The sequence below is a fragment of the Choristoneura fumiferana genome, chromosome 30, assembly GCF_025370935.1.
Source record: "Choristoneura fumiferana chromosome 30, NRCan_CFum_1, whole genome shotgun sequence".
NCBI lineage: Eukaryota > Metazoa > Arthropoda > Insecta > Lepidoptera > Tortricidae > Choristoneura > Choristoneura fumiferana.
Window position 1 is genome coordinate 5,738,565 of NC_133501.1, and position 72,089 is coordinate 5,810,653.

Genomic DNA, 72,089 nt, shown 5'->3' on the forward strand with positions numbered 1-72,089 from the left:
ATCACCACCGCCCATAGACAACTGCAACACCAGGGTATTGCAGATGCGTTGCCAGTTATTTTACCGGCTGTCTTACTCTCCACGCCGAAACACAACAGTGCAAGCACTGCAGCCTCACGGCAGGATTAGCGAGCAAGATGGTGGTAGCAATCCGGGCGGACCTTGCACAAGGTCCTACCAACTGCTACGCTTATTTCTACTACGCTACTTATGCAGCAGCACTAGCGACATCTATGTTCCGCTCTCATCGAGAGACGTCACACTCTTATTCTTATATTCTTTGTGTCTAAAAGTATGAGACTGCCGACTAGTGCCGACCAGCACGTCTCGTAACCAACAGTCGCCGTCGCGTTTCGTGTATGCGTTTGACATTCCGTTTGACGGTCCGTCTACACACGTTCCTATTGCGGTCATGGCATGATACGATGGTACCTTAAGGGTCCCGTTTTTGCTATTTGGCTACGGATCCCTAAAAAAGCTTCTACCTGTCCGTTGCCACCAGCTCTGGTCTTCTCCATGGGTCCTGGCATCTTCCGCTTTTATCTTCCCTACGCCGGGTTACCTGGAATCAACCACGAGATCTATGTTAAGATCGTTTATACCTGCTGAACTGGCAACGTTGAGTTTTTGTTAGTTTTTCTCGATTATTTCATAAGAATTGAATGAAAATTAAAAATGTGGTCTGATAGAACTGTTCTTTAATATATAAGTTAATGTGTCTACTCCAATAATTATATATTCGTGATAGACATAATTGCCATAATTAATTTCAGGGTGTACTGCCTTTTCGGCGAAATATGTTTCGCCAAATTTCACTTATCAACCAACCTTTCGCCAAAGTCTCATTTGGCATAACTTTACTTCGCATTTTTTTTATTTCGCAACATTTTTACATTGCAAAATTTTACTTCATCACACATTTATGTGGCAAATAATTATGTAGCAAATGATTGGCTTAGGCAAATAAGAAATTGTCCAATAACATTTGGGCAATTTTTTACATTGCAAAGTTATACTTCAATTTGATTTGTGCGAGCGAGCGAAGCGAGCGAGCAAGACGGTTCGGAACAGAAGCGACTTGGATAGTTTGCTGCTTCACGGCAGGATTAGCGAGCAAGATGGTGGTAGCAATCCGGGCGGACCTTGCACAAGGTCCTATACCATCTGCAAAAATTCTTCAATTATTAAAGCTACTTTACGATGTTCCTAGGTTCTATTTATAACCACATAACTAGTTATTTGGCGAATATAGGTACAGTCACCAGCATTAATATCTGCCACAGCGGAGCGTGCTAAAATATCTGACACGTCCTTCCGGCCCTAGAAATAGAGTCGTATCAGATATTTATGCGCGCTTGTTGTGTCAGATATTGGTACTGGTGACTGTACGAGTATACTGGCGTCGGGTGAGCCGTTTAACAGGAGCAAATAATTAAAACATAATTAATAATTATATGTTAAAAGGCCCACCGGGGTTTGCTAAGGCCATCGAATTCGTCAACGTCTTTGTGAAACCGTGGGACGGATCTGTCACAAGGCAGTCCGATGCTTTTTAATGGAAGTATCATGTGAGTAAAAGGGATACATAACGGTCTCATTCGGGATACCAAAGGTTCTATGTCATTTTTATACGGTTTATTTAGTGCATAATGGTTTTCCCTTTAGTCCGTTTTCGTAATTTTGGTTTCGTAGTTGGATACGAAGAAGTAGGTAGGTAATTATATTGTTCGCTGTTTCATAATTAATTATTAAACAAGAATTTATTTGCCCTTTTAGTAATCGAGTTTCGTAATTAACTACGATAAAAGATTGATTTTTATGTGTTCGTGATGAATTTAATACGTATAAAGACATTATTTTTCGCTGTTTCATAACTAATTGTCCGTTTTAGTAATCGAGTTCCGTAATTTATTAGGACAATAAGACTTTTTTTTCTTGTTCGTGTTGAATTTACTACGAATGAAGAAATATTTTTCGCTGTTTCGTAATTAGTTATCAAAGATGAATTAATTTGCCGTTTTAGGAATTCACTATACATCAATCATATTTTATCTCAAAAGTTCGTATAAGTACATTATATCGTGCTCTCAATAACGTAGCTTCAGTACCCATAAATACAGCCGTTTTGACATTTGACACTGAATAATAAAGTCCATATTGGATATGATGTCACTCATTTAATATGTACCTACAGACAACACTTAATTCGTCTGGTAAAATAAAAACTATTATGCACATGTTGAAGGCGTTTCTTTTGTAAATAGCTTTACAACAGCGTGGTTTGCACAATAGAACATAATGCATGTCCTTGTGCCACCTCTGAATAACTAATAATAATAAATAAATTAGGTATCAGGTCGTAAAATATTGTCGTAATTCTGGATCGTGCATTGACGTGACATCAAATCAATCGTAAATCAAAGAGCTTGACCGACCGCTATGAGTGTCTGTGTTTACACAGTAATTCGCTATTTGGAGTAAGGGATCGCCAATGCGGACCGGAATTATTTCCGCGACATTTCAAAAGAGGTATACCTACTACTTACATGTATATATTGTTAGATTTTATCGTGATGAAAGGCACATAGTAAACTTATTACACTACACTTGATTTCACTTTAAAATATCCAAATTATGTCAAAGGTTATATGTTATCACTAAAACGCCGGATGTGAGTAAGCATGTCAAACGAATAATTATGTCGCAATTTTTCTACGCAGCCATTCGAGCCGGTGTTTGGCCGATAACTGGAGGATTGGGAATAGTAACACTGGCCTGGGAGGCCATATCTAAGAAACAAAAAATAGCCTGTTGTTTAAGCTTTGTTTTTTGAGCGGGTATATTATTAATTTGATTAATTCGTTAGCAATCCCGCTAATATTAGAAATGCAAAAGATTGTAAGTCTTTTGGTTGGTTACCTCTTCACGTCTAAGGACGTCTCAGCAGGGCTACTATAATAATAATAATATTCATTTATTTCAAGTCGTAGAAAATACAAAAAAAAAGAGAAAAAAAATACACATCATAGAAACAAAATACACTACGAAACTCGAAACTCGAAGTTCGCGTCGTGCGGTCCCTCTGACACTTATACTATTTAATACGAGAGCGAGAGGAACGGTACGATGCGAACTTCGAGTTTCGAGTTTCGGAATAGCCCTGCAGGGACTTCATACATCCCCTTGCTATATTTAAGGCTGTATACTGTTAAGCTTATGGATTTTAAACTTGTATATTTTTAGTTTAATTTCTAGTCACAGGCTTGCGACGTCGAAGTTCCCATGACGATCCCATGGAGCTTATGGGAATGGAAGCAATACCATGCCCTCGGCCGCTCTGCTTTCAGAGCATGACATGAGTGCGTGTGAGCTAACTTTGGGGGCGGCAGACGTGAGCTTGCCTTCGGAATCCAAAAGCTTAATGGTTACTTGACCTGAAATGTATATATCAGAATTATTATTATTATTATTTTTAAATTTATGACGGTGGAAGCATTCTACACTTCCACTGAAAGTATATTATATACTTAGTTAGTGTTTAGTTTTGTAACCAAGGGACCCCATACATCCCTGTATTATTATTATTTTGTATTTTTTTCTTTATTTGTATACTGTAGTTTTTAAGTATTTATTTGTAATTATTTTATTTTGTAAAAATGACTTTCCGCTAAGTTTCTTGCGGCGCATTCTTCTTGGCAATGATGATCTTTCCGAAAGCGCTGGTAGTTTAAAAATTACTTGTAAAAGTGCCCATTGCGGCCTATTTACTGAATAAATGAATTTAATTTGAATTTGAATTTAAACCGCTGAACCGATTTAGATGAAATTCGGTATAATTACAGATAGTTTGAATCCCGGAGAAGGACATTAGGATAGTTTTAATCCCGGAATATTGCACTATTCCAGCGGTATAGCAATAAACGAAATTTACGCGGACGGAGTCGTGGGCAACAACTAGTTACCTTATACAAACAGTTTTGAGGAGTATCTGAACTTGACTCATTAAGTTTTATAAACCCCAACTTCACTCCCCCCTTTTATCCCCCTCCCCTTTCCCTCTCGTCTAGCCCCTCCCCCTTTAGGTCGGCAACGCACCCGCAGTCCTAATAATGCTGTAGGTGTCCATGGGCGGCGGTGATCACTTGCCATCAGGTGACCCGCATGCTAGTTTGCCAGCTATTTGAATAAAGTTAAAACAAAATTAAATATATACCTGCACTATGCTGATTTCGAAAAAACTTGCTTTTTTTCCTCTTTATTGTCTATTTGTAATTCTGTATTTTATTGCGTTTAGTGAATAGAATTTTCTATGTTCTATGTTCTAAATACTTCTTATTGTTGGTTATTTATTAGGTTTGAAAATTTTGAAAAACCGTGACGGTAATAAATACATCAAATTAACAAGGGACCGAATCTATTACGGCTAAGTTTGCTTGATAATTTAGTACTTAGTTTAAGAGTAAATAGCAGCCTAACTTTTAAAATACAAGGAAAACTCGGCACAAAATACATACAGCTGGGTCGATCAACTTTTCCTTGTGACATTGCTATAGTCACTGCCTCCTGAGTCACTCTTTAAACTATAAGTTTATAGAATAAAATTTTGCCAAACATGCATCTTTATGGTAGTTTAAAGCCCCTTCTATAGTTGGTCATCTAATAAGCATGTAAGTATAATGCGACACAACATTTCTTGTATTCAACTGTACTACTTTTGTCCCCTCGCTGAAGGGACAGAATAACAGCAAGAAATAGTGGATCCGCCCAGCTAACCTTTAGAAAAACATTAAAATAAATAAATAAATATAACGGGACAATTAACACCAATTAACCTAGTCCCAAAGTAAGCTTAGCAAAGCTTGTGTTATGGGTACTAAGCAACGGATAAATATAATTATTTAGATAGATACATACTTAAATACATATTAAACACCCAAGACCCGAGAACAAACATTCGTATTTTTCATACAAATATCTGCCCCGACACGGGAATCGAACCCGGGACCTCAAGCTTCGTAGTCAGGTTCTCTAACCACTAGGCCATCTGGTCGTCAACTTCAAAAAAATCCGTCTATCCCACTAGTCCCATTGAGTTGTCCCATCATTAGTGCCACTTGTCCCATGGGACTACTGGCACGTAATCATCTCAGTAGTCCCATGATAGGACTACTCAATGGGACTAGTGGGATAGACGGAAATCAAGGGCAGTTGTGTGAATTGTCAATTTGAAAGGTAAACTATCACTGTTAGTTGTTTTTACAGGTTGACAATATTTAAAATTGAAAATACAAACTGAAATATAGATGCACAGAAAAAACAGAAAAATAAGACCATCACTGGGAATCGAACCCAGGTCCTCGGTAATCCGTACCGCGTGCTGTACCGCTACACCACTGATGGTCCATCAGTTTGACCATCAGTGGTGTAGCGGTACAGCACGCGGTACGGATTACCGAGGACCTGGGTTCGATTCCCAGTGATGGTCTTATTTTTCTGTTTTTTCTGTGCATCTATATTTCAGTTTGTATTTTCAATTTCGGTTTTACGGGATGACCGTAAAAGTAAAAATTTGGAATTGAAATAAAAAATACAAAAAGATTCCAAAAAACCAATCATAATTGACAATATTTGTCTATTGATCTAGTTATAAAATAGACTGCCAGATTGCCAATATCCATAGCGCGACAGAGCGCGAGTAAGGACGAAAGCTAAAAAATGGTCGTTATATTTTCTGTATAATATACTAAACAGCTTCATCATCATCATCTCAGCCTATATATGTCCCACTGCTGGGCACAGGCCTCCTCTCAGAACAAGAGGGCTTGGGCCATAGTTCCCACGCGGGCCCAGTGCGGATTGGATTGCTTCGCAGGTTTGTGCAGGTTTCCTCAAGATGTTTTCCTTCACCGCAAAGCTCGTGGTAAACTTCAAATGTAATTCCGCACATGAATTTCGAAAAACTCAGAGGTGCGAGCCGGGGTTTGAACCCACGACCCTCTGCTTGAGAGGCGATAGGTCAAACCACTAGGCCACCACGGCTTAACTAAACAGCTTAAAACAATAAAAACATATAAATTTGCTACGCATCCCGAATAATCCCGATTTAGGCTTTTTTAGCTAAATGTATATTCTGGTCACATAGAGAGGGAGAAGTGTAGATACAGGAAGAGCAGGAGCGAGCGGGATAGCGAACTACAGACAAGCCAATGGGTGCGTAACCTTGGCAATGACACAAGCTCGTATCGATTGCGTAAACTATGACCATAATGTCGTACGTGACACTTAGAATACAAAAGTAAACTTTATGCGTCAGTTATTAAGTTTTATTCAGAAATGAAGCGTTTAGTTGCAAGCTTTTATTGAATGAGTTTCGTATTTTCGTTCACAGATTTTAAGGACAATTCGTTGTTGTTTTTTTACGTGTTTTATTTACAGCCAGTATTGTTTTATCGATAAAATTAAAAAGATAAAAAGATGTACTGGCTGTTAAAAATTTAGAACAAGGTGCAACCGATAGTATTGATTTTAGGTTTATTTTTATTACTGGCAAGAAATTGAGGGAGAGCCCGCACCGTGCCGACTGCTCTTTATTGTGAGAGACTGTCATGTCACACATTGCAGTTAGCTGGTTACTTGGTTAGTGCCACGTCGTCGGGAGTGAGTGACAATTTTGTCGACATTAATTGTATTGAAGACGCATTGCTGGATGGATAATAACAAATTACTACTGGATCTACATTTTGAGCAGTAAGTAAACCTATTATTTAGCGTTAGAATCTACTGCCATTGCATTGTTTTCCTTTGTCAAAATTGACGCATTATGGCCGGCATTTTGTTTTGAATATCCGCTAGGTGCCGCTTCGCTCAGCGGGTAGCGGGGCGGGTAGCGGTGCGGTGAGCGTTTATAGCCATTTTCTTTTGAATCCGCTAAGTGCAGCTTCGCTCAACGGGCAGCGGGGCGGGTAGCGGAGCGATTAGCGTTTTTTCTGTTCATTGCGTGTGCTGCGGGACGGCAAGATAAGAAGTTAGAATTTGCACTCCAGACCACAAACAATGAGCGGCTCGGCCGACCACGCATTACTAAAGAATAGGCACGCTTCATCATCGGCCTATCTTAGTCCACTGCTGGACATAGGCCTCTCCAGTTGCACGCCACTGAGCACGATCCTCGGCCAGTCTCATCCAGTTCTTGCCAGCTAACCTGCGAAGATCATCGCTCCACCTAGTCTGAGGGCATCCTACGCCGCGCTTGCCGATTCGCGGTCTCCACTCAAGAACTCGTTCGCCCCAGCGGTTATCGGTTCTTCAGCGATGATGAGGTACCTACGCTTGCCGCTCCGCTTCTCTGCCCACTGGCGTCTTTCGTTTACTTATGAAATGAAATGGAATTTATTTTATTTGCAAAACACGTGCATGTTGAGATGTTAAAAGTAAATTGACAAAGTCTAATGACAAAAATACAAGAGTACCCAGGCATGTAAATAAAATATTGTACAAAACACGACAAAATATGGATAGCAATAATTAAATTCAATTTCAACCATACAATTGTTTAAAGTACTTAAATTTCACTCGATGTCTTAACTTAAACGCATATAAGATATAAGCGTTTGTACAGACCACGTGAATAATGTTTTGTCACGTATTTTGTCGAATAAGTTCGTATTTATCTTGCTCTCTCAACTAACTTACTGAAGTTTACTGGAGCTAATTGAGACAACAAGATATTTTTTTTTTATTTATTCACCACATTTTACAAAAATAACGACTTAAAAATATTTTCGCCAAACTGCTATGCAGTTTGTTGGCGAAGACAGCGCTCTTTAAATACACACTTAAATCCATATTAAACATTCAAGACCCGAGAACAAACATTCGCATAATTCATGCAAATACCTGCCCCGGCCGGGAAAACAATGAATAAATGAATTACATATGAATTTATCCGACAAAACACGCTGACAGAACATTACTCGCTAATCTGTAGTGTTTTTTAGCACACAGAGTTGGGCGTTGTTAAATATTTTCTTATCTAGTTAATTGTGTTCACATAAAATCTTTTGACATTAATTTGTTTGACGATGAAGTCGAATACCTAATGTTTTATCAATTCTACTAGTTCTTTTTTAACTGTTAATGTGTGTATTATTTAAGGCTACGGGCCAATCTTGCAACTGAATTTATCAGCCAAATATGTGGTCTACCACCCTAAAGTTGATAATCGTTTGCATGTCATAAAACAATAATGCCAATAGACGTGTCTGTCAACTTGAAAGTTCGACTTTAGCGACATATTCATTTGATAGGAACTTGTTTAAAAATTGATAGACCACTTATTTGACTGATGGTACCTATAGGTATAGGGATGGTACCCATATCTGTACGGGTCAATCTTGCAACTGAATTTTGACCCACTTCCAGTGGTCGCATTTAATTAAAATTTGGCATCATTATAATCATCATCATCATCCCAGCCTATATACGTCCCACTGCTGGGCACAGGCCTCCTCTCAGAATGAGAGTCTTGAGCCGTAGTTACACGCGGGCCCAGTGCGGATTGGGAACTTCACACGCACCATTGAATTGCATCGCAGGTTTGTGCAGGTTACCTCACGATGTTTTCCTTGACCGCAAAGCTCGTGGTAAATTTCAAATGTAATTCCGCACATGAATTTCGAAAATTCAAGAGGTGCGAGCCGGGGTTTCAACCCACGGCCCTCTGCTTGAGAGGCGATAGGTCAAACCACTAGGCCACCACGGCTAATAGGTAATTCATGCCCTAATGTAATTCACCAATCCTCATACTGAGTCAAAATGGTATGTACCATTTAATGTTAATGCGTTCGTTAGTTTTATTGCCGTTTCAGGGTAAACAGAATTAGGTTGAAACATATCTAGTGATAAAGCGACCGTCTGACAAGCTAAAGCTGGACTTGACCTCGCTAAGTTTGACCTTGCGTTATATATTAACCATATCCATACTAATATTATTAATGCGAAAGTTTGTTTGTATGTTTGTGTGTTTGTCCGTCTTTCACGCCGTAACGGAGCGACGGATCGACGTGATTGTTGGCATAGACATAGTTTATGGGCCCGAGAGTGACAGGCACTAGACTTCTTATCCCGGAAAAATGCACAGTTCCCGAGGGGACAGCGCGCGATAACCGAATACCACGCGGGCCGAGCCGTGGCCAAAAGCTAGTATTTATATATATTTCGTTAGCTGTCTATAGTGTAAATATTTTACCGATCCGACTGGTTAGAGAACTTTACTGCAGTAAGTACCTAACTAAGCTTTCGTAAAGCTTGAGGCCCGGGTTCGCTTCCCAGTCGGATTATGTATAAAAAATATGAGTGTTTGTGCTCGAGTTTTAGATGTTTATGGGCTGTTTCATCATCCATTGATTAGTGTTAACTGACGGTTAAATGTGATGCCGTCTCCGTCTATTCGAACAAAACAAATAGAGACGGCATCACATTTAACCGTCAGTTAGCACTAATCAATGGATGGTGAAACAGCCCCTTAGTTTCACCTGTCCCGTTGTCTGTCTGTAATCGAATCTTGCAAGTTAAATTTGAGCAACTTCCAGTAGTCAGATTGACTTGAAATTTGGCATACTTATGTAAATCCCGTGACAATACAATAATCTGGTAGTGACATCCCGGTAGTCCAGCCAGGATCGTCTCCGCAGCACGGAACTCTTCAACGGTTAATAGCATCGACTTGAAATTTGGCATGCAAATGTAGTTTGGGTGACAATGCAAGTACGTCAACAAAAAGTACAGTCAGCAAAAAAGGCTCCACTTCTCATGCTCGTAAAGTTCGTGTTTATGCTGTATCTAGGCAACATAAAATGACTTTTTATGCTCTAGTGCATAAAATAAAATCTTCGTCTAATACCAACTTTAGACCAAGGTAATCAGGTGTCAACAGCCACAAACATAAAAGTTTCTATATATTTTTTAAATAATTTTGAATTTGTATAAAACTAAAAATCAATCATAATAAATCAGTAAAATTAAAATAATGTAATTATTATAATAATGCATAAAAAATAAAAGGTAAGTAATCAGTGAATCACTGTGCTATTTCACTTCCTCGCCATCGAAGTGAAAATCAGAGTGTAAAACTCGAGCATTTAACCCATTTTCTCCTCGAGACACGTACAATATACGGCTCGGGTACAATGGCTCGTTTTATGCTCTTGTTGTACAATCTATTATTTTTATGGTTAAGTTAGTTTGTTTAAGTAATTTGTTTTGGTAAGCTTTCGTTACTTTTGAACTACTTACCTAGGTCTGGGGTCGGCATTCTGCGGCCCGCAAGCCACATGCCATGCGGCTCTTTGCACTTGCATGCATCGAATTGAGAACCTCCTCAAAATCGAAAATTTATTAAATATTTTTTTAATCATGGATTTTTAATCCATGTCATAGAAACGTTATTTCGTTCGACGACCGGATTAGCCAAGTGGTGAGAGAACCTGACTATGAAGCTTGAGGTCCCGGGTTCGATTCCCGGCCGGGGCAGATATTTGTTGTTTGAATGTTTTTTTGGACTCTTGGATGTAAAATATGTATTTAAGTATGTATTTATCTATTTAAGTACGTTTATCCATTGCCTAGTATCCATAGTACATTTGGGACTAGGTAATTGGTGTCAAGTGTCCCATGATATTTATATTTTTATTTATTTATGTTGACAATTTATTTTGTACAAAATTATTTCATTACAATTCATAGAAAATCATTTCTTTTCTGTCCCATGATATTTATATTTTTATTTATTTATGTTGACAATTTATTTTGTAGAAAATTATTTCATTACAATTCATAGAAAATCATTTCTTGTTGGTGAACAGTTCTAATAGTTCTAGTTCTCTTGTAAATGCATTAATACTATTCCTTTTTCCCGCGATGTGGTATAAGTTTATGTAAAAAAAAAACTATTCCCAATCCGCACTGCTCCAGCGTGGGAGCGACAGCCCAAGCCCTCTCATTCTGAGAGGAGGCTTGTGCCCAGCAATGAGACGTGTGTACGCTGGAGTGATGATGATAATGATGAATAATAAAAAAAAACTTTGTTCACAGTTCAAAATGGTGGGCGATCCAAACAGGTCCAATGAGGCCTTTCTGAAATACCTACAGAAAATCTGCGCTATTTGCATGAAATATGGAGAATATGCTATTGTACCTAAATTCGTTACAAGCATCCCAACCGGATTCATTCCCCCTAAAAACAAGAAGAAACAAGCAAAAGGAAAAACTTGGAAATGCAGAAAATGTAAGAAAACCTATAAAACTAACGGTGGCTTTCTAAGACACAAAGTCACATGTAAACAAGACAAAACTAAACAGAAAAACAATATAAGAAAGGACACGAAATGTCAACCAAAACCTTGTTTACTATGCAATAGGAAATCTAAGGTCATCAATTATCACTACTCCAAATTTCATAAAATAGACTATGGCTCATGGGAGAAAAAACGGTCAGACAAGGACAGTTGCAATAGTACCACTTGTCCAGAATGCAATGATGACTATTTCAATAAAACATCCTTACATAAACACTTTCGTGACTACCACAAAATAAATATCAGGTTACTATGGAAGAAGCAAGACCGAAGCCTCGGAGTGAAAAATGTGAAGAAACGTAAAACTTCACCAACCGAACAAGAGAGGGAATCAATAGAAGAACAGAGGGATACTGTGGAAGATAACCCTTACCCTCAAGAAGAGAGAGATTCTGGACTCGCTGCACGAGAAGAAGTAACTGAAAACCCAAACATACAAGATGAAGTAGAACGTGCTAACGTGCAACGGCTCTGTCGGGAATGTAATAAATATCAACAAGCCTCTTCATTTCAAAGTCATATAGCATCTCATGTAAAAGAGAGAGAATCGCACGAGTTTATAACAAGCAATACCCAAAGTGCACCAAACAGACACGAAGAAAATTCAAGACATTCTCATGTAGAGACGGTAGGAAAGATAAGACTCTGTAAGCGAGGTGATAAATATGTGGTGGTTTCTCATTCTAACCATGAACCTGTAGATCAGAGTGAGATGAGAAACCATACGAACCAGAGCGAAGAGGAATTGCAAACTCGGGATTCACGAGAAACAGCAGCAGCAGTTGAAACTGACAGTGGGCTACTTCAGAATAAGAGACTTACGAGCAACGAATTACGAAGAAAATCAAAGTCTAACATTGACAATGATGCGAGAAAACGCCGCCCTGAAATAAGTGGGCGAATTCGTGCAAGCGTATCACAAGATAATAACGAAGATATGAATGTATCTCAGAATAGAAGACGTGTGAGCATGAGCATAGGCGAAGTGAGTGCGCAATTGCAAGCAGGTGTATCACGAGATAATGTACCTCAGAACACAATACGAGGTAATGAATCACGAAGAAATGCTAGCTACATCGAAAAAGGTGCGAGGAAACGCCGTGCTGAAATGAGTGGACGAACTAAAGCAAGTGTATCACAAGATAATTACGAATATATGAATGTATCTCAGAATAGAAATGCGAGCAATGAATTACGAAGAAACTCTGACACCATCCAAGTTGACAAGGATGTGAGAAAACCCTCCGGCGAAATAAGTGCGCAAATTCAAGCAGGTGTATCACGAGATAATAACAAAGATATATATGCACCTCAGAATAAAATACGAATTAATGAATTACGAAGAAACGCTAACAACATTGAAAAAGATGTGAGGAAACGCCGCGCTGAAATGAGTGGACGAACTCAAGCAAGTGTATCACAAGATAATAACGAAGATATGAATGTATCTCAGAATAGAAGACTAGCGAGCAATGAATCACGAAGAAACTCTGACATTGTCCGAGTTGAGAAGGATGTGAGAAAACCCTCCGCCAAAATGAGTGCGCGAATCGAAGCTAGTGTTTCACAAGTTAATAACAAAGATATATTTGTACCTCAGAATAAAATACGTGCTAATGAATTACGAAGAAACGTTGACATCAATGAAAAAGATGCGAGGAAACGCCGCGCTGAAATGAGTGGGCAAATTCACGCAAGTGTGTCGCAAAATAATAACAAAGATGCATATGTACTTCAGAATGAAATACGTACGAGCAATGATGTCAAAATTGAGAAGGATTTGAGGAGCCCAAGCGTTGAAATGAGTGGGCTAACTCAAGCAAGTGTATCACAAGACAATAACGCAGATATATATGTACCTCAGAATAAAATACGATCTAATGAATTACGAAGAAGCTCTACCATTGTCAAAATTGAGAAGGACGAGAGGAAACCCCGCATCGAAACGAGTGAGCGAATTCAAGCAAGTGTGTCGCAAAATAATAACAAAGATGCATATGTACTTCAGAATGAAATACGTACGAGCAATGATGTCAAAATTGAGAAGGATTTGAGGAGCTCAAGTGTTGAAATGAGTGGGCTAACTCAAGCAAGTGTATCACAAGACAATAAAGAAGATATGAATGTATCTCAGAATAGAAGACTAGCGAGCAATGAATCACGAAGAAACTCTGACATTGTCCGAGTTGAGAAGGATGTGAGAAAACCCTCCGCCAAAATGAGTGCGCGAATTGAAGCTAGTGTTTCACAAGTTAATAACAAAGATATATTTGTACCTCAGAATAAAATACGTGCTAATGAATTACGAAGAAACGTTGACATCAATGAAAAAGATGCGAGGAAACGCCGCGCTGAAATGAGTGGGCAAATGCACGCAAGTGTGTCGCAAAATAATAACAAAGATGCATATGTACTTCAGAATGAAATACGTACGAGCAATGATGTCAAAATTGAGAAGGATTTGAGGAGCCCAAGCGTTGAAATGAGTGGGCTAACTCAAGCAAGTGTATCACAAGACAATAACGCAGATATATATGTACCTCAGAATAAAATACGATCTAATGAATTACGAAGAAGCTCTACCATTGTCAAAATTGAGAAGGACGAGAGAAAACCCCGCATCGAAACGAGTGAGCGAATTCAAGCAAGTGTATCACAAGATAATAACGAAGATACATATGTACCTCAGAACAAAATACGAGCTAATGAATCAGGAAGATACTTTACCGCTGTCAAAATCGAAGAGGATGAAAAAAAACCCCGCGCCATGTTGTGGAGTGAATACTTTCAAAGAATAAAGCTTGAAAAAGATAAAACGGTTCAAAAAGAGTTGTTTGATGAATTTTTACTTAGACGAGGGAGTCAAGCGGTAATTGACGAGAAACCTGCTGTCGTGGACGCCGTGTCAGCCGTTTCGTCAACATCTACGTCAGGTGACATAACAAACAGGCCGATTATGTACTTGAAGATTATAAAGTATGATTAATCTAACATTGTAAACTTATTGTTATGAGAGGGAGGAAAACGACCAAACGGAGCATTTAATGGGAAATAATCGAGTAAATTCTCTCTCTCTCAAGCGGAGGGTCGTGGGTTCAAACCCCGGCTCGCACCACTGAGTTTTTCGAAATTCATGTGCGGAATTACATTTGAAATTTACCACGAGCTTTGCGGTGAAGGAAAAACATCGTGAGCAAACCTGCACAAACCTGAGAAGCAATTCAATGGTGCGTGTGAAGTTCCCAATCCGCACTGGGCCCGAGTGGGAACTCTTGTTCTGGGAGGAGGCCTGTGCCCAGCAGTGGGACGTATATAGGCTGGGATGATGATGATGATGATGAATCAAGTAAATTCATTGGTCCGTTGCCGGCCTTTTAAGAAAGTGTAAGCACTTTTCTTGAAAGCTACGCTAGCTCTTTTCTTAAGCTTGATTTTATGACATTATTTAATTAAGTAAGAATATTCATATTAGCATTAATCCTAGAGTAAGTTAAGGATAAGTTGTTGCTTTGCCCTAGCAGGGTCCATGTAGCACTGTAATATTTATTTGTCATCTTATAATACCATGGCTGCAACGAATAAATGAATGAATGAATGAATGAATGAAGCCCCGATGTCATAGTTGCCTGGAAACGCTGCTAACGGAAGTTGATTTATTTTCACTGTATACGTGGCAGGAAGTGCCGAAGGAAACGTACAGTGGTAAGTAGACCGCTATTCATTGAGATCGTGTCTATGAAATTTAGACTTAACTTGCTTTTGTTCGTGACAATGCAGATATTTGTATGAATAAAATGGTTTGTTCTTTAATTTTGGATGTTTTAAGTTAGTTTAAGTGTAAGTATGTGTATCCGTTGCATGTTACCCATAACACAAGCTTTGCTTCGTTTGGGACTGGGCGTTTTTAAAAAAAGGGTACTTACCCTTTCATTATTTTGGAAATTTTGGAAAAATTTGGTTTTTCCTACTCAGAATCAAGAGCACAATCGATTCCGATAGTTTAAAAAAAAGTCCCAAAAAAATGACAGTTTTGCGACGTTGTTTTCATACAAAACTCGTGGCTGACTCGTGAAAACTGACATAAAACTTTGTATGAAAAAATGGGGAAGTATAAAACATATTTTTTCCAAAGTTTCAAAAAAAAGGAAAGGGTACACTTTTTTTTAAACCGCCCGACTAAGTCAGGCGGTGTCAATTTGTGTCGTGATATTTATTGTTAGTTATTTAGAGGTATAAAAGTTTTATCGCCATTTTAAAGGCCTCGCAAATATACTATTATGACTATATTTGTTAAGTTCCTCTCTCAACCGAAGTTAGTTGGAAGATCTTTCAAATTCTATTCTTATAATGAAGGTTTCTTTGACAGGCGAAATATCGCTAGATGGCGTTAGTATCGTAAGGTCCGTTTGACAACTTTGACCTTTGCCACGTTTCTATTTAATTAAATAACTAATTGAGCCAATCGCATGCAAGATAGATTAGCCTTGAATCCCAAGAGCATAAAATGTATAAGCTATTAGTGGAAGCTGTTTTGGCTAATGTATAATTTAAGATGTGATATTTCAACTGTAATAAATTGTGCTGTATGTTTACCAAAACAATAAAATAAAATAAGACTGTAACGTCAAACTGACCTTTCGATATTAACGCCATCTAGCGATATTTATATTATAACACTTTCACTTACTATTTCTGGTGTACAAAACTGTGATTGTATTGTATTGTATTGTATATCAATGGTTTATGTACTTACATAATACCTTTATGTGGGTATTCATTTACTTAAAGCTATTTCATAGTATACATTTTTGCTAAGTATTTTTACTGTTTGTTTCGTTTTTTAAAGTATTTTAAACTTATTTGAGTAGTTTGTTTTTCATAGTAGTATTGGCCTTGGCACGAACATCTAGCGGTGACCGTTGATGCGCTAAAAAGAAGGTATAGCGGGGGAATGAACGATGCGCGCGGGAGGGGCTGACAAGCGTAAGCGCTGATTGGCGCGCAACTGTCACGTCATGCGCAGAATATACCTAACGGCCATTGCTAGTATTTCTGGCCGCGGACTATACTCGTACAATTTTACTTACTTGATGTTAAAATTTTTGCCTTTTACGGAATCATCACTGTCCGACTCGCACTTGGCTGTTTTAAGACTAGGATAAAGAATAATTACAATCTATTTTAATATTACAATTATTCATAAGTGACATAAAAGACATTTTTTAAATTAGCTAAGTTAATGTTCATATTATAGTTATTTTTAAGTAACTGTTGCCCGCGATTCCATTTGCACGTAATTAGTTTTACGGGATCTATCAAATTTTCCGGGATAATAACTATCCAATGTCCTTCCCTGTACTAGGTACATTTTTTGACCTAACTGACCCGTGATAACTGACAGACAAAGCTACTTTCGCACCTGTAGTAGTAGTTATACTTGGTTTGGATGTATTTAACTAAATGTAAACAAAACAACGTCAATTTGTGTATTAAATATTGAAATTCCCCCATTAAACTATCTAAACATTTACATTTCTGTACTGAAATACACTAGTCTAGTTTTAATTACAATGATAGACAATGTTTAAAATCCTTGAATGTACTAGTACCAAATCTGGCAGCTCAAGTTTGTTTACATTTCGTTAAATACCTATTCAAACCAAGTATAGTATAAGTTTGACAGTAAGTACATACATAAGTGGATTGTTCTCTTGTTAATTTGTTCGCTGCTTTTAGTAGTTTTATTTTATAAGGCGACCTTTATGAAGGACTATAGACTGTAAGATTTTAGAATAACCAAACGACCTCGTTACTACCAAAGCAGTTTTGTATTAAGTATATTTTTGAAATATTTAGTAAGTATAAAGTAGTAGGTAAGTATTAAGTAAGAAAAACAAAGTTCCATGCCATAAATATTATAAGTGTACCTACCTAATAAACTGGGTGATGAGGTGACACCAGTCATCGACAAGAACCAACTTTCTATGGTTTTTTTCCTGTTGTCCCCATTTTTAGGGTTCCGAAACCAAAATGGCAAAAGCGGAACCCTTATGGATTCGCCATGTCTGTCTGTCTGTCTGTCCGTCCGCGGCTTTGCTCAGGGACTATCAATGCTAGAAAGCTGTAATTTTGCACGGATATCTATGTAAACTATGCCAACAAAATGGTACAATAAAAATTTCAAAAAAAAACTTTACATCCCATAGACGTAAAGTGGGGGTTATTTTTTTTTCTCACCCTATAGTGTGGGGCATCGTTGGATAGGTCTTTTAAAACCATTAGGGGTTTGCTAAGACGATTTTTTTATTCAGTGATATATTTGTAAAATATTCAACTTTAAAGTGCAAATTTTCATTAAAATCGAGCGTCGTCCCTCTAAAATCTAAAATAGTGCGTGGAAAAATTTGAAAAAATTCAGGATAGTAGAAAATATATCAAACTTTCAAGAAAAACTATAACGGCTAAGTTTGCTTGAAAATTATTAGTAGTTTAAAAGTAAATAGCAGCCTAAGGTATAAAATATACCTGAACTTGGAAGGTTCCGTATAAAATACGAAATCCTTAGAAAAATATGACTTATTTTTTCCTAATGGCTACGGAACCCTATTTTGGGCGTGTCCGACACGCTCTTGACCAGACCAGTGCTGGTTTTCAACCAGCGATATGCTGAGCCGGGACCTTTTTATAGCGGCAACATTTCCTATTGTTATTTTTACTTATTATGTGTCATTGCTGTTATAAATAAATTATTTTCTTTCTTTCTTTCTTTCTTGGCCGGTTTTAAGAAACGATCTGTACCATGCTAAGATTACTATGATAATAACTATTAAAGTTTATGAATGGTGAGCTGTAAGGCATTGAATCCTTGTTGTCCATTATTGGGTCCTTAGCATGTCCATGATTGGTGCCTCATATTTTTATAATATGTATGTGCTTTTAAAACCCACGACGAAAATTAACTAAAATTAAAAGCGAGCTTTGCAATAGCGCATTGCAATAAAACATGGCATAGAAATCGATTCTGTAGTTTTTGAGAATATTGTAGATCCACATAACCTGTTCCGTCGTTGGTGGTAAAAAGGGTGCCATAACTGCATATTTATACACTGTGTCTTAAGGGCGGTAAATAAGGAATTACGAACGAGAGCCTTATTAGCAGCCCGGCGTCGATGTTCGTAATTCTAGTACCGGTACTAGAATTCGGCCGTGCGACATACAATGTTTTTCATCACATTTGCGAGTGAAATTTTATATTTATAAAAGAAAAAATATAATTCTTCCAAATATTGGCGATACCTTAGACTGCGCTTTTGGCTCTTATTACGACTGTTTACGAGCAAGTGTGATAAAATAAAGTTATTATATTTCTAAGACATTAATAATTCATAAACTCTATTCCGTTAAATGTTGTGATGAATTTATTATAAAGTATGTATATTGTATAGCTTCAACTTTTACAAAGTAAGGGCACAGCAATAAGCTAATTAGTAAATTTACAAGATGTTAATTAATAAACTGAACACCTCAGACACCTTAAAAGTAGCATCAATAATATTTTCTCAAACATGCTATGTAATGTTTACGTCGTGTTCCTTAAAACAGGCTTCAAAATACACTATTGCAGGCCTAGGCCTGCAAGACAACAGTCTTTTGTTTCAATGCAAAATATCAAATATCCACGATAAAGGCCATGCACGACTTGAAATTATAATCTGTTTTTCTATGGTTCATTTATTAGTTACTGAATAATTTTTTCATATACGAAAATAATATTTCTTGTGAAAATTTCCATAAATTTCCGAGAACTTTTCCAACTTTCTGTACAGTAAAAGAGAGGTTTAAAAAGCGCAAATAATAAAGAAGAGAGGTACGTATTGTGTAGTTAATTAGGTACTTTTAATTTCATTTATTTGCATATTATAAAAAATACTTTATTTTAATAATATGCAAATAAATACAGTAGCAATTCGATAGCTCTGGAAGGACATTGCAAAATATGAATTCTTATTTTAAAAATATTTGTCTAATGATTTAGGGGCTGTTTCACCATCCATTGATTAGTGTTAACTGGCGGTTAGGTGTGATGCCGTCTCTATTTGTTTTGTTCGAATAGACGGAGACGGTATCCCATTTAATCGTCGGTTAACGCTAATCAATGGATGGTGAAACAGCCCCTTAATATAATAATTGATGCTTTTCTCGATTCTGAACATATTACTTACTTACCATTAGGTTTTCAGTTATTTAATTAACACCTTGTATCAGTTGTTAAATTTAAGTGAAATTATTATTAAATAATGATTTCGTATGTAAGATTCCAATATAACCATATTACCTCAGTTGGAAGCAATATTGTCAATTTTATATTTTCTAATCCACAAGTAATATTCGATCGAATGTTAATTTTATATAAATTTGTCCAATTAAAACTGAAAATGTTTCGGAAAATCCTTCACATGGGCTACTTGGAAATTTGGAATTGGAAAAAATATGAAATAAATCTATCCGCAGCTGTGTTTATTTTAATGTTCATTGAAAAACAAAAACGTGAATGTTTTTAAGTAAATAAGGTTGACTTGTGTTTATTTACTGAGTTATGTATAGTTGATTCAATTTATACCATCAACATGAAAAAAAAATGCATTTTTACCCCAGTACCTATATTTTTTAAATTAAAGTTCTTAAGACCAATCGTTCGTTTTCTTTCAAGCCTGGTACCTACTCAATAAAGTTAAATTAAATTTCTAAGTACATTTTAAAACGTTATACGCTGTATTTTTACGGGTCATTCTCAGATAGCAAGAAAAAAGTCACAACCTTATTCAAATTTTAGGTATTCTAGGTGGTTACCTAAGGTTAAGGTTAAGGTAGGTTCTCGAGTGGAGACCGCGGATTGGCAAGCGAAGCGCAGGACGTCCACCAACGGGATGGATGGATGACCTGGTTAAAGTCACGGGTTCACGGTGGATGCTGACTGCTTTTAACCGAGGCAACTGGAGGTCTATGGGGGAGGCCTATGTCCAACTGTGGACGTTCTATGGCCGATATGATGATGAGGAAGGTTAGGTTCGTGGTAAGGGATAGGGGGGAAGCAGAGCGGCCCAAGAGAGGTTGGTCCGTCAGAACGGCGTTAGTATCGTGAGGTCTGTTGAACGCCATCTAGCGATATTTCGCTTGTCGGAAAACCCTAGTGGTAATGTTACCAAAGTTAACCCATTGATGAATCAGCGCCCTCTATTAAAAACTGGTTGAACTACTACCTACTGTGATATTATAAGCGTGTAGTAATTTGAATCAAAGTCGTTACCTGTACAAGCTAATGAGCAAGTTTGCAAGATATTGTATAGATGGCGTTGTTTATACGAATAATTATACTTTTGGGTGAATATTCGGCGTTTTTGCAGCGTTTAATTTTGTCATTAGTGTCTTCGCAGATGTAATTAAAAGATGCCCAGGGTTGTTTTTTATGAAAATTTAAGACAATACCGATGCTGAATTTTAGCGTGATTAAAATTCTCGTGACTTGTCTTTCCGTTGTGATATAATAAACGTGGGTCAAAACGCTCGAATATTCGCCCTTTTACAAAACCTCTTAGAAAGTAAAGTCGGTAAAGTTTATCTTTATATACCAAACTAGAGTTTACCCGCGGCTTCGCACGCGTTAACTACACGATCTGGTAGTTACAATTGAAATTCCGGGATTTTACAAAATTCCCCTGGGAATTCCCAAAATTTATATCGTGATCTTCATTGAGGTTGTGTTAAGAACAACTGTACAAAATTTCATGACCTAAATCCAGCGGTTGAAATTTAAAAATCTTATCCCTATCCCGTGGGAATATCGGGATAAAAAGAAGCCTATGTGTTTTTCCAGACGTCCAGCTATCTACATACCAAATTTCATCCAAATGCGTCCAGCCGTTTTAGCGTGAAGGAGTAACAAACACACACACACACACACACGCACACAAACTTAGATTTAGTGGCACGAAAGAAAGTGGCAAGTTAAAGTGATAAGTTGAAGTGGCAATGGGACCATTTGTTTGACAGTTACAACGCTACAGACAGACATACAGATAAAATACCACGAACAGGACTTATCACGCTAAAACACACGAGTAATTAACCTCGACGTTTGGACCACATTAACAGTGGCCGTGGTACGAGTAGACTGGTGTTAGTCTACTCGTGACCACGGCCACTGTAATGTGGTCGAAACGTCGAGGTAAATATTACTCGTGTGTTTTAGCGTGATAAGGCCTGGTCGGGGCTGGTCGCTGGTTAATAATATACTGGTTTTTCAATGCATCTATGTTTCAGTTTGTATTTTCGATATAGGTTTAACGGGTTGACCGTAAAAGTAACAAAAAAATTGGAGTTGAAATAAAAAAAATACAAAAAGATTCCAAAAGACCAATCTTAAACAGTCGTGTGTGTGTGCGTGAAGTCCCGTTTGTGGTATTTAATGACTATGAGAGAAAATCGCGAACTTTAATAGTACATTGTGTCTTAAGGGCGGTAAATAAGGAATTACGAACGAGAGTCTATTAGAAGTCTATTAGTCTTTATTGAGTCGATGTTCGTAATTCTAGTACCGCCCGTGCGACATACAATGTTTTTCATCACATTTGCGAGTAAAATTGTATATTTGTAAAAGACCAACTAATATTCATTCATAAATTGCCGATACCGCTGACTGCGCTTTTGGCAGCGCCAGCATCCCGCCGCCCTCCTCCCCGCAGCATGTGCCCAAAGCGCGCGCCGCGCGCTGCATCGCAGGCGCTGCATCGCAGGCGCTGCAGCACACCATGCAGTAACAAACTCATTTACCGACCTTGGGCTTCATGACAAGAAATTAGTACGGGCACATTAAGGTCGAGGGTTTTATTTGGGAGTCGCAACCAAGGCAGCCTGCATGACATGATTTACAGTACATCGATATGGACCTCCGCAAAGTAACACCTGTATCAATAAATGTTTTTTTGTAAGTTGTTTAAACGGAAATGGAGACTAAATCGTCAGCTTATTTAATATTTCCATTTCACATTTTTATTTCTTTTACATTAGTATTTGTTTGGTTTCGCTCCGCTTTTCATATCTTGGAACGATAAGAAACAAAAAATAATTTTATTCACATGAAACATGCAGTTGTAAAATATGTTTTATATTTTCTGCATATTTCTGGGTAAGTATTTCACAAGCTGAAACTACTTGAATTTAGGTTTTATACAGGTAAATGTGGCGTACTTATGTTAATGCCCAAAAAAACAAGGTGTTAATTAAATAACTGTCCTAGGACACCAACTGGTTTTTAAGGGTTTCGTAGCCAAAATGGCAAAAACGAAACCCTCCTAGTTTCGTCATGTCTGTGTCTGTCCATTCGCCCATCCGTATCTGCCCGTCCATCTGTCCGACAGCGACTTAGTTTAGATTATTAGAGATAGAAAGTTGTAATTTTGCATGGATATAATGTAGCAATTATGCGGACAATGTGGCAAAATGAAACGTAGAAATGTGTTAGTAGTTTAAATTATTAATATTATAAATATTAATTTTATTTGATTTTTTCGTAACGGCTACGGAACTCTATCCTGGGCGTGTTAAGATACACTTGCATTTATTATCAAATATTTTAATTATAACCTCTCTAAAACGTTCGTTGGCGTATGTTGCATTCGTAACTTCTTGAGTTTTGATGTAAAAAATCTGATGTAGCTAAAACATATTGGAATCGATTACACTATTCATCATCTGAGTGAGTAGCCTCTGACTACTTCTAGTAGCATGGTGAATGGTCGTGTTGCTCTGATGATGAGCTCTGACTGAGTTCGAAACGAGTGTGGCGGTGATGTTAGTTGGGTTTGTGTGATGAGTGTGTTCTTTGCAGCATATGGAGGCGGAGGAGCTGCATGCTCACATTTGTTGCATAAGCCTAGCTATCATTAAGGTCGCGGGTGAGCAAAGTAATTATTTATAGTTCAATGTTCAAATATTAACCTCTATCTCACCTGAAGTGCAGATGAGACCAAAGATGTACAATACAAATATTCTTTATTGCGCACCACATCAGGGTAGACAATAGACGGTCTTATCGCTTAAAAGCGATCTCTTCCAGACAACCATTTACTATACACACACATTTACTATTTTTATTTATTTGATGTAGTCACTAGTTCTGTAACAACGATTGGGCCTTGAATAGCCATATTTTTAATTTCAGCTCTCCTTCACACCTCTAATTTTGTAAGGACTGATTCCGTTGAGTCTCGAGAAACTAACGAACACCTAACTATAGATCTCAATGCTTTAAAAAATGCAGCAGAAGTAGTGAGAGTGCTCAAAGCGCTAAATGAAGATGATGTGGAACCCCAGTCGCCCCACCGGGAGGAGGGTTATGGGAAACAGGAGGACGGGCTGCAAGGTAAAATCAATGGGATTAATAAAAATACGGTTTTTTGTTAAAAATTTCTTTCTTAATACAAGCTTTTTTTGCTGACTGTATTTGTCTTGTCGCGCCAAATTTCAAGCCGGTACTAACTATTGAGGAGTTCCCTCCTACGGAGACGATCCTGGCAGGACCACCAAGCTGTCACCATATTTATTCGTTCTAAGAAAAAAGTGTTTTTGTTTGCTTTGGTATTCATAGGTTTATAATTAAATCTAAACTCGCCTCTTGGTTCTAGATTTTGATCTCGAATAAATTAGGAGTCTTGAAGATTAGGTTAGATTAAAGACTCTATAATAGCTCATTATTGTACTGTCACCAAATTTACATAAGTATGCCAAATTTCGAGTCGATCGGACTACTGGAAGTGGGTCAAATTTAGCTTCCAAGATTTGACTCAAACAAACAAATAAATAAAGAAACTGGTCAAACTAAAATAAAAACTTGTAAAAAAGAATATAAATGTTATTTCCTTCCACAATCGTATCCAAAGTATCAAATAAATAGGTAAAGTTTGAAAATAATAATGTAATAATGATCAAAATACATAAATGTCATTTGGTATACTCAAATATTAATGCAGGTTAGAATTACACCTCTCCATTTCTAACGTGTAAGAGGCGACTGAGGATATAGCTTAAAGTATACCGTAGGCGACAGGCTAGCAACCTGTCACTATTGTACCGTTTTTGTCAAACTTAAAACTAAAATTGCTAAAAGTAGCTCCGAAGCGATAACGTTTCGTGTGCTCTGCCTACCCCATTTGGGAATACAGGCGTGACGTTTGTGTGTGTGTGTGTGTGTTAGTGCAATTTTCTCAGATACCGTCACCTTATAGAATTGTTTCTCAAATAAACCTAATCTGACCTGAATCAATCTGTACTGAAAACTAATTAGATAACTTTTTTCCACGCACGAATAAAATATATGGAACCAGGTTACTGGGACTGTTTCCGGAGCGGTACAGCTTAGGGATCTTTAAAAAACTGGCCAAGTGCGAGTCGTATTCGCATACGAAGGTTTCCGTACCATTATTTATACAACATTAGACATTAACAAAAAAACGGGAAAAAATCAAGGTTTTTGTGTGGGAGCACCTCTTAAAAAATATTTTATTCTAATTTACTTAATTATTTATTTTTAAAGTAATTTGATTATGCAACTAAATATTCTGTGAATATTTTAAGCGTCTATCTATGACGTTTTTAATATCAAACAAAAAACGGCAAAAACATCACGTTTCTTGTATGGGAGCCCCCCTTAAATATTTATTTTAATCTGTTTTTAGTATTTGTTGTTATAGCGGCCACAGTAATACATAATCTGTGAAAATTTCAAGTGTACTATTACGGCTCAAGAGATAGAGCCCAGTGACAGACGGACAGACAGACAGGCAGACAGCGGAGTCACAGTAATACGGCTCCGTTAGCACCTTTTGGGTACGGAACCCTAAAAACGAGCCTATCAGTCACTCCAAGGACCGGTAACGCACCTGTGATACCCCTCGCGTTGACAGGTGTCCATGGGCGGCGTTGATTGCTTCCCATCAGGTTACCCGCATGCATGCATGCATGGTTGTGTTTGTTTCGTTTCGTTTGATTAATAGTTTTACGATCTTATTTATTTCGTCGTTCGTTAGCTACAAAATTATTAAAATTATACCATAAAACATTTGATAAAAATCACGAACTATCCCTTTACAAAGGTACCTAATAGCTATGATGAATCTATGTGAGAAACCCTTGAAATACCTTTTTCAGGCATCGATATAGACTACCTAGGCGTGAACGAAGCACGGAACCTAGATATTAGGAATATATTGGAACTAATAAAGAAGAATAGAGAAGCACAGGAGAATCATGATCTGACAAAACCAGAGCTGTCATCTCGAGTCTACTACATCAGCAATCCTCAAGTGCTGGAGAAATACAGGACGAAGGTTAGGAAGGAAAACGAGAGGGATAGGTGCGTAAAAAGAAGAAAACATTCAAAAATGTCTAAACACATTCAGTGCCAAGAACACGCTAGGCGCGTTCTCTGTTCGTAGGCAGTTTTCGCTGCAAAGCGGAAAAACGCTGCTACGCGCTGCGAGCGTAGCGCGTAGCGAATGAGGTCGACAGTACGCTCGCCGCTGATCGCATTTTCATACAAAAGTAGTTTCGTTCTAATACAAACAACACACTGAAACAAAATAAAACTTTGCGACTACAATGGAAACAGCTATTTTGATGCTTACAATTAGTTTTCATTCATATTCAATGTAACAAAATAAAATCCCATCAATTTTAGGTTTTGTATGAGAAATGGAAATTCGTTTTTTTTTCCGTTACATTTTTTTTAACTAAAACTAATTACCGTAAACTGCTTCAACTTTGCCCTCTGGCCCCAACATTGCCTGATTCGATTTAGAGTCAATAACTAGCACCCTTCTAGGTTTTTCAACTTTTATCCCCCGAAATAATAATTCCCGTGTATATAAAAGTTTAAAACCTATAAGAGTGCTAGTTATCGACTCTTAATCGAATAAGGCAATGTTGGGGCCAGAAGGCAAAGTTGAAGCAGTTTACGGTATAAGCATCGTAATGGCTGCTGAATTATAGTTGCAAAGTTGCGTTTTGATCTGTAGTGCTGCTTGTAAATTAGAACGAAGTACGTTGTATGGGGACGCGAGCCTACTGGGGACTGAAGCAAACTAAAGCTTATTTTAGCATATTTACCATATTGATTATATTCCAGTTCAGCATCGAGCGATCCCGAAAAGAGAATAAAGGATCTATGGGAACTGATAAATACCATGAGAAGAGAGGGCGACGCGGATGAGAGTGAGTTTCTGAACCGTTCAACATACAGGATGATTTAGGAGACGTGAACAGGACCAACCCTACTAGACCCAGAGCCCGCAGCAGCCAGACCTTCATTATGGTTTAAAGGCTGAAAGTTTTTTTATATAAGGTACTAACGCCGCTAAGAACGATCCCTAACTGTGAGATTTGGATATTGAGCGCTTTGGAAAATATCTTGTTTTATTTATGTATTGTATGTAAACGTCTGTAATTTAGTTACAGATATATTAATGTTTTATATATGTATTATACCTATATTGTATATAATTAGATATTTGGGGTTTACATATGCATTTATATTTATTCAAATGTTTTGCTCTATTTGTCGATCCTTGTTTTTTGATTGCTCTTCTCTACCACTCAAAGGTTGACTGGCAGAGATCCCTTCAGAGATAAGTACTTAACACTTTTTTTTCTGTAACCTTTTTGTTTTCCCTTGTTGTACAATAAAGAGTATAAACAAACAAACAATATCAAGTACAAACTACAAAGTGTCAGGCAATGAAGAAAGTGATTTTTTACATATCATTCCGTAGAGTTCCAACCCCCTGTCAAACAATCCTTATGTTTAAATAGACGCCTGACAAAATATCCAAATTTTGTAGTTGGGGATCATTCTTACTGCGTTAGTACCATATATAAAAAACTTTCAGCCTTTATACTATTACCAAAGGTCTGGCTGCCGCAGGCTCTGGGTCTATACCGGACTAAACCGTGTTGTTTTTGACTTTCACTAACTTGGATAGATGTCCCAGTTCCTTGATAGAAACTATCTAGCAATTAACTTTCTGGACGAATAAAAAAAAAACAGCATTGAGTAAACATCTAACCTTCATACAATACCTTAATCGCGTTGTCCGCACCACATGCATACGTAAAGTACGGGTCTCCCTTAATTGGCATAACATTAATTGTCCTATTCAAATAACGCATAATATAACATAACATTACTACGCATAACGTTGAAGTGTCATAACAATAATAATGCATAATATTTAATAGGCATAACAATGAATACGCATAATGTAAATTCGTATTTTAAGAAGCAAAACTAATAAGTCCAATAGAACATGAAATTTAGAAGGAATAAATACGTAAAAGTTTTGCCAATTGTATTTTTGCTTCTTTTCTTTTGTACAATAATTAATTTACATGAATACCTAAGTACATATCAATTATGGGTGCGAATTTTTGCAGTTTTACGTCGTGAACTTCTACTGAATGGTTAAATAGCGTAGCACGAATATAGTGGAACTTTATCATTATCATCATCACCATTTCAGCCTATTACTTATAGGAACGGCCCACTGTTGGGTACAGGCCACTTCACAGAATGAGATGATTGGGCCGTAGTTTTTTCATAGATGTGTTCGCGTTTCCAGACGAAGTTTACCTTCACCGTTGTATATGGTCAATTTGAAGTGTCATTTCGTACATGAATTCCGAAAAGTTCAGATGCACGAGCCCGGGCTCAAACCCACTACCCTCTGCTTGAGAGGCCATGGATCAACCCTGGCTATCACGACTTTTTTGTAGTAGAACTATATCAGGTACTTAGTTTAGTTCAGAATATATAGGTTAGTCCAGAGGACGCATTGTCTAACGTTTCGGACAGTTTCGTTTCAAATGACAGTTTTCGCATACAAAAACTGTCATTTGATTGTGATCGCGAGTGTCAGAAACGTTACGTAATAGACTTACAGGTAGTACCTACACCAGAGACCGTATTGCCTAACGTTCTGTCGTTCGCGATCGCAATCAAATGACAGTTTTTGTATGCGAAATCTGTCATTTGATTGTGATCGCGAGTGTCAGAAACTTTACGTAATAGACTTACAGGTAGTACCTACATCAGAGACCGTATTGCCTAACGATTCTGTCGCTCGCGATGGCAATCAAATGACAGTTTTCGCATACAAAAACTATCATTTGATTGTGATCGCGAGTGTCAGAAACGTTACGTAATAGACTTACAGGTAGTACCTACATCAGAGACCGTATTGCCTAACGATTCTGTCGCTCGCGATCGCAATCAAATGACAGTTTTTGTATGCGAAGCTAAAGACTCAAATTGCACTGCAGTAGGTGCTCCGTCTAGCGGATTTCCATCAATCCTTTCGCTTTGTTTCCACCTGTATTATTTTAATCGCGCTTAATGAGGGCTATCGTTTTTTGTCTCACTAGATGGCGCACTGTTGCGTGAGGTTTTTAAGTATGGCTTTCAAAGTCTGGTTATTACGGGCGTGAAAACAAAGTTTAGATTAAAATCATATGTAATACACCTTAAAACCGTACCATAAAAATATCGAACATGCCACAGTGTTCCATAGTCCCCGTTTTGTTCGGAAAAAGGGAGGACAAAGGTTTCCGAAAGACAAAACTGTCTCAAAACACACATTCATTGCCCCGGAACGCATATTTGCCATAATTAATTTCAGATATTGCAAAATATTCTCAAAATTATTCTAATTATAAATAAACCCGCGTAGCTCACCCAAAAACTATGAGATTTGACATTTCGGAGACCTCACGCTACACTAGCGCCTCTAGCGGCGAATTCATACGCGATAGCCCTCATTCGCACGTGAATGCAACGTTATGCGTTTTCAAATTAGGCAAATTAACGTTATGCCTATTAAACGTATGCTAAGTTATTGTTATGTATTTATATATAATAGCGAATATGCATGACACGAAATTTAATGTGGTATAAATAGGGAAAATAAAATTTAAGTCCCCTGTACGTACGGCCGCGTCCACATACAAAAGTAGTTTCGTTCTAATTTACAAGCAGCACTACGGATCAAAACGCACTCTGCAACTATAATGGAAGCAGCCATTACGATGTTTATAATTACTGATTTAGGTTTGGTTAAAATAAAATGTACCTAACGGAAGAAAACAATAACGAATTTCCATTTCTCCCCATACAAAACTTAAAATTAATATGATTTTATTTTGTTACATTGAATATGAACGAAAACTATCACCACTTGGTTTGTCAAACAATAAAGACATTGATCAAATAAATGTTTGCATATTTTCTCCATCCAGTTTGACCATCAGTGGTGTAGCGGTATAGCACGCGGTACGGATTACCGAGGACCTGGGTTCAGAAAAAACAGAAAAATAAGATCATCACTGGGAACAGTGATGATCTTATTTTTCTGTTTTTTCTGTGCATCTATATTTTAGTTTGTATTTTCAATTTCGGTTTTACGGGATGACCGTCAAAGTAAAAAGTTGGAATTGAAATAAAAAATACAAAAAGATTCCAAAAAACCAATCTGCATATTTTCTATTAAGTATAGTATGCGTAATAAAGTTATAAATATTAAGATTACGCAAAATAATTATGTGTTTTAATGTTATGCCTTTTAATATAGACCCGTAAAGTACAATATGCATTACAGAAGGACCGTCGATGAACATGATACATCCTCGTCTGTTGCACCTAAACTTAGGTGAGTTGTATTATACCTCTCCCTTTTTTTGTACCGGGGAAAATGCTTTATAGATGCCACCGGCCCGGGGAGGCCGGTGATGTGGGATTCCCGCACCTAAAAGGGGGTGTTGTACCCACTAAAAACCCCAGGGTGTTTCTCTTCATCGCCATTTTGCAGCCGGGCTGTGCAATGCGAACTACGCATCCATGACCGCGGTTGTGAACCCGACTTCAGGACCTTCTGTCTCCTGCCTCCACCGCTGTAGGCGCCCTGGAACACTTGCCGCGCCTACCAGCTCGGAAACCTTAACGGTGGGGGACGAGCATCCTCGTGCCCGTCATCCGCAGTCCCTATTGGGGTGGAATTTGGCGACGGTCATATTTAACCGCCTTTGCCCAGGCGCAGGGGCTGGGAGGACGGGTCCTCCTCTCGCTCCCGTTCCGCTCCATCTACACCTCTCCCTACTTTACCGTCCCACAGGTGGGCATAGCTGGGCATTGTGTCTCGTCGACACTGTGGACGTGGCGGCTATAAATATTTTTTCCTATGTTTTATTTTACCACATTGTCGGCATTATTGCTAGGAAGGTCAAAATTATTTTCGTTGTCTCATTTTTGTCTCTGAAAAAAGTGACAGAGAGGATTTTTTTGAATGGGACATAGTGGCATTTTTCATTTTTCTCTAGTTAAATATTAGTTACACCGAAAAAGACAAAAATGGCACCACATTTTTTTATTTGTTAGTTAGAAGACATTAGAAAGAAAGAAAAAAAATACATTTATTCACGACACAACAATAGACAACACCACAAGATACATCAATAATAATATTATTAAGTACAATAGTATAGATATTTATCTATTCTAATTTCAATGCAATAATTATCATTTATTTCAAATATCTTTGATTCATAATTATCGTTAATCGTTATCTGTTACGTAGAAGCTATGTTAGTAGGTACCTACTACATCATGGTTTTAAGTGACTTAACATTTAATAAATTAATAATGAAAGGAATTTGACCCAGGTACATACAGTTGTGGTCATATAATTAAGAACGATTTTTTATAGAGAAGATTTTTTCAAACTGACAAGTGTTACTAACTGCATGTATATTTTTGTAATTCTCTCGGTATCGTAAAACTTTTCCTTACTAGCGGTAAATTCATTTATACATATAATTGGCTAAAAATAAATAGATAAACTTTATATATTACATCTAAACCTAGTATTACTACTTACTGGCTGGTCATATAATTAAGAACGCTGAATAGTTTATTTTTTATTCAAATTTAAATAGAGAACGGACCGCCGCTTTGTGGTTTTAGGTTATTATTTGAATAATTTTGGCGCCATTTAGTGCCGCAAAAGTCTTTAAGGCGATTGCTTCATATAAAAACAACGGGGAAAAATAAAAGTTGTGATAAATCTACAAGAAAAGTAATACTAAAACTTCGCGACAAGAATTGGTCGTATAAACACATAGCCGATCATCTGCAATGTTCAAAAACTATGGTTTTCCACGCCATAAAGCATTTTGCTACGTATCAAACTACTTCAAATGTTCCGCGTGTACCTAGACAAAGAAAGTCATCTCGTCGAGATAATCGAAATATCGTTCGTTTGGCAAAACAAAATTCTTTTAAAGGGTCTAATGAGTTGAGAAAATAATATTTTGGCGAAAACAACCCTTCAGCAATCTTGGCACGCAGTATTCGAATGCGTTTGGTAGAAGAAAAGTTGCACGGAAGGATAGCAAGGAAGGTGCCTATGTTGAAACGGTGTCATAGGCAAGCCCGGCTTGCATTTGCAAGAAGATATGTAAACTGGACAGTCAGACAGTGGAAAAACGTTATTTTTTCTGACGAGACAAAAATAAATAGGGTATGTTCTGATGGCAAACGATATGTAAAACGGCCTCCAAATAAAGCATTCGACCCAAAGTACACAAAAGTAACTTTAAAGCATGACGGGGGAAATGTAAAAATTTGGGGATGTTTTCTGGACATGGTGTTGGACCTGTTAGGCTGATAGAACGAAACATGGATCAATTTCAATACAAAAACATACTGGAAGAAACAATGTTACCATATGCTGAAGGCGTGCTTCCGGTTATTTGGACATTCCAGCACGACAATGATCCCAAGCATACTCTCACATCGCAATCAGTTTCTGTCTTAGATTGGCCAGCCAACAGCCCCGATCTTAACCCAATAGAGCATCTTTGGTGCGAAGTCAAGAAAAAGTTTCAAATCGACAGTGTGGCAATTTAAGAGAACTGTATGACGTATTCTTAGAAGAATGGAACTCTATCTCTCTTGCGAAATGTCAAAAATTGATAGATTCAATGCCTCGCCGGTGTAAGGCAGTAATAAAAAGCCGTGGACATGCTACTAACTATTAATTTTAGTTAAAATGTATTACATTGCTTTTTTTTCTGTACAAACTTCACGTTAGTGTGATTTAGTTAATCTAAGTTTCAAATAAAAAAACTTTCGAACAGTTAAAGAATCGTTCTTAATTATTTGTCCAGCTTCATTACTATTTGAATTTGTTACTAAAGAGAATAAACAAAATTTGTAAAAAAATGACAGTAATTTTATTCTTTATTCTAAATCCCGTTTGCTCTATTCATGTGGCTATTTCATAACGTAACTAGTTACTTCTAAGAAGGACCCACGACTACACATGACATGATTTAGTTAAAAATAATCTGGAACTTCAAATCGTTCTTAATTACATGGCCACCACTGTACATCCATGCAAATTTACAATTCTCTAGCACTAATAGTCTAACCACGGACAGACAGACAGACAGACATGGCGAAGCTTTAAGGGTGCCGTTCTTGCCATTTTGGCTATGCAACCCTAAAAATGGGTAAATATGTCGGATCCTCATCCTCCCAGCCTATATACGTCCCACTGCTGGGCACAGGCCTCCTCTCAGAACAAGAGGGCTTGGGCCATAGTTCCCACGCGGGCCCAGTGCGGATTGGGAACTTCGCACGCACCATTGAATCGCTTCGCAGGTTTGTGCAGGTTTCCTCACGATGTTTTCCTTCACCGCAAAGCTCGTGGTAAATTTCAAATGTAACTCCGCACATGAATTTCGTAAAACTCAGAGGTGCGAGCCGGGGTTCGAACCCACGACCCTCTGCTTGTGAGGCGATAGGTCGAACCACTAGGCCACCACGGCTTAATATGTCGGATATGTAATTAAAATTCACAGTCATACAATATTCATGTGGCAAAGATAATAATAAATAATAAAGCTAAATATAAATGGACCATGAATTAAACCGAAATACGTCAACGAGTTATTTTCATTGCAACAAACAGTTGAGCTAATAATTATAATTACATTTATTTGAATTGTCACATACGAAATTTATTTTTCACCTCAGCACCTCAAACAGGCAGGTTTTGCTATGAGAAATCAGTGAGCAAAATCGCATTTTGCTCACTCCGTGAGACAAAGTAACTTTTTAATTATTTTTTTTAAATGCTCAGTACAGTGTTGGGTCTACTCACTGAATTCCAAATATTTGAACTTTACTTTGATCTGTCATTTCACTTCAACTCGAAAAAAGCAAGAGATAGGATCAAATTTGTCGATTACAAACTTAAATTAAATTTTTGGTATTAAAAATATATCGAAATATTTCCAAAATGTAAATTTTCCCGATCTTTTAATAAAGTATGCAACCTCGTTGCACGAAAGCCGCTTCTCTTGTTTTTTTTTTATAAAAGAATTCCGTATACTGCCTCTACAGTATAATTATTATTTGTTAAATTGAATGATTTCTTAACAAATCTATTTATGTTTATGTAATAGAAATCATATTTAAAGGTTTAATTGTTCAACCTTTTCAATTACCCCGAGATGAGGCTTTTTGCAGTATTAAAAAATAAGTGTGACATTAGTACAAGAAGTTAAGATTGCATGTTATGAGTATGCGATTTGTATTGTAGCTACTGGACTCCTTTTATGGTTTTAAAAGTAATTATTATATTTGATAATAATCGGATTCTATTTAAAAAAAATGTGTTTGTTTTGTAAACAGGTAGGTATATGTGGTTTAATTCTTATGTTACATTTAAATTATGTTCTCGCTGCTGAGGTGAAAAATTGTATGTGTCACACGAGACCAAAGTTTTTTTGCATCTCGTGTATTTCAATCCCTTGCTGATCTCAGGATTCTAACCTAGAATCACTCGCTAACGCTCGTGATTCAATTATAGAATCCTTCGCTTACTCGGGATTCAAAATCAACACTCGCAACAAAAAACAACTTTGCTCTCTTGTTGCACAAATAACTATTGTTGATTTTGTCGATAAAGTAAAGAAAATCGTACGTTCGCTTTTGAATTCCACTCTAGCGAGTCTCATTCTTCTCAGCCTCAGGTATTAATTGGACCAATCAACTTTTTTACCGACACTAATCTGTCCGCGACATTTTTCAAACAATAGCAGATTTTTGTAAGTAAACATGTTCTTTCTATAATTTAATAGATGGTGTACATGAATACATGCTATCCTACGTAAGTTCAACCTATTAAATCGTGAAATATCTTGTTGGAAGTACGATTTTTTGGTAACGCCAGAGACAATTTTGGTAACGCAGGAGACGCCCAAAGTGTCGGTAAAATAGTTGATTGGCCCAATTTCTATACCTAATTCGGAAATGAAGCTACCTTACTACTCACTCATATTTAAAGAAACAAATCCGTATAACTCGCGTCTTACAATTGAATACAATACAATACAATCTAATAATAATAATGATTTATTTGTCAGAATACACAGAACATAAATACAAGATATGGTTGTATTTCAAGTAGGTACAGTATTCAGTCGTACGAGAACAACATGCAAATCTTAATATTTAATTTAGAGAGAGTTTATAGAGGGAGAGCGGGCTGCAGAATTTCGTTACTTGATACTTTTTCTTTTACATATTCTTTTTCTTTTGAGGCTTTTTCGTTTTTTACGTCATTTAATTGACCAGAGTAGAGGTTGCTCACATAATCTCGTATGCCAAGGTGTTTCGGCAGAAGAATTGGCAGACTTATATATTCCGGAAATTAGGGTTCATACCTACCGACTGGAATTGGTTTCATGCTGGTAGCAGATGGGTATATTTAGGGGTCCTGGTGGTCACCTTTGAGAGCGTCTGCCAAGCACTTCCGGCAAAAAAAATACTAACATATTTCGCTTTTCTGTAGATTTTTTTAATAATTTTTAGTTTATATAAAACTAAAAATTCATCAAATAAATCAATAAAAAAAAAATACAATTATACAATAATACATGAAAAATAAATGAACAATTGTTTCCACTGTTGCTATTTCATTTCCTCGCAACCTAAGTGAAAAGCAGAGTGTAAAACTCGAGCATTAAACCTATTTTCCCCTCGACGTCTATCCACCCTCACCGTACCGGCTCGGGTGGCTATATGAACGTCTTGGGTAAAATGGCTCATTTTATGCTCTTGTTGTACAATCTACTATTCTTTCTTTCTTTTTCTTTCCTTCAATATCATTGAGTACGATAGTATAGATAGTAAGATAGTAAGTGTCATTGTGGTTGTGAATCGGACACTGGCTCAGCATAATGCTGAAGCATTAATAAACACCCCAGCGCTGTAGGGCTACTACGAAACTCAAAGTTCGTGTCGTGCGGTCCCTCTCGCTCTCGTATTATCATAGGTATTCTGAGCGGCAAAAAATCTGGCCCTCAAATGTATGCAGAAATAGGTAATTTTGTATGTAGAGGGCCAAATTTTGGGCCGCTGAGTATAATTATATGAACATGTTTGTTTTTTCTAAATAACCCTTATGTGTAATTTACAGAAAAGCACGTGCCTAGTTTCGGCGCTAATACTGGCGAAGACGACAAAGACGTTAAAAAAGAACCAAATCTAGAATACCTTAAAATAATCAAAGAGGACAAGAATAATAAATATTCGAAGTTAACTAGTGCTCTTGTTAATACAGGAACAACAAAAATGTCTTCTTCTTCACAAGAAGTTGGTAAAAAGTTTAAAGGAAAAAACGCATTGCGAACAACAAAATACGAATCCCATGAAAGAAATTATATTAAAAGTAATGCGAAAAAAGTCTCATGGGAAAATACAAGCGAAGATGACGACACAAGATATGCCATCACTAAAATAGACTTTAAAGCTAAAGATGGTTCTAAAGAAGAAGAATTTGAAGATAAAAGCTTAGAGAGTTACAAACCTCGGAAGAAAGGAAAGAAACAAAAGAAAGAATCGAAATTTGACGACAATAATGATGATTTTACGACGACTAAGAAAGAAACCTCAAGAACTACACCGAAGAGGAAAGAAACTACAAGTGCTATTGACGATAACTATTCCGGTTACAGCAATAAAAAGAAACGGAACAGATGGGAAAAAGAAGAAAGATCTGAAGAGAGAATTAAATTCAAGCCACCCAGAAGGGAACCAAGGAAAGAAGAACGTATTTATGAAATGAATAAGCCTAGAATTAAAACACAGCTCAACAGACCTTTACGAAATCAAGTATCTAAGATTCGAAATAATAATATGGGTAACAACAATTATAAGGCGTACGGAAGGACACCTATCCCTATAGTGGGCAAGAAAGTTGTGTATGAAGACGATTAAACGCTGTAGTACACGTTTCTTTTTTATTATTACAAGTTACAATCTTTTAATTATCACCTGTCCCGATGTGTGTCTGTAATCAAATCTTGCAAGTTAAATTCTCCCAACTTCCAGTAGTTAGATTGTCTTGAAATTTGGCTTGCTTTAGCTACTGTGACATATGCTCGTTACTAGCATGCTTGTAAGCATGCTTATGAGCATGCCACTAATGAGCATGCTCATAGACTGTTTACATTTGCTAGCACTCCGATACACATGCCTTTTGATAGCATGCTCCTGTCAGTTCAATGTCAGTGTTGCCACCGCAATTATCTTGTTCTAAATCTCAAAATCCACGGCCTACGGTTGCAACCCTGTCGCTGTTACGGCTTTTTGCAAATTCAACGATAGTAAATTAATTAATTAATTTATAATTATTCACTTTTAGTAAGTTTTTTGCTTGCAAATCTCGTGGCACTACCAATTCTAGCATGCACATTAAGCAAACGCGTTCACACTTGCTTATTACCTTTCCCCCTTCCACCCCCGCATCAACTAGCATGCTCTCTAATAGCAGGGCCTGCTATTAGAGAGCATGCCACTAAAAAGCATGCTCGATAGTAGCATGTCCTGTACACACATGCTAGTAGGTAGCATTTGCTCGATAGTAGCATGTCCTGTACACACATGCTAGTAGGTAGCATTTGCTCAATAGTAGCATTTGCTCAATAGTAGCATGTCCTGTACACGCATGCCAGTAGGTAGCATTTGCTCAATAGTAGCATGTCCTGTACACGCATGCTAGTAGGTAGCATTTACTCTATAGTAGCATTTGCTCAATAGTAGCATGTCCTGTACACGCATGCTAGTAGGTAGCATTTGCTCGATAGTAGCATGTCCTGTACACACATGCTAGTAGGTAGCATTTGCTCGATAGTAGCATGTCCTGTACACACATGCTAGTAGGTAGCATTTGCTCGATAGTAGCATGTCCTGTACACACATGCTAGTAGGTAGCATTTGCTCGATAGTAGCATGTCCTGTACACACATGCTAGTAGGTAGCATTTGCTCGATAGTAGCATGTCCTGTACACACATGCTAGTAGGTAGCATTTGCTCGATAGTAGCATGTTCTCGTGCTACTAACGAGCATGTGTAACAGTGGCTGTAGTTTCAGCCGTTAGCTGCCGCGCCCTACACGTAGTATTATATACAGGGTCTCCCAGAAATACCACGTCACAGTGACTCCAGAGAAATAATGGTATCCTATATAATAAAAGGTGTCATTATTATTATTACTCCCCTCAATGGTGGCCTTACAGGGCTAATGTCAGTTGCGGTATAAAGGGTGTTAAAAAACGTTTTTGTTTTAATTGTTTTATTAATTTCTCCGTCACTATCTTGTTTTATCGCCGGTAGAGTCCACTGATACCGTTTCAGCCCGGGGCTCCTTTGTAACCTGCAATATTATTTTTGTATTTTAATAAGACATGGTAATTATAATACAGGGCATCTCTGACCATGGGGCTTTAAGTCCAAGGTTCGATTCTACTCGCATTAACTGAGCTACTTTAGTTCTGCTACTTTAAAAAAATATGCCCACTGTCAATTTTTTTTTTCATACAAATTAAATGTAATTTTCAATGTATACGATACAATACTAAGGGGCCGTCTATTCGAACAAAAGAAATAGAGACGGCATCACATTTAACCGCCAGTTAACACTAATCAATGGATGGTGAAACAGCCCCTAAATTGATGGTACATTGATAATTTTTTATCAATGTGCCGTTTTTATAATGTCAAAAAATATTTCAAGGCCCCGTACCAAGAGACAGCGATAACGCCATGTCCTATACACTGATTTAACAATTAAACTTTAAGGATCAATATGATCTTAAATTTAAGTTTTTTGTAAATGATGCAGCTTAGTTTTGTGAGTAGAATCGAACCTTGAATTTATCAGAGACACCCTGTATAATGTTTTAAAACTGATCAAGTGCGGGTAGTTCGAGATACGAGTACCGGTATAGGTAGTGCCACGAGATTTGAAGTGAATGGTTACACACAGCTACAACATGTCGTGTAACGAACAGGATTTTGACATTTACTGAATAATTTAATTTTCTCCTTTTGTGCAATCAGTCCTTTTTGTAGCTGTGTGTAATCATTCACTTCAACTCTCGTGGCACTACCTTTAAAAGTTTTAATCAAAATCAAGTGCGGGCTGCTAAGCAGACATGATAACCTATACACTTCAGTCGAAATGTCGAGGTAATTATTACTCGTTTATTTAGAAAAAAGAAAGAAAAAGAAAGAAGAACCTAACCGATGTGGCGACGGCACGGTTAGTGTACTTTGCTTACTTTAATAGCATCATTATTTCGTACGGCCTTATTTTATGGGGATCTGCTGCAGACATTGAGTCGATTTTTATCTTACAAAAGAGAGCAATTAGAGCAATTTATAATTTGAAGACGCGTGAATCTTTAAGATCTTTTTTAAGGAAACGGGTATCCTAACCCTGCCGTCGCTTTATGTTTTTGAAATAATCATGTACCTATGTAAGGAAGAACATATGTGATTTTCCCACTAACTTCATTAAGCCAAAGGCTACTAGAAACACAGGGAAGCTTAAAGTTCCATCTTACAGACTGGCTAAAACCAAAAAGTCGTTTCTGGGAAATTGCATACGTTTTTATAATAAAATTCCAAAAAATATTACAAACGAAACGGATACAAAATTCAGATCTATGTCAAGAAGACATTAATATCTAAGGCGTATTATAAAGTTATATATTATAGCATGGACAGGGATATTTGGAAATAATTCCGATCCGCATTAGCGATCCCTTCAAATAGCGAACCTACAGTGTTAAAAATAAATTTGTGTTAAATACTTGTGATGTATAGATATCATTTAATAATATTGTAAATCTGTTAAAAAATATACCTCGTTGAGTTTCTTGCCGGATTCTTCTCGACAGAGGTTTTTCCGACCCGGTAGTAGATTGTTTTGACATTCATAAGTACTGGTTATAGCCTAAATTGAATAAAGATATTTTGACTTTGAAAGAAAACATTTATTCGTGACATGGTAAGAATGGTTAAGAATAAAAAAAAATAGTACAGTAATTGCATGTCACGAAATGGCCCCAAATCAGCAATCTGCCGGTCTTGCGAACGGCGCTGGTCTTCCTTTGGGATCATCTGGTCCATCATACATCATAATATTTAGCGTGATAGATACCTAAGTCCCGATTATGGTAGTAATTATGGTTAAATTATTATAATAACTATACGTTTGTTCTTAAAATTAAGCAAGCAAACACACACACACATACACACACACGCACGCACACACACAAAAACTTTCACATTTATAATAATTAGTAGCAAGGATTATTATTTATTTATTTATAGTCCCTAATAAAATTAATTATGTACATTTTTGTGTTTTTTGTAGGTATGTTTAAATGAATTTTACAGCGCATTTGTTTTTTATTGTAATGCTGTAATTATTTTATATTTAATAATAAAAAAATAATAATAATAATGATTATCATCATCACACCCTATATAACGTCCTACTGCTGGGCACAGGCCTCCTCTCAGAATGTCAGTTTCTATGGGCGGGTACATGAAAAACAGAGTCGGTATTTCCATGTTGGTATTATCCGGACCGGTAAAGAGTGTCATCTGTCAAAACGAACGAGTCAAAGGCACATTTTTAATTTTTTGTTCTGGGCTATGGAACAACCCGTAACTAACCGGACTATCGTAATTCGGTGGTAAGGAAAACTTTAATATCATAAAATTAATTGATGCTACTTCAAAATCTGATATTTTTTCTGTTAATTAGAAAGGTTATTCCTATCGATAAAAAAAGTTTCAATCGTTTCTAAAATTTTCATCCATTCCCCATTCCCACATGAATTTCGAAAAACTCAGAGGTGCGAGGTGGGGTTTGAACCGACGATCCTCTGCTTGAGAGGCGACAAACCACTAGGCCACCGCGGCTTTATATTTCTTTATTTTTTGTTTATTATTATTATTATATCCATACTGATATTATGAATGTGAAAGTGTGTACGTTTGTATGTTAGTCCGTCTTTCACGTCGAAGCGGAGCGATTGGCGTGTTTTTTTGGCATAGAGATAGTTTATGGGCCAGAGAGTGACATAGGCTACTTTTATCCCGGAAAAATATCGCGATATCCGAATGCCACGCGGACGAAGCCGCGGCCAAAGCTAGTAGTATATATTGCAAACATTTTTCTTACAAAGCGTATCTACTGATGTCTCCCGGGTCACGGGATAGAATAACAACACTATACATTATGTTTGTTTGTTTATACTCTTTATTGTACAAAAAGGAAAAACAAAAAGGTTACATAAATAAAAGTTGTGTTAAGTACAAAGGCGGACTTATCCCTGCAGGGATCTCTGCCAGTCAACCTTTGAGTGGTAGAGGAGCAATCCAAAAACAAGGATCGACAAATAGAGCAAAACAATTGAATACATATAAATGCATATTTAAACCTCAAATACCTAACTATATACAATAGATATATAACACATGTATAAAACATTAATATATCTATAACTAAATATACTTATAATAAAATACATAAATAGTATTTATTATTTTAAGTATTTATTAAATACACACATTTACATACATTCAAAAGTCGTGGTGGCCTAGTGGTTTGACCTATCGCCTCTCAAACAGAGCATCCTGGGTTCGAACCCCGGCTCGCACCTCCGAGATTTTCGAAATTCATGTGCGGAATTACATTTGAAATTTTACCACGAGCTTTGCGGTGAAGGAAAACATCGTGAGGAAACCTGCACAAACCTGCGAAGCAACTCAATGGTGCGTGTGAAGTTCCCAATCCGCACTGGCCCCGCGTGGGAACTATGGCCCAAGCCCTCTTGTTCTGAGAGGAGGCCTGTGCCCAGCAGTGGGACGTATATAGGCTGGGATGATGACATACAATACATAAATAACACAAGTATAAAGGATAATTACTTAATAAATAATCAAGGAACTAGTGTGAGCCACATCTTCAATCCAATCCAATTTATTAAAAGGGTAAACAAAGACGCCATTAACCCGACCACAGACATGTAATGATGTGAAAACCTAGAGCCTATTGCAAAATAATTAATCTGTTCAGTAAATCGATTAATTTATTAATCGAATAGATCAAAGTGTTTTTGTCTATTTCATTATTTACAATACTTGATTTAATTTTAAAGTAAATAAATAATAATCGCTTCGAGTATTCCATCATCTCTACGCTAGTTTATGCTACTATATTATACACGAGTTTCATTCAAGAAATAACGTCAGATTTTGACGAAGATTTTTCAAATGAAAATTAAATATTGAAATGAAGTGAATTTTGGTAAAAAAAGTGATTAGGCGTCTAGTTAAAAGACACGGATTATATATGAATGTGTTTTTGATTCGATCCAGTGAGTGTTTATACAAGAATTTTAATGAAATCGGTTTGTTTACACTTTACATAAATTGGATTGACATAAAGTATAGAAAAATAAAAAGTTGATTGACCCTTATAATAATATAAATGAATAATACCCGATGGTCGCGCGCATGCTCCGTGGTAGTTCTCTGCCTCAGTTTCGGGGGGTCCCCACCATCAGGCATTCGGGTACTTTTCATCGTACTAACCTCCACTCCCATTTTTTCTATGATCAAGTGGATGGCGTCCCTAAAAAGTGTTCAAACGTCGGTTTATTTATTTTTTTAAATAAGGGGAAAACCTGATGGGAAGAATTTACCGCCGCCCATGGACACCTGCTAACGCCTGATAGGCTCGTTTTTAAAGATCCCTAAGTTGTACCGTCATAAATGTTTATAATTGCAAAAAAAAATGTTTCTTCATTTCACTAAACAGATTTAGGAATTTGATCAAGTGAATTTTTTTCTAGGCAAATGATAAAATGTATTCGCCATTATAGTGAGTGATTTGGTCATATGCCTTAGATATATTTGATCAAATTTCGTTTTGGCTATTTTTCAACGACATTTAAATATTGCTTCTGTCTATTGTAAAGGTTGCCTGGAAGAGATTGCTCTGAAACAATGAGAGCGCTTGGAAAATCTCTATATATTTGTGTTTTCTGCACTCCTTCCTTATTATGTGTTGATTTAAAACTCAAAAACATTTATTGGCATAAAAAATAAAGGTCATTGTATTGTATTGTATTGTATTGAATAGAATATTTCGTTTATTGATCATAAAAACGTTTCAGGTTTACCATAGACAATAATAGTGAGTAAAATATACTTCTTGGTAAATTAATTGTAATTTTACCTACTAATTTATTTAATCTAATTAGACTTTTATTTTATTATTGAGTATATACACATATACAAAATTTTAAAAAAATACAACTACTATCTAATCTACTTACTATTTACAAAACTTATACTAAATAGAAAACGTCTTCAAGGCTGCTGCTTTGGGGGGTCGTTCCTAGGAGGCTGGCAATAGTATATGTGGGGGTCAAACCTCATTTAGCGCACGCAATCATTAAATAATAATAATAATAATTCATTATTAAATAGTAGGTACCCGATATACTTGAAGCCGAGATCCTTATATTCGTTTCGTTCTTTCAGAGTGAGAAAGTTGCTCAACTTCTGGTAGTTATCTATGCGATCCACTTTCTTCTGCTGTTCTGCATTTATCTCTGTCACATCTTGCCGTCTTGCTACCTTCTTCTTCATACTTCTAAAACTAAAAATTACATCCCTAATTTAGTGATTGGGTCAACCCATTTAGTACTTACAGCTAGTTGCCATAGTAACGTCTACTGAGTTAAGGTGATTTTCCACCGGCGAGGCGAGACGAGACGAGGAAAGACGAGAATGGAAATTTGTATGGCAAATCTTCGGTGGAAATAGTAAGCATTGACGAGGATGTGCGAGACTTGAATTGAAATATTTGTTGTTGTAAAAATAAACCGTGTTGCTTCCGACATAGAGTATAAGTTTAATGTGCTTTTCCACCGGCGAGGCGAGACAAACAAACAAACAAACAAATATTTTTATTAACAGAAACATATTTGATACAATACAGAACATATCTATCAGACTCCAAACTAGGCTGAGCCTGTATCTTGGACGTCTGCGAGTGCGAATAACAGATTTGTATAGCTTTAGAATTAAGCGACAACATGCAGGAAAATAATAATAATAATAATAAAAAAAATAAAAAAATACAAAATTGACACAAAACAACCGGCAAAAAAGTAAAACTAACGTTTATACTATGTGTGTATGTTTGCTGTGTGTGTGTGCGTGTGTGTGTGTGTGTGTGTGTGTGTGTGTGTGTGTGTGTGTGTGTGTGTGTGTGTGTGTGTGACGAGAGAGACGAGGAGGGGTGAGACGAGAATTGAAATTGTTGTATGGCGCGAGAATGCAACAACAACACGCTTCGCGCGATAGGCGTGTTGTTGTTCGTTGCTGCCACTTTTCTATATCAATAATTGAGTATGGTCCCAACAATTACGTGCCAAAATTTGTCTCATTTTCCTTGTTTCTTTTTATCTGCTTTGTAAATGTCACGAATAACTGTTTTTCTTTCTTTTTTTCTTTCTTTTACTTTACCCCTCTTTCTTTTTATAACCTACCTTCCAGGGCTAGTGGGCTCATCCGTGGTGCTGACTGTGTTTAATCCAACAGACTCTTTTATTTCATCCCTCATCTTGACCACGTAATAGTTCCATATTTGTCCAGCGACCTCCAGCAGTTCTGTGTTCAAGTCTTTAGCCTTAAATAACCAAAAATGGAAGCCGTGGTGGGTTAGTGGTTTGATTTTTTTTTATAAGAAGGGCAAACGAGCATGCGTGTCACCTGATCGGAAGCAATCACCGCTGCCCATGGACACCTGTCAACACGAGGGGTATCACAGGTGCGTTGCCGGCCCTTTGAGAGACTGATAGGCTCAAGATTGGTTTTTGGAGCCTTTTGTATTTTTTATTTCAACCCCAAATTTTGTTACTAAAATACTCCAAAAACCAATCTTAATTTGATTGATTTATAGCGACATCTCTTGTCCGGGTGAGCGGTTAGTTCCAATGGAGGGTTGAAAGTTTCTCGATGAGGGCTACAACATAGATGTCGCCAGTGTCGCTGCTTAAGTGACTAAATAAGAAAACAAACTAGCTGAGATGTGTGGTGCATAGGAGAAATTTATGTCTGCACTCCTGTCCAGTGGTGGTGTACAGGTATAGCACGCGGCACGGAATGCCGATGACCTGAGTTCGAGTCCCAGCGCTGGTTTCTTTTTCTGGCTTTTCTGTGCATCTATGTTTCAGTTTGTATTTTCGATACTGATAGGCTAGTTTTTTAAACCTATGACCCTATGACTTCTTAAGCCCTTTCGGCCGCCTTCTAACCCAAGATTTGATACCAGCAGGGCTACAACGACATTCGAAAATCGAAGTTCGTATCGAATACCGTCCCTCTCACTCTCGTTTTAAATAATATAAGCGCCAGCGAGAGGGAAGACACGAAGTTCGAATTTCGCACTTCATAAAAGGACCAGTTTCTAAATCAGAATAATATTTCTTCTTCCGAAATTGGTTTCGTTGGAGCGAGCGTCCCCCCCTCTAAAATCTAAACCTCTCTAAAATTTGAAAAAAATCAGGATGGTAGTAGTATATCAAACTTTCTAGGAAAACTATAACGGCTAAGTTTGCTTGAGAATTATTAGTAGTTTAAGAGTAAATAGCAGCCTAAGGTATAAAATATACCTAAACTTTTAAGACTCCGTATAAAATACGAAATCCTTAGAAAATTATAACTTATTTTTTTCGTAATGGCTACGAAACCCTATTTCGGGCGTGTCCGACACGCTCTTGGCCGGTTTTCTTACCTTATCTGTTAATATTTTCAAATAATCAGCGGTTTTTCTGAACCTTGCAAGAACCAGGGCTAGGTTCTGTCCATACAATTTCTGAGCTTCCACTTCGACGTCATACTTCTTGTTCTCTACGACACTTAAGAAAGCTAAAAACAATAGGAAATAAATAATTTATTGAATCAAGCGTTACTTTGCGGAGGGATATATCAACCCTACTTCTTAAATTTGCATGGTAGGACCTTGTGCAAGGTCCGCCCGGATTGCTAGCACCATCTTGCTCGCTAATCCTGCCGTGAAGCAGCAGTGGTGATCTCTTACCATCACTTGTTCGTTTGCCATCCAGACGAATAAAAAAAAATATTTTAAAAATGTTAAAATTTGTGAGTATTTATGTGTGTTACTTCTTCCTTCACGTTAAAACGACTGGACGGATTTGGATGAAATTTGGTAGGTACGAAGATACTTTTTATCCCAATATTCCTACGAGATGGCATACAATCTGGCAATCTCATCCGCTTCATATATGTAATACAACGTCAATAAAGACAGCGATGTAATTTTTTGGAATTGCGTGCGAACCCTAGTAAATAAATAAATTCTCACCGAATATACAAAACAATGGGATATTGAAGTACACCATATTTATAAAAATAAAGCATTTCTATTATATTTACAACTGAAAGTAATAAAACTTGAAGCCTCCAATAAAACCAAATTGCATAACGTCAATAAACGAAAACATGACTTGAAAGAAATAATGTTCTTCCAATTTCTACTACTCTGTTTCATATTCGGTAAGTTATTTTGAACATCAGGAAAGATGACAAATCAAAAAAAAAGTTAAAAACACGCCACTGCGTCATCACCGACGACGATGGCCAAGTAGTTAGAGAATCTGACTACGAGCTTGAGGTCCCGGGTTCGATTCCCGGCCGGGGCAGATATTTGTATCATCATCATCATAGTGTCAGCCGAAAGACGTCCACTGCTGGACATAGGCCTCCCCAAAGCTCTCCACTCAGACCGGCCTTGTGCTTTTCGGATCCACCGCGATCCCGCGATTTTAACCAGGTCGTCGCTCCATCTTGTTGGAGGCCTAAAGAGAGGATATCTCTTTAGTATGAATAATAAGAATGTTTGTTCTCGGATCTCGGATGTTTAATATATAAGTATGTTTATCCGTTGCCTAGTATCCATAGTACAAGCTTTGCTTAGTTTGGGACTAGGTTAAGTAGGTGTCAAGTGTCCGATTATATTTATTTTGATATTTATTATTTATGGGGTACAAATCCAGTAAAATTTGTGATAGTTTTAAGGCAATTCCTTCATGGCTCTCCTAAGCATGCTGACTGCGTATAGTATAAATTGCAAACAATTTCTAATAAAGTGTATCACTAATGTCTCCTGTGTTACATACAGGACAGAATAACAACATTAAGGGGCTGTTTCACCATCCATTGATCAGTGTTAACTGGCGGTTAGGTGTGATGCCTGTGATTTGAACAAAACAAATAGAGACGGCAACACACCGCCAGTTAACACTAATCAATGGATGGTGAAACAGCCCCTAAATGTACTCAATTTGAAATTAAATAGACTGCCAAAACTACCAATACCACCAATTTTCGTTTATCTATGTCTAAATATGTGACTTGTAACACGAAACTGTATGTATTGATGAACTAAAAGAATTTCCTTGCTCACCCGCGACCTTACGATAGCTAAGCTTATGCAAAATATGCGTGTTCATGCAGTTCCTCACCTCCACACTGTAAGAACACACACAAATCACACAAACCCATCTATCACCACCACCACACTACACTGACGCGTTTCGAACTCAACCAGAGCTCATCTTCAGAGTGACACAACCGTACACCATGCTACCATATTGATATGGACCTCCGCAAAGTAACGCCTGATTCAATAAATTATGTATGTATTGATACAATTTTTGATTGAAAATGATGTCCCGTCACTTTTCAGCATAAAATATTAGTTCTTTTTTATGTAGGTATGTAATCATAATTGTACAAAATAATATAAAAAGTTAATATAAAATAGTATAAGAAGTTTTCATACGAGAATCATACAAGAAAGCCGCGGCGGCCGAGTGGTTTGGCCTATCGCCTCTCAAGCACAGTATCCTGGGTTCAAACCCCGGCTCCCACCTCCGAGATTTTCGGAATTCATGTGCGGACATTTGAAATTTACCACGAGCTTTACGGTGAAGGAAAACATCGTGAGGAAACCTGCACAAACCTGCGAAGCAATTCAATGGTGCGTGTTAAGTTCCCAATCCGCACTGGGCCCGCGTGGGAACTATGCCCAAGCCCTCTTGTTCTGAGAGGAGGCCTGTGCCCAGCAGAGGGACGTGTATAGGCGGGATGATACAAGAATCAAAATCTTCGAGGTAAAAGGTAGAGGGCTTAAACATATGTCGAAATAAATAATATAAAAATATTTATGCAAGAAACTAGTGCATATGCAAGTTTTTAGTGATATTCGAGACGATTAAACAACTTTTTTTTAACCCCTGACGCAAAAAGAGGGGTGTTATAAGTTTGACCGCTATGTGTGTCTGTGTGTCTGTCTGTCTGTCTGTCTGTGGCACCGTAGCTCTTAAACGGGTGGACAGATTTGAATGCGGTTTTTTATTTTGGAAGCAGGTTTTCTAGCGATGGTACTTAGATATGTTTTATCAAAATTGGTTCAGCCGTTTATGAGATATTGAACTTTTAAGTGACAAAGTCGGGGGTTTTCCAACTTATTTTTGGTTAGGTTATTCTCCATACATAGACGCTCCATTTTAACGTAGGTATATAGGCTTGGATGATGATGATTACATAAATAGACCCACTTGCTCGTTTCCCATCCTGGCGAATAAAAATAGTAGATTGTTGCACCAAGCACAAAATTATTTATTATTGCACCGAGTGCCGATTTGGAGCCCGAGCGTTAGCGAGGGCTTTAAAAAGCACTAGGGCAATATAAATTACTTAATGCGAGGTGCATAATCTGCTTTTCTTTCAACTATTACAGGAATAGAAGACGAAAAATAACTCATGCTAAACAATTAATAGGAAAGAAATGTCACTAGCACTCGATGATTCCATTTTTGAAAGTTTACATTCGCACTCTCAAAAAATGTCCTCGGAAAATTCGCAAGGTTCCCGCTAATTAGTTTTTTTTTAATTTCTTACTTTTTTTGGCAGAGTTAGTAGCCAGTAGCAGATATTTTTACCTGCGATCTGTCAAATTCGGATGGGCACGAAGTTTTTCAAATATACGGCTACTTGGCTACTTACTGTTTTTGGTAGGATTGGTAGCAACAATTTTTTGTACGCAATCTGTCAAATGTCATAAGACCGTCAGGTTGAGGAACCAAACACTAGATTTTTATTTTATAGCAAAAATACTTGTGTTAACTCTTTGGTGGTGCAATTAAAAAAAAAATCTAAAACAATGCAATAAAGGATTTTCATACATTTTTTCTGCTCTAGAGCAGAAAAGTCCCGCTTTGTGCTGGGTATTTAGTGCGGTTATGATGAAATTAAAGCATAGTTGGAAGAAAAACACTTTACTAACCACATTTGTACCGTTTTTAGGTGTCACAAGCCTCGTAGAAAGCAAGAAATATGATGTCGAGCTAGAAGCATATCAGTTGTACGGAGATAACCTGGCTGGAGTACTTGCAAAATTTAGGAAATCCGCCGACTATATTAAAATATTGTATAAAAAGGTGAGAAAATCACTTTTCTAGAATGACCTACCAAGAAAATGACTTACCTAGAACATGACCTACAAAGAAAATGACTTACCTAGAACATGACCTACTTATAAACTGACTAACCTAGAACATGACCTACTCATAAAATGACTTACCTAGAACATGACCTATTCATAAAATGACTAACTTAGAACATGACCTATTCATAAAATGACTAACCTAGAAAATGACCTACCAAGAAAAGTAGGTACTGACCTAAAACATGAACTACTTATAAACTGACTAACCTAGAACATGACCTACTCATAAAATGACTAACCAAGAACAGTACACCTACGATCAACCATTAGAGACGACGCTAGCTGGCGCGGCTACATTTTAATAATTAAATAACCAACAAAAACTTGGAAACCCTTTGTCACTTTAAAGTTCAATATCTCAAAAACGGCTAAACCGATTTTGATGAAACATGTCTAAAACCATTGCTAGAAAACCTATTTTCAAATAAAAAAGGCCGCATTCAAATTGGTCTACCCGTTTAAGAGCTATGGTGCCACAGACAGACACACAGAGCGTCTTTTTGCGTCGGGGGTTAATTACATTTTCATCACACTTGCTTGTCAATGATGTTATTCCATGCGTGTATACTAAAGGAGAATGGCCTCAATTGTTCCCGCGGGAGTTATGGATTTACTTATAGTTTTTCTCCCCAAGGAAGCTATGACTTTAGTTTTAAAAAGTTAGTAGGTACGTCGTTTCAGACTAAAGAGGTTTCTAGTCAGCCAGCGTATTTACTTCATCATCATCTCAGCCTATATACGTCCCACTGCTGGGCACAGGCCTCCTCTCAGAACAAGAGGGCTTGGGCTATAGTTCCCACGCGCGCCCAGTGCGGATTGGGAACTTCACACGCACCAGGCTTCGCAGGTTTGTGCAGGTTTCCTCACGATGTTTTCCTTCACCGCAAAGCTCGTGGTAGGTAAATTTCAAATGTAATTCCGCACATGAATTTGGAAAACTCAAAGGTGCGAGCCGGGGTTTGAACCCACAACCCTCTGTTTGAGAAACGATAGGTCAAACCACTAGGCCACCACGGCAGCGTATTTACTTACAATCTTTAAAACTAGCTATACCTAACCCAATTTTACCTAATCTGTGAAAATTTCAAGTGTTTCTATTACGGCTCAAGAGATAGAGCCCTGTGACAGACGGACGGACAGACAGACAGACAGCGCAGTCCCAGTAATAGGGTTCCGTTGGCACCCTTTGGGTACGGAACCCAAAAAAGTACAGCAAGCAAGTACAAAGTCAGCAAAAAGCTTATCACCGAATAACCAAGTTTTTTTTTTTTTTTTTTTTTTTTTTTATTCGACTGGATGGCAAACGAGCAAGTGGGTCTCCTGATGGTAAGAGATCACCACCGCCCATAGACAACTGCAACACCAGGGTATTGCAGATGCGTTGCCAACCTAGAGGCCTAAGATGTAATACCTCAAGTGCCAGTTATTTCACCGGCTGTCTTACTCTCCATGCCGAAACACAACAGTGCAAGCACTGCTGCTTCACGGCAGGATTAGCGAGCAAGATGGTGCTAGCAATCCGGGCGGACCTTGCACAAGGTCCTACCACCTGCAAGTATCAACGATAACCCAAAGTTTGCGCTACGAAAACTTACTTAACTTTTTTATGCTTTTTCCTAGGCAAAAGACTTACGGCACGAGTTAGCTGACGTAAGAGTTCAGATTCTGGCCTACTACGAGAAAAAATTGAAGCGTCAATTGCAAGAAATGTTTGGTTTAAACACTGTGAAAACAACCAAGAATCCGACAAGCCCCGAAAGGTATGAGATGATCAAAATCAATGGCACATTCGCGATATGTGGGGTCTGATGGCTGGTATAATAGCGATACCTTGGGGCTCAAAGGGCGTAAAGCACAAAACACAACTTTTCAGAAGCAAACAACTGGAAAAAAAAAATGTAGGTATGTATGTATGTAAATACTTTATTGTACATAAAACACAAAATAATACAAAAAGAAAACAACAAAACAAAAGAGTACAAAGGCGAACTTATCCCTAAACGGGTTCTTTTCAAGCTAACCTAAACAGGAAAGGAAAACTTAAAAATAGGCGAACAGTAATTTATGCACAGTGAGAAGACAAGAATAGCTATGTAACATATAAATAAAAACACTTAATAAACAACAAAAATTATGAATAAACAATACATAATAAATAAAAAATAAAAAGAATAAGATTACCTACTTCCACAGTTTCTTCAATCTATCTAGTTTCTATATATAGTTTTGTTGTTTCTAATGTTACATAAAAGTCTTCTATTGACGAAAAGCTTGGAATTTCTTGTAGTTTTTGTTAACATACTCCAATTGGATGCAAACTGTATGGTTACAAAGATACGTGCGCTATACGTCCGGGTGAAAACACAAGGATTAAATTAGATATACTTTAAGACTTAGTAAACTTTTGGTTCACAAGGGTGTAAATCCCATTATCACAAATTTTGCTTTCAATGGGTCGTATAGGAAATTTCAACTTCTACTAATTGCAATACTTATGCCGTTTCAAAGAGTAAAAAAATCGTATTATTCCATACTTTTGATTATATTAGGCTGCGGTCATAAGAAATCAAAATAAACGTTAAAATATTTGGTGTTCGTAAAGGAGACTTGAATAAATTACAGCTTTTACGCCGTATGTCTTAAATTTTTTTCGAGGCAATAAAGGGAGTGTAGAAATTATGGGTCGCTTTAATACCGGTGTTTTTTAACATACTTTATGTTTACTGCGTTGATGATTATACAAAGTAATTTTTTGTTCTTTATATCCTAAAATTTTGAAAATAACTGTGTTTAGGGACTAAAACAACACAGGTCGTAAAGGACATTTATGAACGAATTTCCTTTCGTGGATTATACAGATCGACAGAGAAAAAAAAACTGTATAAGATGCCTTAGAGAGTGCTTTTACGCCCAAATGTCCTTTACGCCCTTTGAGCCCCAATGTATCGATATTTAACTCAAAAGCCCCAGCAAAACAGCGCCAAATTTTAAGTTACAACAGTATTACATTTCATGTGTTTTTTATTCAGGGGGCTACTACGAAATTCGAAAATCGAAGTTCGTATCGTACCTATATTAAATATACCCCCCCCGGATACCCGGATAACTCACGTCTTAAATCGAGTTTAGCTCGACAGGTTTCGGGCTAATCCGTAGCCCTTCGTCTTCGGAGCAACGCGACTCAGCGGCTGCCGCAACACGCGCACTCCAGCACACACACACAGCAGCGCATTGCTCCGAAGACGAAGGGCTACGGATTAGCCCGAAACATGTCGAGCTAAACTCGATTTAAGACGTGAGTTATCCGGGTCATTATATTTAATATGAGTGAGTCTCACGGTAGTTTCATGTTCAAAATTACGTATCGTACCATTCTCTCTCTCGTATTATAGTATTTTATGCAACCGTATCGTAATAGGGGTCCTTAAAACACGAGGGTTACATATTCATACGTACAGTTGCATACAATATTTTATCTATACCCATATATTAAATCCTCTATCATGTGTTCAAGAACTATTGAGAATGACCTGCATTAACTCTTACTAGGTAGGTATGTCTGCCCCACGAGCTGATCGTAATGACAATTACGATACAGCCGTGTTTATAATAGAATCCAATGTCGTAATGCTGGTCATTACCTATGGTTTTTGAACGCATAATTTGAGGATTTACTATATGGGTGTAGATAAAGCCACATGCGTCAGCGGTTCGGCAAGATTACATAACGCAATTTTCAAAGATTTTAATACCCTCCCTCCCACCATTAAAACGCGCCGTAAGGTTTTTCTGTACCCGCCGCTCCTTAAACGTTAAGTAACACACTCAAATGACCATTTTTACTTAAAATTCTTTTAGCTTTTCTTAAACCGTTTTCCAACATGGGCGGGCCATATAGCACGGAGAACGGATGGCCGTTGGGGCCGAAAGGTTCTCGAGTGGAGGCCGCGGATCGGCAAGCGCAGCGTAGGACGTCCACCAACAAGATGGACGGATGACCTGGTTAAAGCCGCAGGTTCACGGTGGATGCAGGCCGCTGCCAACCGAAGCAACTGGAGGTCTATGGGGGAGGCCTATGTCCAACAGTGGACGTCCTACGGCTGAGATGATGATGATGATGATGAAACCGTTTTCCAAATTTAACTCTGTTACTGTCACTGTTCTCACTTATACAACGGGACTTGACTAACACAATTAACATTTTATTTTAGGTTCAGAAGTCGGATAATGAATAAAAATAGTAGACGGCAAGGTAACCAAGAGATAGACGAACAGACACAAAAGAAGATAGATCGCATAGACGACTATTACCCACTGAATACCTATCTTACCGCCAAAGAGAAAAACGAGTTCAAGGATCTCGGATTTAGATATATTAGGTATGGCAATGGCAAGGCGTCGTATCGCCTGAAGTTGTTTGTCCTAATGTAATGATCGATTGTCCTCTTGTACTGAGAGGAGGCCTGTGCCCAGCAGTGGGACGTATATAGGTAGGTTGGGATGATACAATACAATAGAAAGACACTTTATACTGTATACCAGACATAGTAAGCGATACAGAAAACAGATACACAGAGAGAAAATTACAAGGTAAGCAACAGGCGGCCTTATCGCGTAAGAGCGATCTCTTCCAGGCAACCTTTTTTACAGAAAGGAAGGACTAGTTTACAACAAGTGGTGCATCAAAAGTAGATCAGAAAATTAAAACGCAACAAAAATACATCTACAAATCGTCGTATCCTACGATAAGAGCCACAATTACAAAATGCTCACTTTTCAGGAGAAGCATTTTTGTGTTTCTTTCAAAATATAAGTAGCGAATTGATAATTTTGCAATTAAATAATGTGTATTAGGGTTCTAGGGTTCTGTTAAAATAAATTTTATGTTCTTAATGATACATTATAGATAGATTTTGTCCTTTAAATCCTTTTTCGTCGGACTATATAAGTTTTAAAGGGCCATAAGCTACATTGTGCCTTTTATCGGCGAAAAATTCGAGGCCACAACTACCATTAGGACCAAATTGTAGTTGTTAAAATATTTGCGTTTCAACATTTTTTCAAGAAAACTTAACCATTATAGTTTTCCTTGTAAGTTTGATATACTTTACCATCCTGAATTTTTCAAATTTTTCCACCCACCGATTTATATTTTATAGCGGGGGAGGGGGACGCTCGATTTTAATGAAAATGTACACATTAAAATTGAATATTTTGCAAACAAATCTCTGAATCGAAAAATCGTTCTAGCAGCCCCCTCATATATTTAATGTGCATGCCGATACAACGACAAACATTTAATTAAAATTAAATAAAATGGAAAATTAAATACCCATATTGTAGGTTTTTAAGCAGAGTAAATGAAATACAGAAAGCACTTTACTTGTTTAATTAGTAATAATAAGTTGGATCACAAAAATAAGGCATGCGGTGAAGCCGCGAGCGAAAAAGCAGAGAGAGAGGCGCCACTGAGCGTGCGGCGAGGAAAAAAACTAAAATTGCGTTCCATTTCTAACACCCTCCCCAGAACGCAAACCCATATTAGTTACACAATAAACATGCTTATCAGCTGTAGTGCCTTTAGTTAAAATATCAGAAATATTTTCAGTGCCCCTTACATAGCAAAACTTTAAATTATTGTTATTGACATGGTCTTTCAGAAAATGAAACCTTATGTCGATGTGTTTCGACCTAGGCAGATAGCAGTCATTCGCGGTTAGCTTAATAGCACTCTGGTTGTCGCTGTAGACTAGGAGTGTGTCGGCGCCCTGGCCGAGCTCGTCCTGCAGCTGCCGCAGCCATAGCGCCTCCTGCGCCGCACTGCCCATGGCCATGTACTCGGCCTCGGCGGTCGACAAGGCCACGGTCTGCTGTTTGCGGGAACACCAGGAGATTGCACCTCCCTGTAACATAAAAATATATCCCGTGCACGACTTCCGGTCGCGCACGTCGCTGGCCCAGTCTGCGTCACAGTACCCAGTGATCTCGCATTTACCACTCTTGGTGTATGTTAATTTATATTCTTTGGTACCCTGGAGGTACCTCAATACCCTTTTGACAGCAGCCCAATGTTCGGACTTAGGTTCTTTGTTATATCTACTCAGAGCATTGACAACATATGATATGTCCGGTCTGGTACCTTGTGCCACATATAAAAGGCTTCCAATCGCTTGCTGATATGGGCAGTCAAATATGTCTTCTTCTGTATTGTCACAAAATTTAAGTCCAACTTCTACTGGTGTCTTGACAGTCTTGCAATCTGACATGTTGAATCTTGACAATATTTCCTTTATATATTTTTCTTGATCTAGCATAATCATATTCTGGGATCTAGTTATATTTAAACCGACACATTGACTTGCCTCTCCAAGATCCTTCATGTTTAGTTGTAATTTAAAATTTTCTTTGAGTTCATTTATATCCACTTGCTGTGATGTAAATAAAATGACATCATCAACCCAAACCGCAATGAAAATCCCCTTCTCAATATTATAATAAATGCAAGGGTCGGTTTTTGATTGCTGTATTCCCATTTCCTTAAAAACATTACTTAGCTTCATGTTCCACAGTCGGCTTGCTTGTTTGAGGCCGTAAATAGACTTCTGTAGGTGGCATACCTTTGAGCCCTCTTCATACATCTCAGGCTGGAGCATGTATATGTCTGTGTCTATTATGCCTTGTAAAAAGGCTGAAACGGCATCCATTTGTTCAATGCGAAAGTTATGCTGGGCGGCTAAAGCAAATAAGTAGCGTATTGAAGTGTACCTTACGACTGGTGAATAGACCTCCTGATAATCTATTCCCTTCTTTTGTGCATAACCCTTGATGACAAGTCTGGCCTTGTACCGAACAATTTTGCCTTGTTGATCTGTCTTTGCTTTAAAAACCCATTTATTAGGTAGTGCCTTTTTCCCCGAGGGAAGATCCACAAGTTCCCATGTGTCATTCTTCATCAGGGAATCAAACTCTTCATCCATTGCCCTTTTCCACTCTTTGGCGTCTGAGGATGACAGTGCTTCCTCTACTGTCTGTGGATCAGAAGAGCTGGTATACAGACAAAACAGGCTCTTTTTGGCTTTACCGTCTCTATCACGAGGTCTCAGTTTTGTGCGGTAGGTACTACTATCTTGAGGTGAGATTGTTCTACTGAGGTAGTAACTATCATCAGGATCATCAGTTTCATATTCACTAGAGGTTTCACTGCCGGCTCCTTCCTGCGTCTGAGGCTGAGGAGTGATGACGGACTCTTCCATGTGTTTTTCACCCTTTTCTTCTATGCTGCTGCTGTCTTCTGACTTCTCTGATACCTCAGACTGAGTCTCTGCAGATGTGTTCACTGGAGTAACATATTCACATTGAGGTATTTTTTCAAAAAATACAACATCTCTACTTTTGATGACCTGATGTGTTTTAGGGTGCATTACACGGTATCCCTTAGTATTGTCGCAGTATCCTACAAAGATCATCTTCTCAGACTTTTTGTCCCACTTCTGTCTGCGTTCCTTAGGGATATGCACCATAACTTCGGAACCAAATATTCTCATATGAGACAGTAATGGTTTGCGACCTGTCCACATCTCGTATGGCGTCATTTCTTCCAGAGACTTTGTCGGCGACCTATTAACTATATATGCGGCTGTGGCGATAGCTTCAGCCCATATGGGTTTTGGTAGATCAGCATTGTACATCATGCACCTGGCCTTCTCTACCAGGGTGCGGTTCATTCTCTCAGCGACTCCCGACTGCTGGGGTGAATATGGATTTGAGGTCTGATGTGTTATTCCACAATTAGCTAAGAATCGCTCAAAATTAGTGTTGCAATACTCCATCCCATTGTCAGTTCTTATTGTTTTAATTTTGCAATCGAGTTGATTTTCCACTTTCGTTTTAAAATCTTTAAATATATCCAAAATACTTAGCTTGTCTTTTGTGAAATACACATGTACCATCCTGGTATAATCATCAATGAATGAAATAAAGTATCTCATACCTCCATATGATGTACTTTCCATCGGTCCACACAAGTCGGAGTGAATCAGCTCTAGTGGTCTTGTAGCTCTGGATCCAACATTTTTGAACGGCAGTCTGGCCTGCTTCCCTTCTTGACAGGCTGAGCATTGCATCACCTTCTGACCATCTTGCTCCAGTGTGACACCCTTGACACAGTTAGGTAGTTTCTGCAGATCTGAAATATTTAGATGTGCCATCCGAAGGTGCCACAGATTTAAGTCACTGGATTTCACTTTACAAGAGGCTATGTGAGCAATTTCTTCCTTGGGGTGCATGTCCAGAGCATATAACTTGTTTGATAATGTAGCTGAACATATATTTTGCCCATTAACATCACTGACATTGCACCCTTTCTGATTGAATGTGACTCTGTATCCACCTTTTGTGATAGTGCTGACTGATATTAAGTTTGCGGCCAGTCCGGGCACATAGAGCACATTTCTTAACTGAATTACTCCTCCTTGTGAAATCTTGACATTAATTTCTCCAGCGCCCATTACAGGCAAAGGCTCTCTGTTCGCCACTGTGATAGTTTTAACTGATGGCTCACGGACATTGTACATCAATTCCTTGTTACTGCACATATGCATAGATGCACCTGAGTCAATGTACCATAACTTTTTACTTTCTTCACTGGTTGCTGAAAAAGCTGCAGCAAAACTTGAATTTTCTGTTTTGTGATCCTCCTTTTTATGCATTTTCTTAGTTGTGTTTCGACAGTATTTTGCTAGATGGCCATAGCCATTGCAGCTAAAACAACGGGGGCCCTTTGCTTTGACAGGTGGCCTCGACTTGATTTTTCTTGAATTTGAGAACAATGCAGTGTTTTTATCTGGTGTTTCAATTTCTTGCAGTAATTTTGTCTTGATCAGATCTGCGCTGATTGTAGCTCCGGAGTTCTCAAGCCCCATGATCATTGGCTTGTAAAGGTCGGGGAGTCCAGCCAACATCAATGTCCCCAGCCACTCGTCATCCACTTGGAAGTTTATGTTTCGAAGCTTGTGAGCGGCGTTCATAATCCGACTGACATAATCTTCAATGCCATTGCTAGACTCCAATGAAGTGTTGATCAATTCCTTTAATAAACCGACTTTTCTCGTGAGACCATTATCGTCGAAAGCTTTGTGTAAATTATTCCAGACTTCTAAAGCGGTTTTGCAGTCTTGCACATGGACGTAATGTTGTGGGTTTATCAGCAAAATCAACTTGGATTTGGCTTTGATATCTTTCGCCGGGTCGATTTTTTTTCCTTCCGCGGGCTGCACGCATTCCCATAAATTTTCGTGCTCAAGATACGTTTTGACACAAAACTTCCAGGTGGCAAAGTTTTCACGGCCGCTAAGTTTTTCGAGACTAAACACATTGTTCGCCATGATGAAAGTTTTTTTTCCTAACCTCAAAGTTCACTTCACACTTTAACACAACGACGGAGAAATTTCAATGTTCAATGTTCCTGATATTTCGTCACTGCACAACCACGCTCTGCTACCATGTAGGTTTTTAAGCAGAGTAAATGAAATACAGAAAGCACTTTACTTGTTTAATTAGTAATAATAAGTTGGATCACAAAAATAAGGCATGCGGTGAAGCCGCGAGCGAAAAAGCAGAGAGAGAGGCGCCACTGAGCGTGCGGCGAGGAAAAAAACTAAAATTGCGTTCCATTTCTAACACATACAACGAAATGTAATATTTTTAATATTATTTACAAACTACCTATTAGTGCTAGAAAGCTGTAATTTTGCATGGATATATACAATATGTCCCAAGTATGCCGTCTAAAAGGTAAAAAAATAATGGAAAACAAATATTTTAGGGTACTTTCCACAGACGTAAAGAGGGTTTTTTTTTCTCGTTTTGCCCTATAGTATAGATAGGGTATCATTAGATAGTTCTTCTCAAATCATTGGGTTGTGAAGACGATCGATTTTTCGATGCAGTGATCTGTTTGCGAAATATTCAACTTTAAAATGCAAATAATCATTAAAATCGAGCGCTCCCTAAATACAAATATTTTTGTACTTATTGAGATATTTTGAAAATAAATGCAAATCTTAAACTAATTTAAAATAAGCAATATTGGCTGTTGCTGCCGCCCTCAAGCTAAAAGGCGGCTAAGTGACAAAATCAAATTTGAAGATGGGATGGTATCGAATGGAGGATGTAGGAGATGAAAAATGCGGTGTTTTTTTTGAATCGATGCAAGTTTAAATAAATTATAGATGCTAGTTAAATTCATGAATTATAGATATAAACTAGCATCGATTTTTAATAATCACCGGGTTTTCCGACTTTATCTCAAAACTTGATTTTGTCACTTAGACGCCTTTTAGCTTGAGCACGGCAGGTTGAGTGTCTGAGGTTTCAGTTATTTAATTAACACCTTGCATACACAGAACAGTGTTAAGTCAAGGAGGAAGAGGAGTACATTCTGGCTTTTGTGTAAACTTTGCTTGAAACTGAACTATAATATAAAAATATACTTATCTACTCGTACCAAATTTCGAATCTATTCGATTACTTACAAAAAGTAGCTAAATTTCAACTCAAAAATCCAAACATAATTAAATAACGCCTATAACATACATTAGATCTCTAATCAAAAGTACTAAACATTTTTAGTTTCATTTACCAAAATTAATACTTCCGCGCGTTACTGGTGGTGAACAAAACATTTAAATCTGTCTCTTAGTTTAAAAGATCTAAGCGTACAGATAGCGCGAAGTGACTTTATTTTATACTATTTAAAGATAAAGAAGTGTTATTTTTTCTCGGTGCGGTACGGAATATTGAATCCAGACGGTATTAGATCAATGAATGACGATAAGAACAGTTTGTTTTATGACGCTGAAGATATTACACGTCTGATTAATTGCCTTGATGCTAGCATGGAATGTGAAAGAAACGTTTTGTAGGTTATAGTAGGGGAGCCAAAGAGGGGATTTTGGGATTTACTCGAGCGTGTCAGATTAACATAAGGAAGGATGCTAGCATCCTGTTGAGTACCTCAACCATTATATATAAGTCAGAGCAGAGCTTGCGTAGTGACGCAAAGCCGTCAAAGGACTGACATTCGGAAGTGTCCGAATGTCAGTCCTTTGACGGCAGCATTTTTAGGGTTCATTTAACCTTTGTATATCTGACTTTATTTTTATTCTTTTTATTTTCTACTCTTCCGAATGGCCACTCCCACCACGCGTCAGCAAATAAATACTTTCGGTGCATTACAAACACGTTGGGGCATCTAAAATACAATATCTGATACGCTGAAGTATTTCCATGTATTTTTTTTACAGATTTAAAATCCGTAGTCACTTACTCCACAACGGAAAACATACAATACAATGACTCTTTATTGCACACCAGAAATAGTAAGCGATACAGAAAACAAGTACACAGGGAAAAAATTGCAAGGTAAGCAATAGGCGGCCTTATCGCGAGCTCTTCCAGGTGACCTTTTTTACAGAAAGAGGGAAGGACTAGTTTACAGCAGGTGGTACATCAACCATAGATCAGAATATTAAAACTCAACAAAAATAGATCTACACATTCATATATATCGTACAAATAATACACGTCTAAATTAAATATAGGCAGTGGGATAAGCAGCAATATATAAATAAATAAATAAACTATAATAAAGTCAATCATAACATAATATAGGTAGGTACTTTATTTTTCCTATCAACTAATCTACAATATCTAATAATTGAATATTTATTAAAACAATAATATATCATAGTTATAGTAGAGGTTTCTTACAAGTTTCAACATTGAGGTTACAATGATAGTTGGTGTGCCGGTGGTTCCTACACTAGGTCTAGCCTGTATCGTGGGAACCTTTACATTCAGCGTTTAACAAAATAGCATTAATCCCCACTAATATATTAGCATAGCATCATGGGCTCCCCTACTATTATTAAAATGTCAAATTGTAATATATAATTACAAACTACAAACATTCAACTATTTTAGCTATCATATCAATTTTACTAGCCTTTTATTATTTTATTGACAATTATATATTTACAGGTATATATTTTAAAATAAACTTCAGTTTAAAATATAAACTGTCAATCGAAACCTGCAGGGTACTTCTCGTTAATATAAATTATAACATTTGTCATAAAGAAGGCTTCACAACACAAGTAAAGGAAAAAAATCGAAAATTAATAAATCGCAGAAAATCACTCTGTTTCATTCGTACTCGTACCTACATGTCACAAAGAACTAACTTTTTCATCACACTTGCTCGTCAATGATGTTATTCCATGCCTGTATACTAAAAGACTATGGCCTCAATTGTTCCCGCGGTAATTATGGATTTACGAGTACGTATATATACGTCCGGCGTCGGGCTTCTAATAGACCCTCGTTAGTAATCCCTATCTTACGCCCCTTAATGCACAATGTACTTATATTTGTTGACATAGGAATATGGCCTCACTTGTTAATCTCGAACTTTGAATACCTATACAGAAAAGTTGATAATTTCGTACCTTCTTTGTCGTTTCAAATCAGAAAACTCAGTTTATGAATGAAAGTAAAGAAAAACTAATCCACTTTTTACAGGCAACATCTGGCATTCGAGCAGTTTGAATATGATGCGTAATACCGCTTCGTAGAAAAATATATTCTTAGATGCTCATGTCATACAGGAATATTAAGTTCGTAATATACGTTTTGTCTTAATAGGTTTCGTAACTTGAAGATACGATTTACGCTGAAAATCACTAAGAAGGTTTACTCCGGTTCCCGGAAAAGTCTTCACGCCAACACTCCATTTTGACTCTTAGATACAAGTATACCAACAAATTGTCAGTAACATTTCAAACTCATCCAATTTCCAGTAAGTAGGTACTATTTATTTAATAAATAACACACAATATATACAATAAAAACAAATCGTAATAAAAATAAAACTAAACCTGATTTAAAATTATAGTTACGCTCGATTTTAATGAAAATTTGCACTTTTTTTTTGTTAGCTTATTTTTGTGTCCCACTGCTGGGCAAAGGCCTCTCCTCTCTTGCTCCACTCTTGCCTATCAAAGGCGAGCTCCCGCCATCCCACATTATAGGCATCTAAGTCGTCCCTCCATCTCCTCTTTAAAGTTGAATATTTCGCAAAAAAATCAATGAATCGAAAAATTGTCTTAGCAAACCCCTAATGGTTTTAAAAGACTATCCAACGATACCCCACACTATAGGGTTGGATGAGAAAAAAAATCACCCTCAATTTACGTCTATGGGCGGTACCTACCCTAAAAGAAATTTTTGTTTAGTTTTTTATTGTACCATTTTGTCGACATAGATTACATATATATCCGTGCAAAATTACAGCTTTCTAGCATTTATAGTCCCTGAGCAAAGCCGCGGACGGACGGACAGACAGACAGACAGACAGACATGGCGAAACTATAAGCGTTCCGTTTTTGCCATTTTGGCTCCGGAACCCTAAAAACGCGCATTCACATCGTTCCACCCGTTTAAGAGCTACGGTGCCACAGACAGGCACACACACTAGCGGTCAAACTTATAACACCCCTCTTTTTGCGTCGGGAGTTAAAAACTAACTTACTCTAATCCTAAAAATCTAGATATTTAAAACATTTTATAAATACAGAAGATACATTTGTCGGTTTACTAATGTTTCGACGAATAACGTTTGGCAACCTGTTTCATTTCGCAACTTTTCATTTCCCAACTGTTTAATATTTCTGAAACTAAATATTTCAGGATTTTTATAAAACTAACCTAACCTAAAGGGTTCCACACGATGCCCCTGAAATAAATCCTGAAATATTTACAGTTTTAGAGTTTGCGAAATGAAAAGTAAACGTATATACATAAGCGTAAGTATATATACGGATAAACATACTTATATAGATAAATACATACTTAAATACAAATTAAACATCCAAGACCAGAGAACAAACATTCGTGTTATTCACACAAATATCTGCCCCGGCCGGGATTCGAACCCGGGACCTCAAGCTTCCAAGCTTGGCCATCCGGTCGTCATTATATAATGGCTTATTACGTAATTGGGCTACAAAATAATAAACGTCATTAAAACTGAATCACCATCAGCTTCGCCTTAGTTTGCGACTAGGCCAATTGGTGTCAAGTGTCCCATGATATATAAATCGTTTAAATTTAAATATAAGTAATTAATATAATGACTAATATATTTCTTGAGGACATAGTAAAATTAGGTGACAGAAAATATAGTTCCCTTTTAAAACATTGAGTTTTTGCCGGAAGGGCAATATATTTGACAGCCCAGTAAAATCAAGGAAAAAGTAAATAGGAATTACTTACTTATGTTTATGTGAGTGAATACCCTCAAATTCTATCCAGAAATATTATTACGAGTAAGAAGTATTGTTGGTGAACTTATTAATAACTTAATATATACTACATATAGATAGCTTAGCTACGGTGTATGGTGTGGTGTACATACAATAAAAGGAGATTCATATGGGGAGTTGCTAAGGCAAATGCCAGCATTTTTTTATATAAATTAATTTATTGGCTTCCAGGCTTTCAGTAGGATAATTTTCCGGGTTCCATTGTGATCTGAATAAATAATTTATGAAGAAAGTACTCCTTCCTTTACGACCACATGTGCGAGGCAGCTGTATCTGTGATAACAATCCCCGAGCGGTACCACTTAGGGATCTTCAAAAACGAGCCTACAAGTATCCCAATGGGCCGGCAATGCACCTGTAATACCCCTAGTGGTGTCCATGGGCGGCGGTGATTTCTTTCTACCAGGTGACCTGCTTGCTCGTTTGTCTATATGATAACAAGGTGGGGTGGGACGTTGTAACGGCTAATCTGCTCATGATCGTCGCTTAAGATAAAATTTATAAAACCGGCCAAGTGCGAGTCGGTGTTGCGCGCGAAGGGTTCCGTACCATTATCTATACAACATTAGACATTAGCAAAAAAAAAACACCTTTGTTGTAACTCCCCTAAAATACTTATTTTATTTTAATGTAAGTAATTATTTATTTTTAAAGTGAATGTACGGCTAAATGTTCTATAAATATTTCAAGCATCTACCTGTTGCCGTAATTAATATCGAGCAAAAAACGGCAAAAAAGTCACGTTTGTTCTATGGGAGCCCCTTTAAATATTTATTTTATTCTATTTTTAGTATTTGTTGTTTTAATAGCGGCAACAGAAATATATAATCTGTAAAAAATTTCGACTTTCTAGCTATCACGGTTCATGAGATACAAGCCTACAGCTTGGCATTGACATATATTGTACCGTACTGTAGTACATATATATCGATGCAGCCTGGTGACAGACGGACAGACGGACGGACAGCGGAGTCATAGTAATACGGTCCACCCACGAACCCTATTTTTTTTATGAAATGAATTATATTTATTTGCAAACATTATGTCATAATATGCTGCATTAACTCCTTTCCACTTGTAATAATATACGAACATTTTTTTTTGTTTTCTTAAATTTTATCGTGTACAATTAAACAATATGCTAATGTTCCGGAACTTGAACAAAAGATAGCTTGTTTTACTCATTTATTGAATCAGGCGTTACTTTGCGGAGGTCCATATCAATGAACTAAATAATTTCTTGCTCACCCGCGACCTTACGATAGCTATCGTAAGGTCGCGGTGAGCAAGGAAATTATTTTAGTTCATTGTTTTACTCATTTGACTCTTCAGGAAAACGAAGAAAACCGACGAGTCCCGAGCGACATCAACATTCTGGTTGTACTGCTTATGCTAGCACTTCACTTTGGTACATTCACCGAAATATTTGCGTGTCCGAAAGAGATGTACTATATTTAATTTCTAGCATGACCGATGGAGATGTAAATAGCACAACGCGAATACACAATGCCAAGTGAAATGCCACCATTAAAGCTTTGGCCGAATTTGGTGAAATCCCGAAATTTCAATTCAAGTGCCGGGTCTATAGTTTACGCGTTCAACACACACACACAAACATCACGCCTGTATTCCCAAATGGGGTAGGCAGAGCACACGAAACTTTATCGCGTTCAAAGATGCGGGTAAAGTTTAGAAATCGATAAACCCCAGTCCACTAATGGGCTTTCGCTAACCATATTCCATCATCGAAGCCATCATGGAAACTTGTTGCTCCACTCAATCACAACCGAGGTTACCAAGGACTACCTGCAAATTTCACTACTGGCCACAATAGCACTATTACGTTAGTACAAGTACTATTATATATTCTGTGCCAATAGTTCCTGCTTTGTCCACCGCTCCTGATAACTTTGTAAGAAAGTGTGAGATATTTCTGGAATTTAGGCCGGGACCCTGGGGAATAAATTACCTATTTCTCTAATCAGAATAATAAATGTAATGGCTTATTATTTCCTTCCAGAAATTGTGTTGCCATGTCATTATCTTTTCTGCTATTAACGCGCGCCCTTTCTTGCTTTTTTTGTTTAAAACAAAAAAATGTTGTATCGCCTGGAGTTTTACCTAGGTATATATTAAATACCTTCCCTAAAAAAATACATTATAATACCATAGGTAGAGTCATTCACGATGACGCGTGCCGAGGTTCTTATTACAATGTCGTTAATTTATAATTTTGTCAAAATCGCGCTTCTTCGTGGATGGCACTAGGTATACTAATGACGAATAAAACAAAATAGGATTTCATAGCCCGTTGACGATGATTCGGAATCTTTCTATAAATATGAGTTAAAAATAAACGACGCCAAAATTGATGTTCTGTGCACAAATATCTGAACACGATTTTGAACAACCGCGTATGTTCAAACTTGCAAGCTATAGTGCCTAGTCGTTTGATCCATGGTCTCACAATCAGAGGCCTCCGAGCCTGGGCTAGCACCCCGAAGTTTTTTTAGAATTTATGTGCGAAAACCCATTTGAAATTGACGATTAACACTATACGGCGAAGGAAACTTGAATTGAATGGTGTGCGAAGTTCCAAATCTGAATTGGACCCGCGCAGGACTACAGTCCAAGCTGTCTCATTCTTTCTTTCTTTCTTTCAGTTGGACGTGGGTGCTAATTAAATAACTAAAACCTCAGACCCAAAAATAATTTTCATTGTAAGTCAGTTGATTGCATTTATTTTTGAATAACGTCATTATTTTAAAATATATTCGTGTGTTTTGCCTAGTCAGTAATTCTACTTCAGTTCTAATTCTACGCTTATAATTTTTACTTGTCAGTTGCGCTTTGACGTATTTAGAAGAAAATCACACATTTACAGCAAAACGGCCAGTGTTAAATTATCGAAATAGTATGCAACCTCGCAAGAATATTTAATTGGCGCATGTTGCAGTCGTAACTTTTAGACTGGGCGCAATAAAAAAAGGATCTTAAAACACAAACACAACCTAATTTAAAACATAGTGTAATCGATTCTACTCTCGATTCTGAGCAAATTACTTTCTGGTTTTCAGTTATTTAATTAACACCGTGTACATACAGCTAGGCTGACTTGTAGGCCTAGCTTCAGTGTTTATGATGGCGATAAACCTTCATATGACGGAATATCTATAGGAATATTTTACGATTAAATAATTTAGATTTGAATTGGGGTTTCCTTTAATTCTTTTGGCACTTCTCAGATCCCCTCGAGGTACTTGTCGATCCTTCGGCGACCCTCAGAAGGGATCCCATTAATAGGGATCGTTTACCTATGATATTATCGCTGGCAATTTATTAAATAAACCCTACTTGATTTCAGATTTATGGGAAATTTGATATCCACTAAAAATCCAGGTGGTCAAGCTTGAAGCTATAGCCTCTCATGAAAGTCGTAGATTAGGGCCTGAGTCCGTACTTTTAAGTTTTTCTTCGTTCTTTGTATTAAAAATTGGCTAGCTCTTTATTTCTTGGGAATTTGGGAACATCCCTGCCTAGTGCGCTTCTACATATGTTGTTGTTCGTGACTATGCCGTTACTATGCCGTTTTTCGTTATTAAAACTATCTTATGTCCTTCCTAGGGTTTCAACCTATCCTTAACCGACCTAACTTACGTTGATTTTATGTACCTATGCCAAATAAGTAATATTGTAAATCTGTTTAAAAAATATACCTCGTTGAGTTTCTTGCCAGATTCTTCTCAACAGAGGTTTTTCTGAACCGTTGGTATCTATTTTTTGACATTCATAAGTGCTTGTTAAAAGCCTTATTTGAATAAAGATATTTGGACTTTGACTTTAAATTGGTTTAGCAGATAAATTATTAACGTAATCCACTTAAGGACGTTTACGGATACGTTTTGCGTAGCTGTGCAGTTTCAAAGTCAAAGTCAAAATATCTTTATTTAATTTAGGCTAAAACAAGCACTTATGAATGTCAAAAAAAAACTACTTACCACCCGTTCGAAAAAACCTCTGTTGAGAAGAATCTGGCAAGAAACTCAACGAGGTATATTTTTTAAACAGATTTACAATATTATAACATGATACCTATATATCACAAGTATTTAACACAACTTTGTTTTTAACACAGTAGGTTCGCTATTTGAAGGGATCGCTAATGCGGATCGGAAATATTTCCAAATATCCCTGTCCATGATATAATCATTAACTTTATAATACGCCTTAGATATTAATATCTTCTTGACAATAGATCTCAAATTTGTATCTGTTTCATTTATAATATTTTTTCGAATTTTATTATAAAAGTGTATGCAATTTCCCAGAAACGACTTTTTGGTTTTAGCCAGTCTGTAAGATGAAACTTTAAGCTTCCCTGTGTTTCTAGTAGCCTTGCTTATCGACGTTAGTGGGAAAATCACATATGTTCTTCTTTATGATTATTTCAAAAACATAAAGCGACAGCAGGGTTAGGATACCTGTTTCCTTAAAAAAAGATTTTAAAGATTCACGTGTCTTCAAATTATAAATTGCTCTAATTGCTCTCTTTTGTAAGATAAAAAAATTTACTCAATGTCTGCAGCAGATCCGCATAAAATAAGGCCGTACGGAATAATGTTAATAAAGTAAGCAAAATACACACAACCGTGCCGTCGCCACATCGGTTAGCTGCCGTATTCTAAAGCTACCCGGATGTTGACCCAGGCGGATAACATAGGTACAATAAATAACCACAGATTATAAACGACTTTAGGCCCAACTTCCCCGGATGTCGGATGTCCGGAGAAGCCAACATATATTTACATGACATGTCCGCTCATTCATAGGTAGCTAGTAATTATGAGATGTTAGTCCTACTAATCCTACTAATATTATAAATGCGAAAGTTTATGAGTGTGTGTGTGTGTGTGTGTGTGTGTGTTTGTTACTACATCAGGCTATAACCTAACTTCCAACAAAAAGTTGGTAAACCCACGACATTTTCACTTCAAAGTTCAATATCTCAAAAACGGCTCAACCGATTTTGATAACAAATGTCTAAGAACCATCGCTAGAAACCCTGCTTTCAAATAAAAAAAGTCTAAAATAAGTAAAGTTTTGCGTCGGGGGTAAAAACAGCTAGGTGGACTGCCAGCCCCAACGTCATCCTGTCAATGATCGCGGGCAGGTTGGACTGTGCCTTTATGATACACTAGCTTTTGCCCGCGGTTTCGCCCGCGTGGAATTCGGTTATCGCGCCCTGTTCCCTCGGGAACTGTGCGTTTTTCTGAGATAAAAAGTAACCTATGTCACTCTCTGCCCCATAAACTATTTCTATGACAAAAATCACGTCGATCCACTCCGTTTCGACGTGAAAGATTGACCGTGTTTCACGTTGTTGTATTTTGAAAATTACGAGCCTGCCTTTGAACCCAGGATCCTCTGCTTGAAAAGCCAGGAGTCAAACCACTAGGCTGCCACGACGTTTAACTGATAGCATTACCTCATGATAACACTAGCCTATTACCCGCGACTCCGTCCGCGTAGAATTCGGTTTTCACTATCCCGCTGGAACTATGAAATTTTCCGGGATAAAAACTATCCTATGTCCTTCGCCGGGACTCAAACTATCTGTATAACGAATTTCATCTAAATCAGTTCAGCGGTTTAGACGTGATGAAGTAACAAAGAAACAAATAAACAAACAGACTTACAAACTTTCGCAATTATTATTTAGTGGGATTGATAACTTAATAACATTTTGGCTTATCTTCGTAAAAACCCTATTTTATTTGATGTACTGCCTCAGGGTATCTTGGAAAAGAACAACATGAAACAATTTAATAAATTACGATACGAAAGACTCTGAAAGCATAAAAAAATCGGCTTTTACGGCCTTTCAATGGCACGATTACTCACCTTTACTCTCGCAAAGTAAAATAATTTCTCGCTCTTATGACATTACAAAATGTACCTCTAATTTAAACAAAAGTCACAGATTATTCCCTTTGAAGTCCTTTGGGCCATATAATGCTTATTCCTTAAATTTCACGACGTTGCGGACTGGTATGTAGAATAAGGGATCAAAATGATATACAATATATACCCGAAGAAAGGCTGAGTATAACTTCATGAATCGTGGTTGGAGGGGCAGGACATACCTTGAACACCGGGATGCTGCTTTCTCCAGCAATTGAGTGTCCACGACACAGGAATTATTATAAACGGCACAAAAATGTTCATCACCACTTCACTGCACAGATTTTAGAGGTTTTGAGAGTTTTTAATGGTATTTTGCGAATTCAGAGTTTATTTTTGCGTTTGTACAAAATTATAGCGCCGTCTCGAGTCGTTTGTTTTCTTCGTTCTCGGTTCGAATTTCGGTGCCCAATGGTAGCGGGATAGGAAAGGAGGGATGTGTTGCCAGAATATGGATGCTTTCATGTTAATGCGTGAGTGTGTGTATGAGTTAAAATTAATTAAATATATCTAAAAAATAAACAAATAAATGGCGCAGCCAGTGGTTTTATGTAAGTGTTGTGTAGCGCATATGTACAGTTGAACAAACTGATTAATGTACCAGGGTGGAACCTTTTATTAATCAAATTCACTATGATTTCCTTGACGAAAGTATGTGATGTCAACAGGACATTAGTTGTACATAGGTTCCACCATGGGACAGGCCAAACATATGTTTACACTTTACTACAATGTCGCTCTCCCTTCATGTTTGAAATTTTGTATGAAATTTTAAAATTGTGGTAAGGTACAGTCGGTATCCTAACTTATGTAGCGATATGTGTTGATTGTAGGTATGTACAAGAAAATCAAGTGCGGGTAGTTCGAAAAACTCACGCGCCTAAACAAACGTGATACTTGTGAACGTGCTCCAGTCGACTCGTGACCACGGCTGCTGCAATTATGTGGTTGAAATGTCGAGATAACTTTAGTAATTTATATTCGTGATTAAGTCGTTTAATATTTTAGTTTTATAAATACACAGTAACTTAAAAGGGAAGTCTTGTTAATGATACTCGTAACAAAGCGAGGAAGCTTCTAAGATCATTGTTTCGGGCGTTATTACATCTCTCACAGCGACAGATGATAATCGATTTCCCGCGTCTCAGACCGCAACCTGTCAAGCGCGCCATACATGACAACACTGTCGTTTCTCATGTATTATTTGGTTGAAAGGCTTAGCTCTTACGATTAGAAATAATTAACAAAATAACACATACTATTCGGCTGAATGAAGGGTTCTGCTGTAAGGTAGGGAGATAATTTTAAAAAAAATGTGTCCAAAATAATTAAAGGTATTAATGATTAAAATATTCATCTAAGTATTATAAGCTGTTTATCATCATTTAGGAAGCAATAACATGTGTTTATTTGGTAATAAGAATAAAATAACAGATTAATACAACATAGCAGTTCCTGAGAACAAATCAAAATAAATCAATTATACAATAAAACGAAATAAATCTAAACAAAAGAAAAATAATAATAAGTAGGTATAGTAATAAATTAAATAATAAAATAAAATAAAAACTACTGCTGTTTATTAAATAAACCTGAACCTGAAACCTGAACTTTATTTGTATAGAATGTAGAGTTGAATAGCTTAGGTATAAATAAGTTATAAGCAAGGGTATCTTGTAGATACAAAAAAAAAATTCTTCTTCATGTCGACAGCTATCGAATTGAGTTTATTTTGTCAGCCGGAATAACCTTATTTAGTTTGCACATAAATATAAATCACAAAAGCCGTAATTGAATTGGCATTGATAGTTGTACGCGGAGCATCGTACCGTACCGTTGACGCTTATATTATTTAATACGAGAGTGAGAGGGACGGTACGATACGAACTTCGTAGTAGCCCTGCAAATCAAGATTGTTGACACACTGTTTACAGATTGAAACTCAAGAGCTAGGCTAGCACGAACGAATGGATTGAACGAAAGTAACTAATGTCACTTTGACATATTTGTAGGTTTTTTTTACATGACATGTTAAAATTTGTATGAAGTGTATTCAAACAGGTAAGAGCGTTTTCACATTATCCGATCCAATATCGGTATCGGACGACGTTACGATATCGGGGCAAGTAAAATGTATAAAATATGTACCTGTCTTTCACATTATCCGGCCCGATATCGGATATCAGAGCTGACACCGATATATTGGCGACACCATATCGGTCGGACGCCTGTCCCGTGGGCTGTCGGAAGATAATGTTTGTATGTGTGCTATGCGTGTATCTAAATCGTCTTTATGTGCGCAGAGCCCGATGCGTGG

General features: G+C 37.4%; 4 protein-coding genes across 8 annotated transcripts in view; 2 read left to right on the top strand and 2 right to left on the bottom strand.

The window, feature by feature from the left end:
- The window catches only part of LOC141444698 (uncharacterized), a 14,236-nt gene extending 11,493 nt beyond the window's left edge, over window positions 1–2,743 (bottom strand). Inside the window, exons 1-2 of the mRNA XM_074110288.1 lie at window positions 2,547–2,743; window positions 486–562 (exon numbers count right to left, since the gene is read on the bottom strand). Coding sequence (XP_073966389.1) covers window positions 486–530 — 45 coding nt within the window. The 5' untranslated portion in view covers window positions 531–562; window positions 2,547–2,743. The remainder of the gene's footprint in view (window positions 1–485; window positions 563–2,546) is intronic.
- Window positions 2,744–22,406: 19,663 nt separating this feature from the next.
- LOC141444700 (uncharacterized) lies at window positions 22,407–36,757 on the top strand. 4 transcript variants are annotated; one of them, XM_074110290.1, is made up of 6 exons: window positions 22,407–22,539; window positions 23,575–23,775; window positions 25,560–25,764; window positions 26,536–26,621; window positions 30,056–30,106; window positions 35,942–36,757. In XM_074110290.1, the coding sequence occupies exons 1-6, from the start codon at window positions 22,512–22,514 to the stop codon at window positions 36,739–36,741; spliced, it is 1,371 nt and encodes a 456-aa protein (XP_073966391.1). In that variant the 5' UTR covers window positions 22,407–22,511; the 3' UTR covers window positions 36,742–36,757. The 4 variants fall into 4 exon arrangements, with proteins under 4 accessions (XP_073966391.1, XP_073966393.1, XP_073966392.1 ...); XM_074110292.1 differs by having other exon boundaries at window positions 36,086–36,757; XM_074110291.1 differs by lacking the exon at window positions 30,056–30,106 and having other exon boundaries at window positions 22,408–22,539.
- A 1,325-nt stretch (window positions 36,758–38,082) lies between these two features.
- LOC141444620 (uncharacterized) lies at window positions 38,083–46,312 on the bottom strand. Of its 2 annotated transcripts, XM_074110188.1 has the most exons (7): window positions 46,224–46,312; window positions 45,633–45,766; window positions 44,386–44,525; window positions 43,326–43,490; window positions 42,326–42,458; window positions 39,675–39,764; window positions 38,083–38,180 (listed from the first exon to the last, which is right to left on the bottom strand). In XM_074110188.1, the coding sequence occupies exons 1-7, from the start codon at window positions 46,258–46,260 to the stop codon at window positions 38,118–38,120; spliced, it is 762 nt and encodes a 253-aa protein (XP_073966289.1). In that variant the 5' UTR covers window positions 46,261–46,312; the 3' UTR covers window positions 38,083–38,117. The 2 variants fall into 2 exon arrangements, with proteins under 2 accessions (XP_073966289.1, XP_073966290.1); XM_074110189.1 differs by lacking the exon at window positions 39,675–39,764.
- A 24-nt stretch (window positions 46,313–46,336) lies between these two features.
- LOC141444426 (uncharacterized) lies at window positions 46,337–53,861 on the top strand. Its single transcript, XM_074109977.1, has 4 exons — window positions 46,337–46,414; window positions 49,229–49,362; window positions 51,051–51,190; window positions 53,642–53,861. The coding sequence occupies exons 1-4, from the start codon at window positions 46,378–46,380 to the stop codon at window positions 53,859–53,861; spliced, it is 531 nt and encodes a 176-aa protein (XP_073966078.1). The 5' UTR covers window positions 46,337–46,377.
- The last annotated feature ends 18,228 nt before the right edge of the window (window positions 53,862–72,089 follow it).

Excerpts from the sequence above, each read along its gene's own strand:
- LOC141444700 (XM_074110290.1), top strand. The coding sequence starts at position 22,512 with ATGTTTTATATTTTCTGCATATTTCTGG. Across the intron at positions 23,776-25,559 it reads ACAGGAGGACGGGCTGCAAG|GCATCGATATAGACTACCTA; the intron begins GTAAAATCAATG and ends TACCTTTTTCAG. Across the intron at positions 30,107-35,941 it reads TCTGTTGCACCTAAACTTAG|AAAAGCACGTGCCTAGTTTC; the intron begins GTGAGTTGTATT and ends TGTAATTTACAG.
- LOC141444426 (XM_074109977.1), top strand. The coding sequence starts at position 46,378 with ATGTTCTTCCAATTTCTACTACTCTGTTTCATATTCG. Across the intron at positions 46,415-49,228 it reads ACTACTCTGTTTCATATTCG|GTGTCACAAGCCTCGTAGAA; the intron begins GTAAGTTATTTT and ends TACCGTTTTTAG. Across the intron at positions 51,191-53,641 it reads AATCCGACAAGCCCCGAAAG|GTTCAGAAGTCGGATAATGA; the intron begins GTATGAGATGAT and ends ATTTTATTTTAG.
- LOC141444620 (XM_074110188.1), bottom strand. The coding sequence starts at position 46,260 with ATGGTGTACTTCAATATCCCATTGTTTTGTATATTCG. Across the intron at positions 43,491-44,385 it reads GAGCCCACTAGCCCTGGAAG|TTTTAGAAGTATGAAGAAGA; the intron begins GTAGGTTATAAA and ends TGTAATTTTTAG. Across the intron at positions 39,765-42,325 it reads AGCATGCGCGCGACCATCGG|GCTATAACCAGTACTTATGA; the intron begins GTATTATTCATT and ends TATTCAATTTAG.